The 60,948-nt window shown below is 31.5% G+C and overlaps 2 protein-coding genes across 2 annotated transcripts; one reads left to right on the forward strand and one right to left on the reverse strand.

Annotated features, from left to right (window-relative positions):
• Positions 1-4,992: 4,992 nt before the first annotated feature.
• On the reverse strand, positions 4,993-34,596 carry LOC118182103 (uncharacterized). Its single transcript, XM_035351390.2, has 10 exons — positions 34,447-34,596; positions 27,481-27,879; positions 21,936-22,190; positions 19,690-19,904; positions 16,998-17,140; positions 15,494-15,648; positions 13,501-13,579; positions 9,852-10,014; positions 7,452-7,611; positions 4,993-5,394 (listed from the first exon to the last, which is right to left on the reverse strand). The coding sequence occupies exons 2-10, from the start codon at positions 27,869-27,871 to the stop codon at positions 5,183-5,185; spliced, it is 1,773 nt and encodes a 590-aa protein (XP_035207281.1). The 5' UTR covers positions 27,872-27,879; positions 34,447-34,596; the 3' UTR covers positions 4,993-5,182.
• Positions 34,597-50,956: 16,360 nt separating this feature from the next.
• Positions 50,957-60,644, forward strand: LOC118182108 (uncharacterized). The gene is made up of 2 exons (XM_035351396.2): positions 50,957-51,193; positions 59,327-60,644. The coding sequence occupies exon 2, from the start codon at positions 59,338-59,340 to the stop codon at positions 60,319-60,321; it is 984 nt and encodes a 327-aa protein (XP_035207287.1). The 5' UTR covers positions 50,957-51,193; positions 59,327-59,337; the 3' UTR covers positions 60,322-60,644.
• Positions 60,645-60,948: the final 304 nt, after the last annotated feature.

Here is a 60,948-nt window from a genome sequence, read left to right on the forward strand (position 1 = left end):
TATATTTTTGATATATATATATTTGACAATATTTACAACCATAACGAACCGTTTATTTGCCTGAGCAGTAGAAATTTGAACATTACAATTATAAATTGCACTGACCACTTTTATATTACGTGACTGCTCTTTGAACTCAACTTTGATATATATCATTAAGTGAGCTTATTGTACTCTCCAAAAATCCTAAAAGTCACAATAGTTCAAGTGATTCCACGTTTTAAAAATTTGAATGTCTTTTATATAAAAGATTAATCCTTTGACTAAATATTAAGGAACATATATCATTTTATAAGCAGACAATGTATTTAAGCACATATAAATCCTAAGCAAAGAAAATTTTAACATTCGCTTTCGAGACCTCCATGTAGCATGTAAGATGAAGAAGTAAATGGAATTTTTAAAATAACTCTAAAATCTTAACTAAATTAAGATGATGTTCTATTTGTTTCTATAAACGTTATTTAGTTGTTTCAAGTGTACTCAGTTACTGTACACCATATTTGCTTCAGTAAAATTATTTCTTAAATATTTTTATTTTTTATTCATGGTTTATAAGACAGTTTGAACTGAATATAATATTCATAATATATCAAAATTTCTCAGTACTCTTCAATGAATAAATATCTGTTTATGATTTTGTTAATTATTTTTCAGAATAACTGGTTTATAAAGAAGAGTAACGTATTATAATGTAAAGTACGCTATGTACAATGGGGGCAGTTCAGTATCTTCCTTTCTACTGGGCCAACTGACGAAATGAAATTTGTATTTTTTCTATCTCGAAAGCGTGACTTAGGATATATATTAGATCCGATTATAGCACTAATCTAATATAGCTATTTTGACACGAATCGGACTATTTTTGAAACTACATACCGACTTTTTTTCATATTTCGATTCTACAGCTCAAATCATTTTGCCAAGTTTCATAAAAATCCTACGAGTAGTTTTTAAAAAAATTAGCTTTCAAAATTTAACCCCTCAGTGTTAATTGAATTTATTGTATATTTATTAAAATCTCATTTTTTATTAAACTTAATTGATTTCTTCTTTCACAGTTCGGAGTTTAGGTTCAATCCAAATAAAATTCGCATATATTTTCTGGTTTATTTTTAAAATGTATATTTTAATAATTTTTATAAAATTTTCGAAAAACGTTTGAATTATAATCCATCAAATTTTTGCCATCAAATTTAAAGTCGATGTATTTCTAGGCACACCTGCATGAAATTAATTTTTTATTCAAAATTTCCGAAGATATACGTGAATTTATATGTTGGCGCTTTTTGAAATTTGGCATATTTGTTGTAAGCAGTAATAAGCAAGTTCTCTGCTGTGTATTACTTTTCTATGCAATGGTGAATATCGCATGTGGTTTCGTCTTAAACCCGCATTTTCAACATTTTTTTTTTAATTTAGAAAATTTGGTTTTTTTTCTCAAAACCGCTGCTAAAGTTAAATTACTACTTAAAGCTGATAACAGATGGCAGCACCAAATCTTTCTGGGCATCCATTAACTCTTTCGCATCGAGAGACGACCAAATCTGTTTTCAACAAACATCGAAAACGCCCGTGTTTACGAATTTGTCTTGGAATAGTTTTCCTTTCTCCCTTTTGCGGTTTCATCCATTCATCCATTGTGCGCAGTTTCACCTTAGGGCCGGATTGCACCTGCGGACGTCAATAGCTTTCCGTATTTCTCCTTTATTTGCTTCAAAAGAATGATTGACATGTCTTTTAACAACTCGCGAAACCAATGAGCCATACACTAACGTGGAGGGGAAAGAACTAGGTAGAAAATAAACGAGGCGTTCGGGCGGTTTGCCGTTTCCTGAATGAACGGGCGCTACGGCCGATTTCGATGCGAAAGAGTTAATTGATACGAATTATTCAAAAGTAGCTTCTTTTCCACACTTTGACCCATTTTAAGAACAAAAAACCCCCAAATTTTTTATTTTTCGATATTATATTTTATAAGCAGGCATCAATGAGTAACGAAATGTCCTTAGTTCACAAAAAAAAAAAAAAAAAAAAGTAATGGAACCCTTTTTAATTTTGAATGTTTTCATTGCGGTTTCAGTATGAAACCACCGCCCCTCTGAGACATCGAAGAAAGGATCAGATGACGCAGTCGCGATATTTTTTGCAGTTGTGTTTATTGCTTTCGAATGACTGCTGTAAACAGTTGCACCATATCTTCATTTGAGTGGCTTCAATGATGAGGATTTATGGAGGTTTTGAGAGAGGGAAAACATTTCTTATTTTTTACAGAGACACAGAGCACACTAAAAAACACTCACAGTTGCGTTTTTATTATGCTTATCTTAGCGGTCGCTTTTCTGATGCTTCTAGTTCATAGTAAAATAATTGTATGCATCTTAATTTATTTTATTTTTACATATAATTTTGTTAGTTTTTAACATAATTTTTAAAAATATTTCATAGTTTTATGTAAGTAATTTAGTGCATTATTAGTTACTTTTTGTCTCATACTTTTTCGTTTCCTGTTTTAAATTTTTTATTTATAATTAAAAATGCGTGTTTATGCAAATATTACTTACTTCATTAGTTGTTCAGTAATTTACTAGTATAATCTGCAATTTGGGTTACGCTCAGATACTTTTCAGCAAAGTAAAGATAAATAAGCAAATGTTTAGTCTTAAATGCTCTAGAGGGGCGCTGGTTTCAAGGCGAAACCGGTCCCCTTTCCATAAAGGGGGACGAAAAAATTTTTTTAAACTCATTTATGTTGTCTATAGGACCATTGCATGTCATTATGCTTACTTTTTCATAACTTTTAAAAAATCATAACATTGCGCCCCTGAAAGGGTTAAATAAATGTTTGTCATGTATATGGAAGACGTAATTTTATTCTTCAGTTTTCGCACTTTGTTAAAATTATTAGAAGGAATGGAAGCAATTTTTTTCCCTCTAGTACACAATAAAAGGAAAAGAAAATAGATTACCATAAATTAAGAATTTCTCCAAGTGAATTATTTTTGTCCCAAATTGAAAAAAAAAAAAAAATCGACAATCTAAATTTTTAAATTTATCGATGAGTTTCTGACCAAATTTTACAAAAATTAATATTTATTTAGACATAATTTGAGTAGTAGAATCGAAATATGAAAAAAAATGGCATATCAGAAAATATCACAGGAGATATTAGAAAATGTCCAGTTTTGTGTCAAAATATCTACATTAAAACAATGCTGCATATAAATCTAACATATTTCCTAGATATAGAATTGTCCCATTTTTTTTTCCAGAGTGAACATCCACTTGAGCATTATATTTGAAATTTAAAATACAATTTTACCAATTGAAAGTACAATTTCAGGAATGATCGAAAATACAAGTAGAGTATTCAGACAAATATTTCGGAATGATATCTGCTACCGTAATCCCCCAATATTTTCAAAATACAAAATCCCGCATATAAACCTAACATTCCTTTAACATAAGCTTCCAATATTAGGGTAAAATCGTAAGAGATCTTGTGTACATTCTTTTGATACGAAATATAAAATTGGTATCCTTAGACCAATCTCAAGGATCCTACAGCTACTTCAAGGAAGTGGAATAGTAGATTTTCGTTTTGCTGATGTTTCATAAGGGAACTTTCATTTTTCAGCATCTTGCGAGGTTAGGTTCTTTCAAAATATCATTTCTTAAAAGGGCTAACTAATAGGGCGGGCAAAACTAATAACTGTAAATTTAACTCAGAAGTTATATAACATTGTATATAATTCCATTACATACATTTTTAGCACTTTTGGTGGCTTCCGAATGCTATAATGAATGAACCATAGCAAAAATATCATTTGGACTGTATTCTATTCAATTACATTTTAACATCCTTTTTAATTAAAGCAAAGAGAACTGCTATATATACAGGAGTTTTATACAGATATAATGATAATAAAAACTAAATATATTATATTAGCATAAATAAATCAGAACTTTACCTATGCAGAGTACTTATACTGCATCAGAATATTACTTAGCTTCTTATTTCATGTCTATTATTATTAAAAAATGTAATCTGATGCAGAAACATTTTAAATTAAAGAAATAATTATTACTCTGCTTATAATAGTTTTTATCAGAACTGCACTGAACAATATTTCAAAGCATAATAGTTCAGGAAAAATCATCATTATATAATGCTTCATCATTTCCTGTATGTTCTTTACAAAAACTCCGTATTTCAAGTTTATCATCTTAAATTGTAGTTAAATTAATTATGAGTTAATTATATCCAAAATATGTAAGCTTTTGCCTAATAGTTTGTTATCATTTTTTAACATATTCCAAAGTATTACTCGTCGATTTGCTTTTTCAAAAATTCAACTTTTACAATATTCGGCCAAAAACAAAGTAAACTGTCAATTGATAAAATGTGTTGCATATAAAAACTATATTTCATATACCGAATTAAACTATTTTTAATCCTACAAGAGATGGGTATACACAGAAGTCCACACAGAAGGATAGCTTTCCAATCAGTTACACACGAATACTTCTACCAGTTCCTGATGGATCCGATTTCAGGATGAATGTACATCGGATGAAAAAGAGTCAGAATACAAAATGAGAGGGTTTATTTCGAATTAAAACTTAGGAAATGCCAATTATTGATGACAGTTTGGGGAATTTAGGGTCGATGACAGTTTGGGGAATTTAGGGTCTTGGGGCCAAACCTAGTACCCAAACTTGTCAAAGATAGAACTGGTAAACGCTTCTAGGGTTAAGATTGCCATTGGACTCTTATAATACAAAAATGTACAGAACTAGAATGCAAAACATTTATCTAATAATTTCAGAATTTGAAAACGGTTTATGAAACAAAACAGTTTTTATTTAAGAGGTAGTTTTCATTAACCCTTCTAAAATGTAATAAAATACTTGTATAACCTTCCTTAAGCCTTGAAAATCTCTACTGAACCTTTTGAGATAAAAAGTAAAGTTCGTCATTTTAAGGCAATAATCCCATGAATGATAATTTTATAGTGAAAAATAAATTATGATGTTACACGGAAATCTTTTTTGAGCCTATAAAACTATACCACATTCTTTTTTGTTCATCGGGCGAAATCAAGTTCCAGAAACTTGCTTCAGAACAACTGACTGAATCAATATCCATCTTCGAAACAAAACTGCTTAGTCTGAATAAAAATTATAATCTTTTTCTTGAAGGTTGCTTGTGCAAATAGGTATTAGTCATATAGGTGTTTAGACCAGACATATCACCAGCTTCTTTCATCCGTTTCATCCGTAAGCATAGCAGAATGCACATGATAGTAGAAAGCAACAGGCAGGCCAGAAATGCTGTGGTAACTGCTGTCAAAGCTAGTACTGGTAAACACATGGTACTGCTAGGTGTTTCATCTAAAAAATCAAAAACAGAAGCTGTAAATGATATAAGATTACGGTAAAATAAGTTATACATTTTTGGAATAATGGAATATAATGAATTCTGCATTAACAGAATATAATTAAAATTATTATAATAGAATTTAGTTTATTGCATAATTGGAATAATATGTATCCCGCAATGATAGGTTAAAGAATTTAAGATCTTGAAGGCCCATAAATTTATTTTTAAACATATCATGACAATTATGTTACGTTATAGAAAAGTTAAATTTTTAATGTTAACTTCACTTTATCTCTTCTTTGTCTCAGTCACAATAATTTTTCTACTTTTTGCAAATCACAATTATGCAAAAGTAAGCTAATATTGCGGTTCCTTAGCGCGGTTTTTTCTGTATTTTACGATTCTTTTTCCGACTTGCGCTGAATACTAGTGAGATGATTTACTGGGTAAAAGCTCCATTGGTATTTGGACGTTGTTCCTGTGTCATTAGTCCAACGTGAGTCTGAGATAATGTTTTTAAGAATAAATAGAAGCTTAACAGATAGGCATGAATTAGCTTATTTAGATAATGGGAAAGCGTTACACGGGCTGAACGTCTTTGTGGAGGATATTTTTAAGGTGACATTCTTACTCACATTACGCGTGGGCAAAACCATGAAAACTCGCCTGCAGTAAACCCGTCTGCTGATATTTGAACCCATATCAAACTAACAGCGCTCAGGGGTCTTAAAGCTCTACCACTCATCGGAGTTAAAGAGAAAGCAGAAATTTAGGTGTGCAGTTCATTGAGAGTTGACATTGTGCATTGGTAGAGTGTATTTGCATAGAAACTTAGAAAAACTTTCAAGCTTTACGTTTTACATTACTTGAAATTCAGTCACAAGCTGTATTTCCAAAAAATATCTAGTTGCTATTTTTTAGCTTTTCGTAAGTTTTTTTTTTATTATATTTCAAGCTATAGCTCACCTGGAGACTTAGAGAACTAAGAAAGATTGTTAGACTCTAGACATGTATTGCAATATTCAGGTCTTATTTATTATGCAGTAATAAATACCTTACCTTTGGGTGAGATAGAACAGTTTATGTTCAGAAACAAATACTCATAGCTGCAAAATGCTTGCTGATAAAACAGTTGATGAAATACTCGTACATAAATGATAGCTTAAATCATCAGTGTTAACTCGTCTTTTCTTCGACAGCTTCAAATACTTTGTCATATGATAAGCTGTATTTATTTATTTTTTACGAATGAAATTACATTATCAAATAAAGCCGCAACGAAAGCTTTAGTAACGATTATATACCACAAAATAGTAATTTGTGGGATTTTGCTAAAAGATGCAGTTGGTGAAAAATGGTAAATTTCTTCACAGTTTTGGAAACATAAACTTTGAGAATTGACAAGAAATCGCACTTGAAGAGGATAAACCATTTATAAATAGGAAAATTTTACTTTTTTAGCATAGGAAATTAGGAAATGCATGTCAAAAATTAAAGAGAGTACATTACATATTTGAGATCTAACAAAATATGCTATTTAATGCTAGAATGTTACGAGTTTGGGCGAAGAAACTTGAAATTTTACAAAATTCTTTGAAAGCCTATAATTATCCCTTTTAATGTATTGTTTCAGAGGCATCTTCTGCGCGCGGCTAAAAACATGAATTAGGTACATACAGTTATAAATAAAAATTCATAAGGGCATTGCTTTTTAAATGTCCTCTTATGTCAAAAGAAGTGATACTGAGGCTTTGCTAAACTTCATTTTTAGTTTCTAAACCACGACTAATAATTACTCATATTCATTTTTCAATTACATTCATAACACTATTAATTATTATTATTATTTAATAATTTTAATCTGACAGTATTTTAGTTACTAAGAGAGCTGAAATAAAAAAATAATTTCAGTCGATTGAGTCAGAATGCACATTAGACGATTTCAAGTGTTTGTTTTCACTATTTGTTAAAGAGAATTCTGCATTTAGCACTAGATATACGAAAGATATGTTTCTATCCCTTTTTTATTTAGGTTACGTTTCAGAATTTTAAGATTATTGTCACATACCAGTTTTTGTACTGCCTGCCGCTAATGTATCTGACGATTCCTGTAGTACTTGTAAAGCTTGGAATAAGCTGACATTTTCCGACGTTAAAGAAGAATTGTCAGCTTCAAAATGGAGATCGGCAGATCGTTTTGTCAAGCTTTTCCAGTGACACCTCTGAGCCTAAGAAACAGAGAATTCCATAAAACAAAAATTAATACCAAATATTATATTAGTCAGTACCAAAATTTTCTTCAAAATTCCCTTGGGTTTAAATAATGTAATTCAAAAAATTGTGAAATATTTAATCAAAATCAATGTTCATGACATCTGGCATTTGTTTTGGTACATCTTTCAATTTTTAGGTTAATTTAATTATTACGAATATAAATTGTTTTTTTAAATTTTATCCTCTGATCGAAGTCTTTTGTTTTATTTCAGTTGAATATCAAAACATTATAAAAGCTGGATTAAAAAAAGGGAGCTTTCAAGTGAAGATCGAATTGCGGTTGTACAGTTCTTGATGCATCGAAAGAAAAACAAAAGTTGGAAAACAATTCAATGACCATATGAAGAATGTGAAAAGGCGCTTCCGAAAATAATTAATAAGACGAATCTTATGCTTATGTTGATTCTTTGAAGAAACAAAATTGCTGACAATGCAAAGATTATGGAGGAAACCTTGAAAAACGTAGTCATATTTCTATTAGCAGAAGAGGTACCATAGAAGCAGTAAATATAGCCTTTGATAATATTTCTCCCGATATACTAGATAACACCTTTCTATCACTTCTACAAGTTAAGCTGAAAGCAAATGAAGAACGAAGGTTCCCAATAATTTAGCTCACTCATACAGGGAAAGCAGAGCTTCGCAGCCAAGGAATCCTACCTACAAGTTTAAAACGCAGTAAAGAAATTTAAAAATCCAAGAAATTTTCTGAACACTCATATAAAAAATTAAGAGCAATATTTTTAATTTTTTAATTTAATATAGTTTTTTGATAATAAACGTTGCGTTCTACACTTATTTCCTTTTGATAATATTATTACACGACAAATTAAATTTATCAACCACTATTATTATAATTAGATAGAGGGAAATACATCATATTAAATATTTAGCGGAAAGGAAAATCATAGCTTCTTTATTATCTGAGTAATTCTGTTATAGAAAATACATAGTACTTTTTTATAGCTTTTAGAAAACTATAGAACTTAATTTCAATGCAAATAGTATATTATTTCCTTTACAATATAATTGTAAATTACTTCATACTCTATTAATTTATAGCTGCTTGTGGTATATCTGAAAAAACTTGCAATATTAGTTTTATTGTCTGCCTTTGAGCATGCTATGTACAATTTCATGTAAGTCTACTATTGAACTTTCTTTAGTGACAGTAACTCAAATTGAAACAAACTCAGGATTCAAACAAAGGTAAAATCCTAGTATACGGTGCAGCCTTGGCGCGACTTTGAAAATTATCGCCAACACCAAAAATGATCCAAAGAACGTCTATATATATATACTATATACTATATACTATGTGTGTATATACATAGCATATATACTATATACATAGTACATACTATGTTTAACTATATATTTTCTTTGAATGACCCGTTAACTACTCATCGCAATGTCCGGTTTTTACTGCTCATCATAAAGTCGCCAAAAGTTGCCAAATCCCGTGTGCACCGGATACTAGGATTAAACCCAAACAAAAACTCCAAATTAATCTCAAGTACAATTAAAATAATTTGATGCCGCTTACAAGTAAACAGAAATTTTTAGAGCAAAAATAAAATGTGATTTGTGCAACTTCAAATCTTTATACCCAGAGAAAGATTACATCCATGTGATTTTTAAATAGTAAGTTTAAATATTAAAATATAATTTCTGTTTACTAAAAGGTCAGAGACTTACGGTAGGGAATAAAATTCCGAAAATATTAATTAAAATAAACAATTATAAGCTAAATCTTCTTTAGAATAGTGAACCGAATCAGTGGTTTTCATGTTATTTCGATCAGTCAGTCATTCTAGCAATGTTTAAAAATATTTTTAACTATTTTCTAATTTGATTGTGTATAAAATTCAGAGAAAACGTGAATTCAATATAGTAGCTGCATTGTAAAATAAATGAAATTTTTTTTTCCGAAAATGATGTGCGCAGAATTTAGGGAAAATAAGAAAGCTTGAGCTACCTGTTAAGAAAATCAAATTAAGCTATTTAGTTAAATAAGTAAAAATTTTAAATTATAAATCCATTAAATTAAAAAGTTTTTCCCTTAAGAATATTTCAAATAAAGTCCAAATTTATATGATACAAAGAAACACATACTTTCACAATTACGTAAATTTTAATATAAAGGCCATAAATCATTTTAACTTTTAAATGCACTAAAGAGTATTGTACTCACGGGACACGTTCCATGGCACATGTGGACATCACATTCCAAATACAATGCAGGACTGCTTGTGAATCTGAATGCCTTAAAATAAGCGTAAAGAGCAATATGATTTGTTCCTCCTCCACTACGGATGCCTCGAAAAGGACTCATCAGCTGCTCTTTCAAAATGCATCTAAAAACAAAGGCGGTACTGATTATATGCATATAAGATAAGTACTACAGCACAAATCTAGAATAAATGAAAAGAAAAAGAAATTCTTCTTGGTATAAACACTGCATTACAAAGAGTTGGGTATATAAAACAATAGAAGCATAAGTAATATGTCAAAAGAGAGCATACATAAGACGAGAGAGAGATAAATTAATATAGGATGAAAAATGAAAAAACGAATATATAATATTAATACAAAAGAACAATTAAGAAGGTGTAATGTTCTATTATGCTAATCTAACCAGTTGTTATGATTTAAACTTTTACAGTCACTTCTTCTTTCCGTTTCCCTACCAGAATGCAAATCTGATTAAAAGTATTTATAGTGAGGTTTTTCGTTTGTAAGAGCGTGTTTCTGAGACCCCGTTACTATTTTTCGTTAACTCTGATAAGATTATAATTTTTTGCCTTTTCATTATAGTTACCGATATTTGAATTGCTAAGCCGATGAGAAGTTTGAGCCTACTTCACATTGAAACAATTGTATTGCCTTTGGCTACTAAGTTTTAAATTCTTAAAATTGACTGTTAATTGAAGTTGCATCGCCACAAGTGGTTGGATGATTTTCTCAAGCACAATGTATATTTATGTTACAGTTCTGATTCAATAAAAAGGTTATTTTAAAATATTTACAAGATTCTGGAATTCTTTCCAGACGAAAAGATAATTCGCACGAAATCTGGTAGGAGTTCGGACTTAGTTTATGCCATCAAACTCTGTCAAGGGGAAAAGAAGACTTCAAATATAATAATTATTTTTTCTTAATTTGTTTCGAACATTTCCCTTAGAAGCACGTTTTAATTTGTCATTCACCTAATGTTATCTCAGACACTGATTCTAGTTTAATATTCCTTTTTTCCCTTATGGTAGTTCGGTCCGAGGTTCGAATCCCGCGAACGGGCTGGCTGCATGGGCGTTTTCGTGGTTTTCCCCATGTGTAACGTGTATACGAGCCAGTTTCTCTTAGAAAGTCCTCCACGAAAGGCATCCCTCCCCTTAGGCAGATAGCCCTAGTGTGCTTTGCCATAATTAAATACACCGCACCTTTTTTCCCTTGAATGTTTTTAACATCATACGTGTAATGTAAAATTACGTTCTTGAAATTACTTGGGCTGTTCTTTAAAAAAGGTTATCTTTTTTTTTAGTTTTTTGTAATTGTAAAATAGCTCAGATTTATTCTTTAGAATTTGATGGTATTCGGTCAATTATGGAACTGAATAAAGAGTGCGCTACTTCGCGTATTTGCTTATAAAGTAGATTTAGAAAAATGATTTGAATTAATTATGAATTTTCTCTAATTAAATTCAAAATTAAGAGAAGTGAAAAACTGTTTTATTTTCTTATATATAGTTTTCTATTTATTTTAAATAATGTCAACTTTAATTACGCAAATTAATTTTTATAATGTTTTTGAAAATAGGAATGTTACTACTTTTTAATTGATTAAGCCATCGAATTAATGATGCTTCGAAGCCAAATTTGAGATATTATCACGATTTCAGTTTTACTAATAATTAGTTTTATGTGTCTTGCCTCATTGCGATAATCATTCAGACCAGAGGCTTATGCAAATTGCCTGAAAAGATTTATATTTTAACATGTGATCTTAATAGGGAGCTCAGTGGAATGGTCTAGAAGTACTACAGTTCAGATGCAAAAGTCGCTCGTAGAGTAGGAATTTAGAACTACTGGAGGTGGAGATCGGTTAATGTTAAAAAGCTAGACAGTTCCCGTTCCGACCCGAAATGTGTTGTAAACCTGAGTAGGCTTTTGCTTCTGTGACCACGTCTTAACGTTAGCATGCTATTTACTAGCTGTTGCTGTCTGTCGACAGGAAGTTGTATAGTATAGATTTTCCTAATTACAGTTACATTACCATAATGTTGTAACTAAATTTTTGTATTTGGTTTTACTTTGAGTTTTATCATATGTATTAATTGCTAAGCAGTAACAGAGGCGATAATTCCGCAATTATTGAATTATTTCACCGTTAGGTCTGAAAATGCGTTAAGTCCAAGCTATTTTAACATCTTAGAAGTTACAACGTAATTAATAATGCTTTAATGGTAAAAGTAACAGTAGTGTTTAAAGACGTTTTTGGTATAAGAACAGGCTTTAAGAAAAGCAGCTTCTGATAAAAATGTCTTTTTCATAACCATTATTTATGTCAAGTTATATCTATATTTTTATTAGGTATATTTGTTTAATGATTTTGATATTTAATAAAAAGAGATTTGTATAAAAATGCTTTAAAATTTAAATAATGAGCTGAATCAATTCTTTATATCAAATCAAAAATAATTAACCGAATATTTTTTAAACTGTGCAGTTTGGCATACATAAGTATATTTTTAAAATGCTATAATTTGCAACACTTCAAGCGAAACAGCAAAATATGAAGGAAACTGATATCCAGTATTAATAAATTACAAAAAGAGTGAGTTAACATTTGGAGAAAGAAAACTAGATTTCATTCTTTCAAATGCAACTTCTAGAGCTGCATATGATACTCTGTGGAGGTGGAAAATATGTGGATGTATACTATTTTGGCATGGAGTTTTGGAAATTAGTAAAAGTGATAGGATAAGCTGCTATCCAGGTTATCAGGATTAGTATTCCTCTTTACTTGCTTTGGAAACATTAACTGTCCTGACTCGGAACAGGGAGCTTACTCAAGCTATGTTCGATAAATTGTGAAGTAGACAATACACACAGGAAGGGTATACGAAACCCTTTATTTCTCTATCTTTACAGAGCTTTCCGGAACTTCGAAATACAGAGACCAACCACTTGTGGTCTGAACGTAAGAATATAAAAATACTAACTAAAACTCTAACTAAACTAACTTTGGATTAATATACAAGTGCCTACTTTAAGATTGGCCGTAAATTAACAAAAAGCCGTATGTAGTACAGAGAGCTGCTAAAACTACGATACGTTTAAAATTATCAAGAGGATTAAACCTCTGGTCTTGAAGACAACCAGCAACCGAGTAAAACTACTATGGCAAGCGGCCTGCTTCTAATAACTCCTTCCTCTCTCTTGTTTGGCAAAAAGCCACAACTTAAGTACTTGGCGTTAGCAAGACAAATTTGCATAAATAAGTTAAAAGCTTTTAATTCTGGCCGGAAGTAGAAAATAAGAAGTGATAGTAAAGATTTAAAATAAAATAAACGTTAGTAAAACTTAGGATCCTTACAAGGTAACAACTCAAAACGGTTTAACTGTATTACAGTTACGATAAATAATGAAGAATATACATGAAAATTTTAAGTCGAGGTAACAAAAGAGAAGAAATTATTTAATTGGAAATGTGGAAAGAGAAATAAAAATAAATATTTATCTTATTGAACGGAATCCAATCTATCTTATTGAATTTATCTTATTGAACGGAATCTAATCTATCTTATTGAATTTATCTTATTGAACAAATTATTTTATATTTACCCATTGGCATCAATTAGCTGTAGTCTTTTCTTAGCTCCATTGTGAGCGAAGCAACTACTTACAGCAACATCAAATTCAGCTGGAAAAAGCAAGCAAAACTCATGAATACTATAAGTTTCTTAATAAACAATGCAATTTTAAAAGTCTTCTGAAACCCTAGTATGTAATGGCTAAGATATTACAAAATTTTAGTTATAGATTCATAAAATTAGAGAATATTAACATTAGAATTGAGCATTTAAAGAACATTTTCAGATAAATTTCGAAGTAATTTAATTGAATTTACTGTTTGATCAATGTCTGCGTTACAGTTCCTTGGAAATTAAATTAAGTGTTAGAAACCTATGGTCTTGCTCTTTCTGATGCTATTTATTCCAGTTTTAAATGACTAATTTTAAAAACAAAATTGGAATAGGGACTTTTAACCAATTGTGGTTAGTGAAATATTTGCTTGTTTAAACTTCAACATTTGAGACTTCGTTGTTAGTTTGAATAGTTTCTACACTAATAATATGCTTTATATTTCACAGGAACATTGCTGCAGTTTAGTAGGAATTTTGATTTAAGTGGAGATTCGAAATGATTTCTGTGGAGGTAGAAAATCAAAAAATTTTTTTGTCCTTTTTTCAGACTTTTCTTATCTTATATAATTCGGTATTAGGAACATGGGCTTGTCATTTAAAGAATTTGGGTTTTATTTCACTGAAACCCTACAACGTAAGACCAATATGAGGAAACAAGGCGCATATAATGATTGCTAACTCGAACATGTTTGAATAATAAGCTTTTCCTGTGCAAGTGCAATTCATCAGGGTTCAGATACATCGCAGCGCTGCACACCTTATATAAGCTGTACATGGTGCATCTGCTAGTCTGCTTGATATTCTGCATACGCCTGCTTGTTGTTGCATTCTTTTAACTTTATACATTCTTCGCTCATCATGCCAGATTGGGAACGTAAGAAACAAAAAAACATAGTATTGTTAATTTGCATTATTAAGTTATAATTTATGCTTTGTTTCTGACTCCAGATATTTCCCATTTTACTCCAATACTGCTTTGGTTTACGCTAGGAACGGTGATGATTGAGGGTGGCATCATAAATGACTGACATAGTGAGCTCAACTGAGCTTAAGTGCTGAACAATGGTACATGATGTGTGACTGCAATGTGAAGATGTTACTGAATGTCACATTGATTTGTTCCTTCGTGTAATTGGCGAAGAACGTTTTCTTATGGAACGCCTCATAGAACTATTAGAAGAGGGGAGAATCTCCTGGAGATTGAGGATATCCTCAACGAACGAATAGCGCCGTTGTTTGGTCGCTTTCAGCTCCATTGAACACGGATCTGTATTACGTGGAGACAAACTGCAAGCTTTGGGGGTCTTTTGTTGGAAAACAAGGTAGGCCTAATCTATATTTTAAAGGAGGAATACAGCAGTCTGCCTTTGGTAATGAGCTTGTCACGGTATTGCGATTACTGCCTCACAGTTCAATGTTAATATAAATCGTACTGAAAGTACAGTTTTGGGCACTGATAAGTATTTTTCATCCAACCTACACGTATTCCCGTTCAGAAAATAGCTTGCCGCATTTGGTTTCGTTCATGTTAAGTTAACTCTACGAATGCAGAATTGTGGTTCTTCATTAAGTTCTGTACATGCGTGTATAAAAAGGGCACCGAGGGAAAAAACTGGAGGATCATTTTGAATATATGTCACAACATATTACCGTTTACGGTATTTTCTTGGAATCAAATATTATAGGCCAGAATGGTTTCTTATTTTTTCTATTAAATAGCTCATTTAACTCCTTTTGAATTCATAAAGGATCGAAATACATTGCATAATTTTTAATTATTAGCAAAGAATATTTTGTTTAAAAGCAAATAAGTTCCTTTTTTTTAAAGTGTTATTTAAAAATAAATCTACATTGAACGATAATAAGAACATTAATTTTATGAACAGAAAATAACTAAAAAAAAGTCTCACTGCTGTCGCTTTCCATGTGAATCATGAGCGTCAGTGGGTCTCCTACAGTGACTGGTCCGGTAAGGCGACTTCCAGATGGTCCAAAACCAGATCGAACTTCCATGTAACACTGGGGTGGAGAAAGAGTTACTAAATACGGGCTTGCTGTATTTTTCCTGAAAGAAGAATATCATTCGAATTTATATATATATTCCAGAGATCTTCATGACAAAGTTATAATAATAGTAATAATAATAATCATAAATACAGTTTTTGTAGACTAAAAGCTTGATACTTATAGCATCCAGATGAAAAATCTCCAAAATAATCAAACTAAATCTATCAAAATATTTATTATATACATTGCTCGTTTGTAGCCCCTCAAATGAAACTCAAAGCTTCTTTTTGGTCGTTCTATGCATGTATCAGCAAGTGGCTATCGATGGACTTTGCGATGTTTTTGACTTCCTAGAATGAGGTTACATGCGTTTTCTGATCATTGGAAAGCAACATGAAAGGCAATATCCAGCAATAAAAGTACCATTTCTGGGTTAAAAAACTGAAGAATGGAGAGAGGCTGTTGCATAATAAATTTCATGGCCTGTTACAATTTCATGTTGCTGGACACAAGAGGGCGTATCTTTTTTATGTTATGATATAATATTTTATTACCGTTCTGCGGTATATTTGATTGAGATGTAGTGGTAAGCTCTTCTGTAAGAAAACAAATTGTAAATAGCTGTAAATGAAGTTTTCTATGTTATAAAATGGAAAAAATTCTAAGTATCCTGTGGATTTCGTCAAGGAAAGGTAAGCAGAAAGATTTTCTCATCAAATATTGTTAAATGTTGAAGGTAAAAATAAGAAAATACAAATTAGAAACACAGACAATAATTCAAATAATTCAGCCCTCAAAATGCAATGAGCTTTAAATATTCATCATATTTAAAGCCCAGCATATTTTATACTTAAGGAATAATTCTAAAAACATTTTCTAATCCATAGGTCAAGGTCCTATAACCACAGTATTACACCGTTTTGAACTTTATAAAAACGCAGCCGACGCTTTTCTATTAGAAAAAAATTTAAATATTAAAAATTTATAAAATTTATTTCCTTTTTGCTAGATGCAGGTTTTTAATCTAAAGGAAAAAAGTTAAGTGTATCTCATACAATAAATATTAAAAATATTACTGAAGATGATTTATGCAAACCTAGGTTCAAAGTTAGTTATTTTTCAGCTGCTATTTTAATTGTGATTCTCTTTTAAAATCCGTCAGATTTGTAATTAATTAAGAGGGTAAAATATATGAGCATTCAAGTAATATAATGTAGAATTCTAAATACTCTTATCAAAGTAATTTGTTTTAAGTTTTTGCACATTAAGAAACCTATTTTGTAATCAATACTAAAAATGAAATAGAAAAGATAAGAAAATAGTGCATCAATTTTTCAAAAATTGTGGGATGCATTTTTGTTAATAATTTGTAAGCATTTAGATAATATAAACGACATAGCAACTTACTCTACTCCAACCACTGGGAATGTGACAGTTCTTCGAAACTCATAACCGTACTCACAGGTGACTTGAAAATGCTCATCCCAGTCTTCTTCGATATCTGGATTATACTGCACGGTAATTGTGTTCCACATAAAATGATTTCTATCCTATTAACGGGAAACCTTATAAGTCTTATAAAGATTAGCGCATTTCATTTTTGAACTAATAGACATTTTTCAAAATTAAAAAAAAAATTGTAGAAAGAGAAGTATGTGAATAGGAACTTTAAAATAATGAACTTTAAAATTAAGTAAAATACACCTTCGAATTTGCGTTAGTTTGACAGGGATTTGTGCCAGACACTTTCAAACTGTATAGAATAATATAGCACGGTCTCTAAAAAGGAAAATTATATACTCCTGGAATAACAAATCGAGAGCTAAAATAATTTTGTAACATGAGAAATTTCCGTAAAACGTAATACTAACAAACGAGCATTACCTGTTTCAGGAGAAAATTCATTTCCCAACGACTTTTAAGACGAATTGATTATTAAATCCGTATAACTTTGCTTATATTGAAATCACATATGAAATATGTAAGTTTTTTTTGCTTAGTTGAACAAGTCAAAGCACACGAAGACTATCTGCCCAAGATAAAGCATACTTTCGCGAATAACTTTTTAAAAATTTGATTTGGGGAATCACGAAAGCAGCCATACAGCTAGTCTATTCCCTGGAAACTCGAAATTCATTCGAATTACTTGTGTTCAGTGATCAGATCCATTTTGCCACTTGGGAGCTTTGAAATCTTTAAAGAGTAAATGATATGAACACAGTCCAGTTCAATTAATTTAATGAAATGAATCTTCTTTTTGCTTCCTTGTACTAAGGAAATGCTGTAATCACGAAACATCACATTTCAAGAAAAATATTCATTTTGACTATTTCCGAATAGATTCAGAGGATTTTTTGCATGACGACTGTACGTACATTGACTGTATATAATAAGGAATTCTTTTTTCCAAAACTGAATGTAAAACGGATTTAAAATAAACTCAAAAAGAACATTTTTCGTGATGCATGTAAGTACGTATGTATAGACGTATCTCGCATAACTCAAAAACGATTAGCCGTAGAACGTTGAAATTTGGTATAGGAGGCTGGTATAAAATCTAATTGTGCATCTCCCTTCCCGATCAACAGTACCAAACGTGTATATATGTACAACCACCGCCTTGTTTTTGAAATCAATGGTCGTAGTCATAGAAGTATTTTAAACAACGAAAATAGTCATGTTTTTGCAGCGTAAAATTAAAATATAATCTAACTTTTACTGCAGTCTCACGGTTCCAATACTTATATTTGGGAAAGTTTTATATTCGCTATAGAAAAAATTAAATTATAAGCAATTTGACTCCCATTCGACAAAAATTGATGGGCATATTTAATTTCAAAATTTGCAGTTTTTGATGTTATTCTTCCTTTACCTTGCGAGACTGGCTAATTAAGTTAAAATAATTCAAGGAAATAAGTTTAAATGAAGAAGCAAAAAATGTTTGTAAATTAATATGTGGTAGGAGGAAGTTTTGTGATGTTCATGTAATATATCTTAAATTTATGCTGCTATAATTTACTCTTTAATGCGATAATTTGCCATTTAATGGGCTGTTTTGAAAATAAAATGGAAACCGTTTTAGAATAAAGGAAAAAAATAACTTTATCCTTAAAGTCCTTACATTTTTAATTATTATATTTAGAACACTGGTTGTTATTAATTTTAGCAAGCCCTCGTTGCAAAGTTTACTTAAAATGCCTTTTCTTTATTTGTCTATTATTTCAAGACAAATTATGTTTAAATTTATTACATAGGACAGAAGAATAACAAAGGATGATTTCCTTTCCATATGAGTACATTTGTTTTCACTTAATAAAACTTGCTAAAAAATGAGTTCTTTTCCAACCAAACATTCGACGCTTTTCACTGAAATATATTTAAATAATTTATTGATTAAAAACAAATTTTTATAAAGTTGATTTAATAATTGGAGATGATGTAAATGTTGTGGACAAGTACTGCACCGGTGGTCAAAGAGATATGGTCTACACTGTACATTACTGTACACAACTATACTAAAGAAATGGACTGTGAGAAGATGGGATTTATTAATTGTTATGTAATTAATTATCTCTATAAAACTATTTGTTACAGAGTATTTTTTGGATTTGAAGATGATATCGAGGATTTTAGAAAATGCTTCGGACTTGAGCAAAACCTGGATTGATTAAAACTGAGAAATGTTTTAAATAAATAAATATTCATTAAAAATATCCTGTTAGATGCTCGATTAAAACTTTTATATGAAGTGTTTCGATCAGTAGGAAAAATAATCAAGAAAACAGAAAGCAAAACCTGAAGTTTCTCATTGAAAGAATGCACATGTACACAGTGCATTGGTTACATAGAATAGAATTAAATATTTCGAATTGTAGTAATTTATCAAAAAGGAGAAATTATTATGCTGCAGTAATTGAAAATATAACTCTCAGGTTCCGTTTATTGAAACCAAATTAAATTTTGTACTTTGGTACAACATATTCTTCAAAATAAAATCTGCATTAGATATTTATAAGATATAAATTTATAAAAATGTAAAATTTTAAACTGCAGTCTTTAAACAACATAATGCATTGATTCAATAGTAATTGCTCCTTACTGGTACTTCATTGGAAGACGGTTCAAACTCAGGTCTCCCAAGGGTGCCACATCTGTTCAAACGGATAGAAAACTCATAACGATCATGTCCAGAACCATTAATATATACACAATCATTGTCGTGTGCATAGCCTGTGCTGTATACTAGACCGTCGAAAGAACCGTTGAATTGAACAGTTATTTTCATATAATTACTGAAGCAGTCTGCAGTTACATCTGTAAAGAAAACAACAAAAGAATACTTTATTAGCACAGTTATAATAATGAACATAAGATGATCCTAATGAATTTTCTAAGCTTGACTTGGTTTCAGGTGAATCAGAAAGTATTGCATAAAAGAGCTTAATAATTTTGGTATCAATATTTTGACCTGGTAATTTAAAAAATGGAATAAAGTTTGTTTTAGATAAATGCAAATTCTGTTAAGTAGGATTTTACACAGTAAAGAGAAGTTCCTACCTAGAATTACTAGGGAGGTGAATTCATTTTCCACTTACTTGCTCAAGTTCTTCAGTGTTTTTCTAGTAAATTATAATCACGACAATTGCATTACATCAGCTTTTGAAAAAATCAGATATAAAAAGAGAAACTTTTCAGTTTGTACCCTTTCTAGTTATTTTTCTAGTCTACGTGTCTCTGTCTATTCTTTTTATTCAAGTCCGTAAGAGAAAAAGTAGCGGTTCCGTTTTGAATTTATTTTCTGACAGTTAACCAAAAATGTGTTTTGCATTAATTGCTATTTGCACAATTAAATCGATTCAAGCAGGAAAAAAAATAAAAGAAATTCTGCATTTATACCAACGAAGATCGTCATAAATTTGAAAGTATTCGCTTTAGATTGTTTTTTAACACACCACCTCTGAATTTTGCGACTTATGTTTAAGTTGAACAGTGCTTTCTGTCTTCAAACAGTTATAATGCTTCTTTGTTCCTTTTTGTGGTAGATATGTAAATTTATTTCTCACTTTCTTAAATAAGTAGGGTCTTATATTAATTAATCAGGTATCTTATTATATTGTTATCTAATATATCTATGCTTTCATTTCTACTTCAATTCAATTTCCACCGGGATGCAAATTAGCTAATGTATACGCAGAGTTCTTGAGTTTCAGAAGAGAGCAAATGACAACTATCTCTAACCGGTTACTTTGCGACAACGTTTTGCTAATGATTTGGTTTGCTTAAAATCGGCTTTAGTTGATGCTTCATGAAAGAAGCAATTGCTTGCACTGGTCTGAAGAGTAAATGAAAAATTTATTTTAAACTTTCATTTCAGCTTGTATTAGTCTACTTTAAAAGTTACGGCGGGATAATAAGTCGTCTTTACGGTTCTAGGAATTTAGATTTAAACTAATGTGGAAAGTTACAAAGATGCCATTGATCTTTCTATAGTAACAATACACTTTTTCACTGGAATTGGCTTATTGCAAATTTAATTATTGTGTAAAGTAAATATACACATAAGAACATTCATTTCAGCTTGGATTAGTCTACTTTAAAAGTTACAGCGGTATAATAAGTCGTCTTATTGTCTTTACGGTTCTAGGAGTTTAGAGTTAAACTAATGTGGAATGTTACAAAGATGCCATTGATCTTTCTATAGTAACAATCCACTTTTTCACTGGAATTGGCTTATTGCAAATTTAATTATTGTGTAAAGTAAATACACACATAAGAAGATTCATTTCAGCTTGTATTAGTCTACTTTAAAAGTTACGGCGGGAAAATAAGTCGTCTTATTGTCTTTACGGTTCTAGGAGTTTAGAGTTAAACTAATGTGGAAAGTTACAAAGATGCCATTGATCTTTCTATAGTAACAATCCACTTTCTCACTGGAATTGGCTTATTGCAAATTTAATTATTGTGTAAAGTAAATACACCCATAAGAAAACATCTGGGCATTCGACACGACCCATGCATTTGTGTACAGGAGAATGAAGTAGTCCTTTATCTTGTTTTATAAGAGAAGAACGTTTATTTATTCTTGAAGCTCTTTTCAATAAACGACGTGCGACTGAAATTTAGCAAATTTATATTACTATCTATAGCAGTCAGTTTCCATTTCAATAGTAAGACTACTGAAAAATTTAGACAGGCAGGTTCAGTTAACAACGAGGTGTCATAAAAATCACTATCAAGGTTGACTGCAAGTGTAGTGAGCAATATCAGCTACCGATTGACTGCAAAATCAATAACGTGTATTTTATTACAAAGACTTTTGTTTAGGTTCTAATGTTCTATACTTACATTCTACTCTAGGTACTTCTCTTTCATGTTGAAATCCTAAAACTACTGGAGCTGATTGTTCTATGACTGTGGCTGGGGGAACATATCCAGCACCCGGTACTGGAGGAAAAGGTTGTTTAGGAGTTTCAACGAGCTCGTTCTCATTGGGATCAGCAGCGTGACTCTCTACAGATGCTGGATAGTAGGCATCTCCTGGTTTCAGAGGGCTGGTTTCGCGTTCCCTTTGGTGTTCATTACTGCTAAATTTTTCCGATTCTGAAAGCATGAAATAATATTATTTATAAATTAGAACACGAAAAAAGTTTTTGTAGTAAATGTTTTCGCCAACAATATAAGAAGGTCAAAAGTTTGTATTACAGATAAGATATTTTTCTCGAAATAATATAAAATTCAACTTTTGATTTAAATGTACTCCGGCTGAATTAAGAAACTATAAACGTTTAGAACACTGTAAACGTGTAATTTAAATCTTTAAGATCTCCGTTAAAATTAATTTGAGACATATTTAGGAGCATAAAATAATATTCCAATAATTACATCGAAGTACTTAGTAGCTAATATATGCTTCGTAATTTAAAGTAATTTCAAAGAAGAGTATTCTGTTCCTAGGAAAAGAGTGATTTAAGTACTTTTAAGAGAGTTATGCAATATAAACCATTTCCTTATAGAACAAAGACATGCGGAAATTTAAAGAGTCTGTTAAAAATGAAATATTAGTGATAATTTTTCAATGATTTTGAGTACTTTTATATGATTATTACTTTAATTTTTTCTTATATTGCGTACAAGTATGAGAAAGTAAAATCAGGTTTTGTAAGACGATAAATAAGAAATATATTTTAGACGAGCTATTACATTTGAGTCAGAAAAGGTTTGGTTTGCTTTAGTTAAAGTAGAAAGCACATCGGCCTAAGGAGAGGGATGCCTTCGTGAAGGACTTTCTAAGGAAAACTTGCTCGTATACAAGTTTCACATGGGAAAAACTATGAAAACGCTGGAATCGAACCCAGGTCGAAATTTCCAGGATTCAGCGATTTTACTGCTCGGCGCTAGTGGGCTGAGTCTTAAAAGAATAATTCTTCATTTAAAAATATTCTGCTTATCCATAAAATATGACATGCAGTTTAATAATAATTTTAAATAGAAAACAAAAAATACTTTGCAAAAATTATATAATTTCAGAAAAATATTTTCTTCTAAGTTCAGGTTCACTTTTGAGCTATCTTATTGTATGATTATCTTAAACTATATCATATTTTGTATTCAAATCTACTGCATTTTGCTGCAGTAAAACGTAATCATTTTCTCGTATTTATTGCGAAAAATCTGATACTTATTTAGCTAGTAAACATAATTTGAAATATAATTACTAACAAAATGAAATTTGCTCTTATTCAATTCATTTGGAAGTGACGATAGCTTTTTCCAGAAGTGGGAATTACTACCAGGACTTGTGTACATTTATATATATTCCAAAACAACAGGAAAATTCAGACAAGATTATTTTTTAGTATTTAATTTTAATCTCCTTCTTTTCAAAAGCTAATGTTTAAGTGGAGCTAGATATACTTAGATTAATGAAGAAATAGATTTTAGCAAAAAAATTAATAATAGATAGTAATAGCAGATTAGCAGATTTTCGGGATAATTATCCACAGTATTGAATTTCAGCTAGAGGTCATTAAAACATTTGAAAGACATCAGAGCTGGAAAATATTTTATAATCGAAATTATAAGAAACTAAAACCTTATTTTTTGTTAAAACTATTATTTCATTCAAATGAAATGATGAACGAATTTAAAAAATTTTTGTCTCCGCCAAAAATTTTAAAAGTTATATAAAGCGTAACAATTTGATTTTCTGAAGAGATTGGCTAAATTCTTAGTTAAGTTGAAGCTTACTTAATTATACTTCAAAAAGAAGGTATGAAAAGTGTTTTTTCAGGTACCAACTTTTAGCAGAAAAACTTTTACTTTTGGCGTTTGAAATGTGCTATTGAAAACTGATTGATTCGTTTTGATAATGAGGAATATTTACATCTTATATAACATGTACCTTCCAGAAATTGAAGTAAAAATTTATAGAGTTTGGCTGGCAATGTCAAAGCGTTTGGTCACGATTATCTAAGGACTGATCACCTTGAAACTATTGATCATTGTTGATCTAAAGGACGGGGATCATTTGGGGTCAGCTGGTGCTGAGAAATAAAATAAAATTAGATATATTTTTAAATTAAAATTAAATTTTAAAGCATCCATGTTCCTCTATGCTGTTGGTCAACAGTCACTTATAAATTGATGGACACTGTCATCATAAGTCAACAGCACTCTTTGACGTAGTAAGTTTAGGTTTTAAAATTAAAATTGAATAGAAGTTCAACAGTGTCTGTGCTGGTTGTTAATAACTAGCAACCTACAAGTTGATTGTTTCTGTTTTTATGATTTGCACGGGTTGATTGTCACTTTCACACAGAGCAACCACCGCTATAAGGGGTGCAATAAATATATACATTTTAAGTAAGTTGAAACTAAAGAATACCAATGCTCTTGAAGTCTCTTGGTCAGCAGTAATCCAGAAATTGAAGACCAGTGGAGGTCAAACCACAAGTAATCAATATGAGGCAATGGAGTAAATTTAGATATATTTTTTAAAATTAAATTAAACAGATTAATTAATTTATCCGCATGACCATCGCGACCATCCAAGTAATTGGTTCAGAAATTGTTGGCCACTGGAGTTCAAGCCGTAAATAATTAGTACGTATGAGGCAGTGAAGTAAATCTAGATACATTTTAAAAATAAAATTAAACAGAAGGAAACGGTGCCCATCAAAGTAATTGATTACTTATGACCTATGCTTATTGACCAACACGCAAGATTATTGGTGTGATGCAATGCAGTAAACTTAGATAAATTGTTAAAAAGCCGAAGAACACCGGCGACCATCGAACCTGGCCGCCAGTGATCGGTGAGATATTAAGTGAGCTCTCGCAAGTTTTCGATCTGCTGTTAACAACAGATGCAGCAAAAGGAAGCATGTTTTAATCTAATTATTCCTTACTTTTTTCGCCATCTAAGAGGTGATAAGGGAAAGGTATGGGATCAGTTCGATGAAAACCAGGTAGTGACTATGTACTTACTGTCCAGCATATGTTTAGTTCCGCCTCCCCTGTAGAGGTTAATCATTAAATTAACCATCAGGCTCGAATATGCTAGAAATGAACTATACTTTTACCGAGATTCGAATAATGGATCTTTAAAATATTATACAATAACAAAAGGGAAGACAAACTTATCAAATTTTGCACATGTTTGAATTATAAAAATATCATGAAATTAAAGCACTTCTGGGAGACACTTTGTTAGGCATGTCAGAGTTAATTTCCTTATTCTGTTAAAGAATATTAATTCTGTTAATAATTGTGTCTTTTCTTCTTTATAAAAATAATTATTTTTTAAGCATCTAGGAATAGTAATGTCATTGAAAATATACTTGTTTATAATGTATTATACATAACGTGTATTGTTACTTAATTAGTATGTTCTATGTAGAAAACCATCAAGAGAGCGTAAAACTGCCCGCTTTATGCTCTCTTTCATGTACTGATTTACTGTCTATAGATTGTAATTCTTTTAAATTTTAAATCTCCGTCCATTATATGCATTTATTTATGATAATGCATATTTATTGAATGATTAATGTAATTAATCTTAACCATTTATTCATATCCTTGCTTATTTATCTGTAGCTTGAATTCGTGCTATTTCCTTTTTACCAGTTGTAAAGGTACATTCCAATGCAGGAACCAAGAGATTTCTGGACGAAAATCCTCATCTATTAGTGCCACTTCTACATGTTTCTTGAGGTAATAAACCATTACGAAGAAAAATTTAAAGCATTAAGAAAATAAAATATTTTTATTTATTCAATTTGTTTATTTATTTGCATAAAATTTAGTCTTTTTTATGTTATGCTGTTCCTTTTTTGAGATTTAAAAAATGAAAAATTCGAACTTCATCAGAAATATACATATTTTTTTTTAATAAACCGAATGTGGGATGATAAAATTGTGTAAAGCAATGGCACAGTGATGAAACCGGGGGGGGAGCATATGATTGTATATTAAATATAGATAATAAAATTTTCTTATTTATCTATGACTATATGCATTTATTGGATGATTAAGATAATCAATCTTATATATTTATTTACCTTGAATTTGCGCTGTTTCTTTTGTCAGTTGTAAAGATGCTTTTTACTGTAGAAACCAAGATGCTTTTGGGCCATAAACCTCAGCCATTTTTTTAGCGCCTCTCCTACATGTGTGCTCTGGAACCACAAGTAGCTGAGCAGTTACGATCGCTGAGAATTGCCAGTTGGGACTGGCTTTGGCTGCTGGAGGAACCGGCTTCCTTCATGTGCAACGTTATGCTAATGCGGTCCACGTTCTTTGAGGAAATTCACCCAAACTGCATCCCTCTGACGAGAGTGGGAAGATACATTTTTAAAACGAAATAACTATTAAAAATAGAGCTTCGGGATGATTATTGATATATCTGATCCGTTTGGTATCCTTTTTAAGACTTCTTAAGACAGATGACTTTGCAGCCTTGCTTTGGCACGAAAAATCAAGGATTTCACGAGCCAGTGTTTTTATGATGAATTTTATTACATCTGGATTATTTGTTAAAAAATAAAAGCACATCCTTAGGGAACCAGTTGAAAGGTAACATGAAGAAAGAATAAAAAGGAAAATATTTTCCCTTGATCAACTGTGAAATTTGCTTTAATCTGGGTATTCGATATGAGATGATTTTAATCAGTTTGCAGGCGGCCAGTGCAAACTCTGATTAAAAATCCAGTTATAACCATGTGCAGTGCTGATAAGGACCACGTGTTTCTGAGACTCCTTCTCCTTTATTTTCTTCTTTCTAGGTATTTCTTTCTCCTGATGAGGAGACACCTTTAGCTGCCCTCGAAATCGATTGAGTGTTTCATTATACCTACAAGGTTGTTTTTACGATTTTGATTAATTCCCATCTTTTCAAGTTTGGAATGGAAGGAAGTTTTATTATAAGATGAAAATGCACTAATATAAAGTTTAGAATATTTTTTATATGCTGAATAAAACACAAGATTTAGGATATATAGTTTCAGAACATACAAGTAAAAAGCAAAAGCAAAATTTAAACCAAAATAGTAATTTCGTTGAAAATATCCTACATTTTAAACAAATATTTCATATTGTTTATAATAAAATGCCTTAAATGTTGTTTTTCAGTCATGCTTATGAATAGATTATTGATTTGGTCTTGTAAAAGTCTTAGGGATTTCTGAACTTAGTGGAAAGCTTGCCTGTCGTTTTAAATTATAAACAGAGTGTTACAAACAGAGTATTTATCTGGGTCCTAGTTATATTTATTTCTAAAAGTTTGTAAATTATCACTGCTGTTCCTATTTGGCATTACTTAATGTAGATAAGATATAAAATTATATCACATACAACATGCAGAAGTTGTTCCTTCATAGATAAGTTATCTTACCTTTCGTTTCATCTCTATGCTTAGCACCACGTATGATATGATAATTTCCAGATGTAAACTCGTTTTGTTCTGCATGTTCCGTAGCCATCTGCTGTTGTTGAGATTGAGATTTGGATCTCGAAGTATTTCTTTGAAGAACGTTGGTAGATGTATTCCAAGCCGCGAGATATCTCTCAATACTGCTTTTAGAATTATCGTAGTGCGTGGATTCGTGATATAACGTAGGGCGAGAGGTGACAGTGAGCATCGAGTCAGAGGGAGGAGTAACTTGGAAGACGGGTACAGGCGTGGCAGTTGTGGCGTAGCTGTCTTGCACTTTTTGAGAGATGTAGATCCAGAAAAGAAATGTATGCAAAATATTTCGAGGAAATATTTCGCTTTCTGTTCTCATGTTTGACACTGCAAATAAAAAAGTTACATAATTAGTAATTTGCTTACTTGGAAATTCAGTAGTAATTATTTAAAAAAAAGAAGTTTCTTCCAAATCCTTTTTTAAAAGACTAAATATTGATTAAATTTTACAAAATATCTATAGGCTACCATTGCCACAAAATAACTTTACACCAAAACACATGGGATCTCTTGGGAATAGAAAGGTATTTATTTATGCTACCTATAAATTTGCTGTGATTAACATAGAAGTTATATTTGAAAGTTTTCTCAGTTATTAATAAGGATTAAAAAATAAGAAATTCTTATTAAACCAAAATAATGTTAGCATCTGAACTTGTCAGGAGATGTATGTCTCTTCACTTGCTTCGGGAACATAATGTATCCTGAATAAGAACAGGAAACTTACTAAAGTTCTGTTCCAGATTGTGTGGAATAGACGACACAAGCAGGAAGGGTATACTAAAACCTTTATTCTCTATTAACTTTACAGGTACTCCCGTACTTAGGGATACAGAGACCAAACATTGTGGTCTGAACGTAAAAATATAAAACTACTAACTAAAACTCTAACTAAAAGCTAGAATAACTAAACTCTAACTAACTAAAACTCTAACTAAAAGCTTTGAATTAGTATACAAATGCCTAGCACTAAGACTGGCCTTTATTTAAAAGGGTACGTATGTAGTACGCCGAGCTGCGTAAACTACAATACGTTTGTCAAATATCAAGAGGGCAAACCTCTGGCCATAAAGGCAAACAGCAACCGAGTGAAAACTCGCAAGACTTCAGTGGCAAGCGGCTCGCTTCCTAAATTTCCTCTCTCTCTAACTCTTGGCAAAAAGCCACAATCTAAATACTACTTGGGCGTTAGCAAGACAATTTGCATAAACGAGTTAAAGAATTTAATTCTGCCCGGAAGTAGAAAATAAGAAGTGATAGTACAGTTTTAAAATAAAATAAACGTTAGTAAAGCTTAGTATCCTTACAAACTGACCAAGATAAAGTTAGCGTCTGAACATTCGCAACAACTTCAAACTAAGTTCAAGAAAAGAAATAAGGAAATATTTCGATAAATTGAACGATGAGTTATTCTTCACATTCAAGAGAATTTTAGGAGCAATGGTTCATTTTTATCAACAGCACTTTTAAAAACTTGTTAGTGGTTTAGATGATGACACATTCGGATGCTGCTAACATTTTGTTTCAGATCTGACATAGCCTGAAATCTGTGGCAGACTTACAAGCCATAGTTGTTTAATGCAAAGTACTTGAGGTTTATTTTTATATTGTAATGAATAAAAAGCATAAAACTACAATTAGCAATTCTGACATCGAAATCCCAGCCATTACCTAAAAGGTGATTTAAAAGTAATAAAGTCAAAAATCGACGTCACTGTTTCCAGATGTCGGTTGCGTAACTTATTTTCCCTATACTGAACCTTTTAAAAGTGAGGTAAGAAAGTTGAGGAACTGTTTACTCACTTCATATCAGTAAAACTGCGGCGTGTTATTTCATATAAGAATAAATAAAATTTTGTTTTGCGATATTAGTCTTAAATCACCCTGTTCTTATAGGAATCATTCTGGAAATTTACAGCGAGTGCGTGTTCCATTATTTTTAGTATTCCATTATTTTTAATGTGTAGGTGGCAAATGTGCTGTGAGACTGTGGAAAACTCCGTCCAATTTCTTCGACAAGAAGTTAGGATGGTTGCTTGAAGAAACTGGTAAAACACATTAGTATGCTTCTTGAAATTAAAAAAAAAAAAAAATGTGATGAATGAGTGTCCATAAAAGAGTTAGTTTTTTCTCTTGAATGAATAATGGAAATGCATTGTTCACAGGTTCGCAAAAAAGGTTTGCACTTTAGAAGTGCAAGCCTAATGTAATTCTATTCATCTAGGATTGAAAAAGATAGCAACTTTTGCTGCATGCAAAAAGATAGCTGCATTTAGACAATTATAAGCATAAAAATAGTAAAATATTTCAAACTTTACATTTCTGTTCTCCGAGCCTCCAAACTATTGAATTTCAGAATTAAAATACAAATTAGTAATTTGTTAAATGCGTGAGAAATTGAAATCTTAATTTACACGTTGTTCATTAATTGACTTCATTCATTATATTTATGCTTTACGCGAAAAAAGGAGATGTTTTTCAGTCAGTGCATCTCGGTATTCTTAAAGAAACCAAGCAGGTTTAGATTAAAAAGATAAATTTTCTTTCTGTCAGCTGTAGTGTGAAGTAGGAACATTAAAAAGATACATTTTGTCTGTCAGCGAGATAAGTAATTTGGTAATTTTTAATTAAAAATAGGTAATTTGAAAGGCTAACTAGAAATGAAGGAAATTTAATCTTTGGAAAAAGCTCAGAATTTATGATCTTATTATGAAAAAGATGGTTTCTATTCCAGTCATGCTTACTCAATACAAACAAGGCACATCTGATATTACAGTACACTGATTATAAGTTAAACGTGTAATACAAATGCAGTGTACACTGATTAAAATTTAAATATGTAAAGTAAGAGCAGCTGAAAATATATTTCACATCAGCTACATTTAATGAATCAAAGTAAAGCAAAATCAGTTACGAGAAAAATTTGTTTAATGTAACAGAAATATAAAAAAATTAATAACTTAACTACATTACAAATTTAATAAAATATTGAGCAAACGCTTTCGGAAGATCACAGTTGAAGTTATTCCAAAGAGCAACAAAACTTGTCAGACAATTTGTATTTGATGATTAAAATTTTATATTATGTTTTCTCTGGGTTGTCTGTCGAATTCAACAACTAATACTGTTTGACTTCTTTTTGAATGCATAGAATATGTCATTTTTATTTTTCGGTGTAATCATTGTTAATAGAATATTTTAATTGAAAAAATAAAATGAGAATATATTAATTCGCTTACCTTAGACATAGATTTCTCTGATTAAGAAGGTAATATAAATGACTTTTATAAATCTATAATTATTTTCACACCCTAAGAAACGTCACCATTAGGCACTACATAAAAAAAAGGAATGCCCAGTAGAGATCGTTTTAAGGGAAACTGGTTCGTATCAATATTAAACACGGGAAAACCACGGAAACGACCATGCAGCCAGTCTGGATTTGCTCCCTGGACCGAACTACCAGTGTTCAGCGGCTTCCACCGCTATGCCGCTGGTAGATACCCTAGAACTGCTGTAGATAATTCTAGTCGAAATCACTTATGTTTTAGTTTAAGGATAGTTTTGTTGTAATTTGAAAGAAATGTGATACTAACACACAATTTATACCGTCATATATTCTATCAAATTTTTCCCCTCTCTGAAAATATCAATTATTCTCAATATTTCTTAACGGTAAAATGAAAACATAAAAATCGTAATATTTATGAACTGAACAAAACGATTATTTTAAAACATAATAGTCGCTTTTTTTTAATTGAACACTGCAATATATAAAAGGGTGAGCTGCCTAAAGAAAGATATGTTTTCACTGAGAACATTTTAAGAGAAATTGACTCGTACTGGTTTACGCATTAGAAAAATCAAGAAAATCTTATTGTCGGGATTAATCGGCACGGAATATTAAATGCTTTTGCAAAGTTATCAGACTACAGACGTGTAATGAAAGCCCTTTTTTTCGCTATAATATGATAAAAATAATTATAAGACCGGAGCTTTAAAAGGTGTACACGTTATTCATTTTGCAATCATTATTTGTCCAAAATGTTCTCGAGTATTCGTATCCCGTGCACGGAAATCCCTTTGTCACGGAAAATCTTTTCATACTTGTTCAGTTAACATTTTCAAAAAACTTTGTTTATTTATTAAAGCATACATTCCGAAATAGAATTCTACTCCGGTATTATTTTATTATACAAGTTTGCTACTGTAGACCTTTATGAAAATCATATCTGCGTACACTTCTGATGATATGCAGAAAAGAAAATAATGAACATAGCAGTTCGCTATTTAATAGTGAGTATAAATATTGTATAATGTATTACTGATAACAAAATGCAGCAAAACAAATTTAACAAACATAGGTTACTAAGCATAATACTAAGCTACGTAAGCTACTATAATACGTAACACCACAAAGTTATTAAATCTTAGCCAGACAACAGCATTGTATTAAAGCAATGGACTCATAATTTGAGAATCTCAGATTATTAACGGATTATTCATTGCTCTATACGTATGTTTTCAGCGTGAGCAATATTTAAGCTTTTATTTTCTTTCAAAATATGAGATAATATTTCTTGCTAAAATGATTTATATGTAAAACCAACCTTAACAAGTTTCAGGTTACACAAATATTCCATTCAAATTTCACAAAGTATCAATTTTTCATGAGCATTTCTATTGATATTTTTCTTATCGTCTTGCTCTCAATATACAATAGAAATTCCTCTACAATAGAACTATGATTAAGATGCTATGAAAAGTGCTAAACGTTTTCCACCGTTATTATGGACTTGAGTGCAACTATGAATGTGCCTATTGTTGTTATTTCTATATGTTTTCAAATGTATGAAAACCCTCAATATGAATTTGAAGAAACCTCTTTTTATTTCTCCCCTTTTATAGTTCACACTTTATCTGCCTTTATCGGATTTTTTACATTCATTTTTCCATTTATTATTACGAACTTACCAGACGTTTTGCAAAGTGCAAAGACAAGAGAACAATCTAGAACCTCAGGTCATATGACGCTAAGCTGCAATGAGTGTAAATAAAACTCACAGGCAACAACTATTTGATTAAACTTGCATCCCTGTAACTGTAACAATTAAGATAACCGTTGAAAGCTTTTCTTTTCATATGCATTCTAAAGAATATTCATTCTTAAAAATATGATACAAACTCAAATGAACGGAATTAAAATTGTAAAAAATTCTTGCTCATTCATCACTAAACTTCAAACATATAATGTAATTAAGAATAAGTCTTAAAACTTCTTTTCAAAGTATTATTCCATTTTACAGTAAACACGATTCATTTCGACCTGGAAATTAAAACTTTGACAGATCATTTGAAATTCCGATAAATTATTTTCTTTTCAATTTATGTTAAAAAGTACTTTTTTTACACACTTTTTCAAATTTATTTCGACTGACTCCAACTAGTTTAAAAAACTTTGAAAAAATTATATATGGAAGGTTCAACACAAATATGATGTTACACCAGGTTTTGCAAAAATGGAGTTAAATATTATAAATAGTGAGAAGTGCTGAGTCTGAACAGCTGCTAAATTTAAAATATTTTCTTACATATAGCATACTGCATTTTGCAGAAAGTAACTGCTTCTCTCAAATTAACAAGCAAATTAGTCCATTCATTCATTTGAATAGTAAATGAAACGAGTGATCTAAGTTGTTATGATCCTAGTTCGAACGATACATTCCACATGACAACTTAGTTAAAAAAAAAAAAAAAAGGTAATGAAGTCATAAGTTACAATGACAAGAAGTTGGATGGAAAAGATTTAAGAATTAGCAACATTTGCTGAGCAGTTTAAAGAATATAATAATGTCAACCGAAAATATCATTTTTTGGAGTCCTGATGACACAAACTAAGTAGATCTTTGCAATTTTTAGATGCACTGAATCAGGAGGCACTCTAAAAGAGCAATATAATATGACATTTATCATGGAAAATTACACGCTTGATGCTATTAAATATAATTCTTTCTATGATTTGCATTTAAAAAGTTTTGTCAATTTATTTTGCTTTATCTTTTTCAAAGTTCATAACATTATTATCCGATAAGAAAAAAAGAACGGATTAGGTACTGTGCTAATTTACCTTAAGCTGAATGTTTATTGATAATCACTCTGGCCAACTTTTCCATTGCAAATGCAAAATAAGCAACTTCGTAATTTATAACTAATACTGATTTGCCATGTCAGTTACACAAAATAGGTAATTTTCTCCGTAAGATTTAATAGCTCTCATTTATTATTATCATATATAAGGGCAATAAAATTGTTTTGGAATTCTAAATACTTTCAGTGTATTTTTAACGAATGCGCTTTTTCCTCAAAGCTGTCAAGTTACACGAGAAGGTACATGGGCTGTGAGTGCCATGTTAGTATCTATAATTAAGCCTTTTTTTCTCAAATTTCGAATCTAAAGATTTAGTTTTTTCTTACCTTAATTGTTGATAATAAAGAAAATTTTCTGTTTTAATGTCTCAAAGCTATACAAATGTCGCAAAAAGTTTGCTGATTCTGATCGGACTGCAATGAAGTCAAGCTGCATGTCTATGAGCAGGTTTAGGGTTTTGATTCTCTTGTCTCAACAACAGTGGCGTAGCTAGCAAGGAGGGACAGCTGTCCCCGGGCGCAGTATCCAGGAGGCGCCGAATTGATCTTATGAAATTTTAAAATTAAATGTTTTACATTCGTGGTACACAGAAAGGGGCGTAAAATCTTCAGTTATCCCCGTGCACTGAAAACCCTAGCTACATTTCTGCTCAACATAGTTAAAAAAAAACTCCAAAATCTATTCATCTATAGTGGAAAGTTTAAATTTCGGAATTAAAAAAACCAGGAAAATGGTATAGAACTTACGTCTTCTAATATTCTTCTTGAGAAATTTCAATGAAAGTTACACACAGATTATATGTCAAAATAAGTTCAGTTTTTGGTTTATGTCAATAAAATCCAAAACGAATGGTCAAGGCACTGTAATTCCACAGTTTCAAACACACATGAAATAGACTGCCACCTACTACGAATAAATCCACAATTTGATTTTATTAGAAGAGCAACTAAGGGATTTATACCATCCTTTTAATTAATGATTATTTGATGGGGAAAGTAACATAGTTTAGATCAATCATTTTTATTGGCTGAATCTCATGTAACTTTCTCGTTATGAGGCGGGGCTAGTCCGATGATGAAATGATGACGAAAGTTATTCTGGTTACGGTCGAAGTGACACTTATGCGATTAATTAAAGATCGTTCTAAGATGAAACTTACGCTACTTGCCCCTCGAGAATTTGAGGTTAGGTAATAAAAGGTGCAGAAGCAGAACGGTGTTTGTTGCTGTTTGTATCTCTTTCTTTTGTCCTTCTCTTGAAAGAAATCTCGAAAGTTCAGTGTTTTACTTTCTTGGACAGTAACGATCATCTCTGAAAGTGAATTAGACAATTTTATCTTTGCTATGAAGGGTCAGTTATTTTTTCAGGTATCACTCAAATGGAAAATTTGCGAAGATGGTTGAAATGATGCAATACAAGATCTTACTTATTGAGAATTGAAAATACAGATAGATTAATGCATAACGTAATAAATTGAATCTATTCCATTTTATGTTTAAAATGGAAGCAAATTTAATTGCAAATATCAGAAACTTAAGGTTTATTAACTCCTCAAGAAAATTAAAAGAATTAAAATTTAAAGAAAATAACAAAAATTCTGAAATAAGAATTCTTGTTGATCCAAAATAATGATCCAGAATACTTTGAATATGTGGTCTACAAAAACGTTTTTAACTTGAAGAGCGCCTAGAACTATAATTTTCTTTTATTGAGGCTTTAAAATTATAATTTTTGTATAAAACTGTACTTTTTTTAGTGGAATCTCTAACATTCGTAGAAAACTAAATGCTAATAAACCTTTAAAAAGAAATATATAAATTTTAAGAGCACTCTGTGTGAAAAATGGAAAGGAAACTAGTAGATAATTGCATACGGACCTGAGAATTATGAAAACAAATTTATTTCTTATAATATCAGGTAAAATAAGAAAAGAAATAAAAAGCGCTATTTTGCTAAATATTTTAGAAGGTTGTTTAGCTGTCTACATGATACTCAAAAATTATTTCGGATTTTGATCTTGACTTGCAGAACAATTAGAGAAATTGTAAGGAATCTCAAGATTGCGCGAAACACAGTTTGAAGGCCACTTCTTTAACAACGCCAAAAAGCAAATTTAATGTATTTTCTGTGTTCTTGACGCCAAATGTACTTTTTTGTGGAAGATCTGGTGCTTAAGATGAAAAGGAGAATGAAAGTCAAATAGTAAATTAAGGCTACAAAACTGAAATTTAGAAAAAATCTTGTTAAACAAATTAAATGAAATTATTCTCCGAATTTCAATTTTTATGACTAAATATTGATCGGTATAGGTCAAACCAACTGTTATTTAGCTGTCTCATTATTGAAAAGGTTGTCTAAGATACATTCTAAAGAGGGTGATCGATGTTAGACCTGACAAGAAATGGAAAGAAACACAACTGGCTTTTACTCAGAAGTCGAATCCGTACTTTATATTGGTACTAGAAATCAACCTATTCTAATTAATATACCTTTCAAGAAGACAACTAAGAATTTATCATTTTCCCAAAAGCTTTTTTTATAAATGTGACAGTTTTACAGAAAAGGGGGAAAATGCATTTTCATAAAATTTATTCGTATTCGGTACAATTTAGATTTCTTTTAATCAGATATGGATCTTAAAAATGCTACATTACCCAAAATGTTTTGAGAAATCGCTTGTTTTATGTATAGGTCTCATTTCGAAGAAAAAGGATGTGTTTTTGAAGTAAATGTTATTCTTCATATGTCAGAAACAAATTTGTCCTTATGTTGTTGCGGCGTATCTGATTTGGCTGACAGTAATTATCAAAACTTCATGAATTTTATTGGAGCAAGGAGCGCAGGATAGCTTCTGTCGCCGGCATGGGCTTCGGGACCTTATATTTGACAGTATAACTTTGCACACTTCCATTCCGTTTCGAAAAAGAATAATCCGGGTTGCTGGTCAAAGGTTCCCCCACTCCATTTACCCTACCTCACTCGAGAAGACGTTCAACTCGCTGTATATTTTGAGTGCCCCCATGCGGAAAAAAATAAAAATGCTCACTTAAAACATTCAAGTCTTCTTCGAAATTGGGTACCTTGAAATTGAGTCAATAACGCTAATCTTTATACCGATTAGTATCGGATCTATTTTTGCAATCAGTTATGCAAGAATGCAGAGGTAGAGTATACAAATTATAAAAAAATTCAGGCGCGTAAAAAAATTCAGACAAGATTCCCGAGACTTTTTCAGGAATAGGAAAAGGCACACAATAAATTTTAAGAGTTGATAAGAACTATACTGGAATATTAACCAAATTTTGAGTTAAAAATGGCATAGAAACCACACATGCAAAAATGTTTAAATTCAGTTTGTTTGTCATTTATTAGCTATTTCTGCCTTTTATTTAAACATTCGTCATCAAGAATGTTGGGATAGGTAAAAGATTGTTTTTCACTGAATGCATTAATTAAAACCGCGTAAATTATAATTTTTTTTTAAAATTAAAAACATTTTTAGGGAAGTCTCTGAAATTGTTTGAGAGTTATATTACGTTATGTTATGTTGTAAAGAATTCATTATCCAATGCGCTGGCAAGCCACTCCAGCAGCATTGGACTATAGTATACCGATTACTAAAAACTCACAGCTAACTATTAGTGACCTTAGCAATCACTTGATCATGGGTTTGAAGGTCATTATTATCTTTCTTCTATGACCAATGATATCCTTTGATTTGATTTAATTTAATAATTTAACTAAATTTACTGTAACACCTTACACAATGACTTTAAAGATTGACCCCCTAGCGTCACCGCCAGTACTTAGCGACAATGTGTACGTCAACCAACAGCTTTGATGGGACTCGTGTCTTTCTATTCAATTTTATTTAAAACAATAGCTGAAATTTACTCTCTGCAAAATGACTTTAAATCGACCTTCAGTGACGTAAGATTCTAAGTTTCTGGTCGTCAGCCTTGGCGGAGTTTTTATCTTTTTTATTTGAAATTAAAAATGTATCGAAATTTCCTGCGCAACAATGGAAATTTTTACCTAAATTTACTGGTAATTCATTAATAATTAGTATGAGGTGGGTGACAGTATTCTGGTTCAATGGATGGTTAGCGTCAATTTGTAGATCATCAGCGGTCGACAGCCTTCTCAGATACAACTATTATTCCAACTAATTTTACTTTAATTAATTATATTTAAATTTATTGCACCATCTCACATTAGCGACCCATTGGTTAACCCATTGGTCAACTCACTGATCACCAGTGGCCTTGACGGACATTGACGGTTGTTTAAGACTAAAAGCCTTTACTGGCGTAAGCAATATTTTGGTTAAACCTTAATTTAAGTATCTCTACAAATTTATTCCATTCCATTAAAGTTTATTTTGAGTTAATTTAAGTTGGTGACCTATGGCTGACTCGAATGTGTTCAGTTTACAAATCACAAATCCTCCCTTATAGCCATCTGGATCTTTATTTTACTAGTTTTGATTCCAATATTTATCCAAATTTTCTGCATATTTTGTTTGCTCCGTAAATTTGCTGAAAATTGGTGACCTACAACTTGATTCAAAGTGACCTTCAACTCATAAGTGACCAGGAATTAACACCCTTGAAAGGAACTGACATATTCCGATTTAAATTTGATTTAAAAATCTATCTAAATTTGCTGCATCGTTTCACATTAGTAATCTATGGCCTGGTTCAAAGTGACCTTAGCCTGCAGGTGAACGATGTTCCTGCCGGACACTTATAGGCTTCCATGTGCTTCGATTTCATTTTAATGGGCTTCCGTGTACTTCGATTTCATTTCGATGGGCTTCCGTGTGTTTCGATTTCATTTTAATTTAAATATATGACATTGCAGAGCAGCACTCTTGATGAGCTTAATGAGTGATTAAGAGAGTGATTTTATTTAAATTTATGTTACAGTTCCAAACCCGTTGTTTAGCGTTTGAGTGTAAATGATCCTTAGCCTCTTGGTCACCGATGATCTTGATGGCCATTAATTAAGAGTGATGACAAAATGGCTTGACTGTAATCAGGATACTTTAATTGAATTTTAATTTAAATATTTATCTAAACTTCATACCACCTCAAGTTGGTGACTTATGGGTTGATCTCAATTAATCTTCAAGCTGTAGACCACCTTTGACAGGCGGAAATCAATGTACTTCGATTTTAATTTAAATATCTGTCTAAATTTATTGCACTACGCCACATTACGACCCAAATGTTAACTTCAAGGAATCATCAGTCTGTAGTCAACAGTGATAACCGCTTGAAACCTGCTTATTTAAATTAAATTTAAAAATCGATTTAAAATTAATAAACTGTCCCACACTAGTGATATATTGGTTAATTTTGAACTGATCTAGAGCTTGCAAATCAGCAGTGATCTTGACGGGCATTAATGGGCGCTGAGAGCCAGCTGCTTTGACAGGCTTCGATACATGCTTCGATTAGTTCAGTTTTAATTGGAACATACATATAACATAACTGCATCACATCTCAGTGGGTCACAGTAGGTTGATTAAAAACGATCCGCAGTGTAGGTCACCGGTAAACGTGACTGGCACTCTGACTAGCAGTCTCGAAGGATATCAGTTTGCTTACATTTAATACTAATTTAATAATATAAATTTTCTGTGTTACTCCACCGGACTGATGGACAGGATTAGTCTATATGTCCTTTAGGACATCCATGATCAACAACCCTTAAAGGAGCTAGAGTGTTCAGATTTAATTTTAATGAAAAAAAAAATCTTAATTTACCGCATCGACCCACACCGGTGACCTACTGATTTAGTCCGAGTTGTCAAGTAGTAGGTCACATGTGAAACATATCTCCTATCTAATCGCGATTCTCTGGTGCATTTCCTTTTCGTTCGATAGCCTGTACACAAGATCTTCCAGTAATAATTTTCTATACGTACATTTATTTTGATTAAAATATAACATCATGGATCGATCTTTTTTTATAGTTGTAAAATTATCATAACTTTAATGTTTGAATAAGTAGTAATTTGCGTCAAACGTTAGATAAAAAATCGATTATTTACATTTTCTCAAATAAAAGGCTATTCAGAAGTATTATTTTCTTAATGACAAGCGTTGAAGATTAGAGAAGAGCTTTTACACTAATGATTTTTCGCGTTTGGCGCAAGGCATCCTGCTTTCAGGAAAATTAATTTAAGATAAATTATAAGAACTACATATTGGTCTTAAAAACGGCTTGGTTGTTCTTTTCTAATATAGCTATACGTTATCTTTCTTCTACAATTACTAAAATTTGTGTGTATTTTTATGGTGACTTTTTATGCTTGCGTCATTTCAAACCATCCCAATCAGGAATTTGAAATCTAAGCGTATTCTTTGCTGTCAATCTCTAACAAGAATTATATTAGAATATAAGAAACAACTTGTTTACTTAAAATCTGTATGTGTTCTGAAGCGAAATTTCTCATTTGATAAAAGAGGATCGTGCAAAATTCACTAAAAATACAGTAAGTTTAATAAGTGGGTAAACTTCTTGATCGCACTTCAACTTTACCCTGTAAGGTATCCGCACATCAACTTTGCCCTGTAAGGTATATTTTTCGGCAGGTTTATGAAATGTATTACATTTAATTATTGCTGTTGGACTTTTTAGATGAAAAGAGCCTTAGCCATTTTAGAAGTAGTTCATATATAATGTCCTTATAGTCAAAGCTATATTATCCTTGAAATTTGTTGTGAACATCAGTACAATGCATGAAAAGTTTTGAATTTTGAAACTTCTAAGGTAAGCACATTTTGTTCACTTTTTACCTACCGAAACTTTCGCTTCTCACAAAACTTAATTAACAGAAACGTGTTATTAGTTTTGATGAAGATTCTTTTGATGTCACGTATATGAAACGAGTAGTTTTAGAAACTTAACAGAGAATTTCATCAAAAGAGATAAACTGCCTTTTGTGCACTTGAAGAAAAAATAGAAATAGATATATTTTCCTTGAGATAAGATGAATCAGTATTTTCCTTGCAATAAATTCAGGAAAGGTAACTTACCAGTGGCAAGACTACTTTTGCAGCACACGTGGTTATTGAAAATATTAACCAGTTTTGGAATTGAGATTAACATAAAACCTAAATCAATTTCTGGTTTTAAACGAAAGATAAAACCAGTTTGTATTTATTTGCATATCATTTTCTTTTACTCGATGCTACTTTATTCCAGAAATCGTTATTTTACCAAAAGCAGTATTTCAGCCGTTATATGTTCTTGTCTTTCGTTATTTTTGTGGTACATCATGAAGTCAAGATCTAAACTCCTGCGTAGATTGCTTCATTCCTTTAACGATTTGAGGTACTCAGAAAAAGAACAAAATTTTTTGCGACAGCGATTAATTAATGTGAGCTTGTTAGCTGTTCTTGCAATACCTTTTATGTTTTCTCTTATCTTCACAATTTTTCTGCATTATCGAAAACACATGGGCTATTTTTACTTCTGGCTATTAGGTTATAATTTTCCGTTAAATCCAGTACTGGAGTTAATAATAATATTCCTAAGCACTACAATATATTACAGCTTTTATTTGGTGCCGTGTTTATTTACAGTATTGTATAATGTCCTGTGCTGCATATTAAATACGAATTTACAATCTCATTTTAGCAGGGTATCCGTTTCTCCTCATTGCTTGATGAAACAACTGAAGTTATATGATTCAATTTTACAAAGATACAAATTACTGGAGGAATGTTACGCATTCCCTATTTTTATAATCTTAAGTATTTTCCTGATAAAAATATTCGAAGCTCTTGCTTTGCTTCTTGGGTATTCACCTACAGCACCTAAATTTATTCGGATATCCGAAGGAACCGTTACTTTAATTATTGGCATGATTTCAGGTTTTAATATATTTATCTCTGCAAGTAAAATTCCACAGACTTTTACGAATGTGAGAGCCCATTACCAGCGTTTGTACAGAATTGTTTGCATGGATATGTATTCAGGAAAATCTACTGATGAAAGCATTCTCTGTCCTCTAAAGATTTTATGCGATATGGAGGTAGAGTACCTTACGATTTTTAACATGATACGAATTAACAAAAGTTTGATACTCACAACAATTGGAGTTATCTTATCTTACAGTTTACTGATATTACAAATAAAATTTTTCGATGAGAAACTATCATAAAATTTAAAACACTAAAAAAAAGAAGCATTACTTTAGCATTCGCATTCACAGACTCTGTTCCGATCTTAATAGATGCATTTTATTATTGCTAAGTGGCAACGCAAGAAGTGAAACACTCACTTTTGAGTTCAATAATTTTGTGATTATAAATTAGAATCTTAGATATTAGACTCTGGATTATATTTGCTTGTGGTATCTCCTGTGAATCATTCTTTAAACACTGTTGGATATTTACTGAAATTGATTTGAACCCTTCTTATAGAATTAGATGCGTCCAATAATATCAGATATAAATTTATTATTGAATTAGGAGACGATAACCATTTTCCTACGGACTGTTAAAAGCATTGTACTGAATTTATCATCTTAGACTAGGAAAAATGTATTGCCTTTTGATTTAAAGCTCTTAACATTAAAATATTCCCATTTTCTTTCGCCTAAAGAAACGATGCTTCAACTGGAGATAAATATTCCTTATCTGCATGTATGTGTTAGCACATATGCAAATATATCAGTATCTGACTGTACAAGCAGTAATCAGAAGATTCCTCTAAGACGTGGGAATAGGAGGAGAAATCACCAGAGAGCCGACTGAAAATTTCCTGAAGAGAACTAGTTCTTTGAAAGCATTAACAAATACGATACAGATACGTCTTGGACATTTATAATAATGAAGATGTAGCGTATGATATTCAATTTCACCCAAGAGCTAAGCATTGTCCCAGATATTTCTTTTCGTCTGCATAATTTTTAATATACATCGCGTTCAAAAGTAACACCTGCCATGTACGAGTACAGCAATATATAAAATAATCTTTTCTTTACAGTTATTATTAGAAATGGTCTACATGCAAATCCAGATACGTCTGTACCTGTTTCGTGTTGTTCTCGAAGAATCTTGCAAGTTACTCTTATGACTCATTAAGAAAGAGTGATCTGACGGAAAATCTGGATATCTGACAAAAACCGGTCTTTCACAATCTAGGTTCACTTACCATGTTGAAGCAAAATGCTTTCAACTAACGAGACTCTAAAGTTAACACCGTTCCGAAAGCACATGCATGGCTATCGCTCAGTGGCAGTGAACAAAAAATGAACCAAAAAGAAGTGAAACATATCGTCTTACCGCAGAGTCACCAGCTTGATTAACAACCTGCTTTCAATTCAGGATTACCAACCTGTTCAGAAAGCACCACTTATAGTACATGGAGCACAACCGCTCAATATATACTCATGTTTATATAGATTCTATAGTTACTTTTCAAATAATCCTTTGAAATTTCATTGAGCGATTATATCCACATCAATCCCAATACTCTTATAATGAAATATTCAGAATCAATGTGCTTCACCTTCTCTTTTTTCTGTCATTCTTTCTAACGCAAGGGGACATATTTACTGGATTTTATCATTGTAAGACCCCCTTTTACGGAACTAATTCGATTTTTACATGCAAGCGTATTCAAGCTGAATGCAGCGGTGTTAACTAACGTTAAGGCATCTGATTGCACATAATTTATTAGAAGATACAAATCTTGATAAGTCCATGGTTGATGGGACTGTACCTAACAAGATCCTACGCTACATAGTAATCTTCTAGACCAAATTTTATTTCGTTTGGGTAATGTTCGTTCAGCATCTGCTTCATTTCTTCAAATTCAGATTTAACGTTTTTGGCATGTAAGAATGCGTTTTTCCTTGTTCTGCGCGCTGCTTCCATTGGGAGAAACCTTGATAAACCTCTTTTTCTTCGCTTTACAGACTGTTTCGTTTTTCAGAGGATTGTTTAGGAAATTAGGCTGCGGAGATGCGTTTCTTATAAAATTTTATTTAAACATAAATTTTTGTAAATTTATATTCAGTTACTTTTGTTCATAAATTATTAAGGTTTTGAATTTATAAATTTTGTGTCTTCATATGATTTTGTAGTTTTGCTAATAAGATATATTTATTAAGAAATTAATGATTGAATAAATTAATTAATCGATAAATTAATACTGCTAATAAAAATGTTACATATTATCAAATAGTAAAGCAAATATTATGGCGAATTTAAGTATATAAATTTTTTTTTATGAGAATGATTTCAAGCTAAAATTTTATATTGTTAGAGATTTATTTTTCAGTTTTTATGTAGAATAAATTAAAACATTAATTTTAATAGTTTCTAAAATATTAATTGGTAACATTCATTATGACAAGTATTATAATTTGAATACATTCAGAATTAATATTAAATATGGAAATAATTTGAAACGGAATTAATAATGAAGTAATTTTCATTTAATATAAATAATAATAATATAATAATTATAAGCATTTTTTAATATTGCTACAATGCGTATGAAAAATATTAATGGCTATATAGAGACATTTGTTATTTTGTAGCAGGAGACATGAAAAATGTGCAATGCTCTGGCCGAGATTCGAAACCTTCACCACTCGAATACGCGTTAAGTACAGTATAGTTCCAATTATACTACCAAGGCACGCGAAAAAAAGGAAAAAAATACCTTATAATGATCAATTATGAAATTGAATGATTACGAATAATAATAAATATAAACAGTATGAAATTCTGATGGATGGTTATGTGATTATGTAATGAATACTTGCAATGGAAAGTGAAGAGTAAAATTTATAATTAGCTCTTTTTAAATTTGGTTATGTCTTTGCATCTTAAAATATATAAATATGCTCATTGTAAACCTTTATCAAGTTGTAATGCATTAATTAGCATTATGCACTAACTGAAATTTAATAAAGCTTCATCATGCATCGGCCTTCTTTTTCACTTTCTACGTTACGAACAAATATATTTGTACTAGTAACGCATATATATATAACACAGTTTCATTACATATATATATATATATATATATATGTAATGAAACTGTGGTTCGAGATGAAAAGATGAAAGTTTGATTATAAAGGCTCACAAACTTGCATTAAAATTTTCGGTGAAACAGGACTTTCCCCATAATTCACTGTGAACACAGAATAACAAACCCGTGTAGATTTCTTCATAATTAGAACTGGCCGAAGAATGTAACGGCAGAACAATTTTGGAGGCATTGAAATACGAACACTGTGACGTAGATGCGTAGAAATACTAATTGCGCAGATACTTGATGCTTAAAGCATCCATTCATTTTGAAGAAGAGAAGTTGAGCAGGATTAAATTCCTTTTTTTACTTAAATTCTCATTTTGTGGCCATAATTCACATGGCACTCTACTCGTGCCTATTAAAGAACATTTACAATTTTTGATATTATTGCCATAGAAGCGAATGTAGCAGCACACACATGAATGAAAAAAGGCGTCTGGCCAAGAGGAAAGCACAAGCGAAAGTGACGCATCAGTTCATAGAAAGATGGGAAAGAGTCAAAAGTTTCATTTTTTAGTTTTGGTTTACAATTTGGTGATTGGTCAAGAGGCATCTGCATTAAGGGTTACGTAAGATCGTATGATTAATTTGAATGACACATTTCAGATTTACAGCACTATTTTTAGGACAGGTACTAGATGAAGTTCACAAATGAAATAAAAAATATAAGTAGTTATAGTGAATTAAATTTAGAAGTTTGCTTTCATATTTTTTATCTTACATATATATATATATATATACGATAATTCTAAAAATATTGCATACAGATTTACTAAAGGCATAAAAACCTTAACCGGAAGATAAGAACAACATAATTCAATCCTTTTTAAAGCAAAAAATGTACAATTTACAAACATACAAGCGTAAAGAAACTGAGATCACTGAACCGGGTAACAGAGTGGATATATATATATAAAAATATTTATATACGTTTGGTGCGGCCGATTGCAACCGAAATACGAGGTGCACATCTACATGTTATAGCAGTCCTATATACAAAATTTCAACGTTCTGAGGCTACTCGTTTTTGCGTTATTCGAGATACGTACGTACGTACGTACCTATATATGTTTGTACAGACGCCACGAAAAATTCTCTCCAGAATTCCTTTTAAAGCAGTTTTATATTCTTTTGGAGGGAAAGAGTATTTTATTCTAGAGTGCCAAGTAAATTTTTTGGCCACAAATGTCAATTGAAATAAATATATAGTTTATCCCGCTTCGACTGCCAAGTTTCCTAGTCATTATGGATTCAACATTTTAGTATTTGACGCAATCAGAATTCTTCCTCTCCAACATGGATCTAGGCTCTGTACTATGTGTGTGCTGCGCCATCAGTATTTCTGCTTTCCTACGTCTCAGTGTTTCTACATCAGTATTTCTAAAATTATTTTTATTATATATATATATATGTAAGATAAAAGATATGAAAGCAAACTTCTAAATTTAATTCACTATAACTTCTTATATTTTTTATTTCATTTGGGAACTTCATCTATGTGTCCTAAAAATAGTGCTGTAAATCTAAAATGCGTCATTCAAATTAATCATACGAGCTTACTAAGTTCCAAATGTAAACAAATCTGGCTCCTATGGTAAGAAAATTAGACTTAGCCGCACTTAAACAACTTTTAAATTATTGATATTCTACAACTATTGCGTGGAAGTGAACTAAAGGCATAAAAACCTTAACCAGAAGACAAGGAAAATATAATTCAATCATTTTAAAAGCAAAAAATGCACAATTTACCAACATATAAGAATAAAAAAACTGAGCTCAATGAGACGAGTAACAGAATAGGTATATATATTTATATACTTTTGGTGCGGCCGATAGCCACCAAAAAGGGAGGTGCCCAACTACATGCTATAGCCAGTCCTATATACAAAAATTTCAACAACGTTTTGAGGCTACTCGTTTTTGAATTATGTGAGATAGATACGTACAAACGTACAGACCCCGTTAAAAAATCTCTTTTGAATCCATTTTAAATTAGTTTTATAATTCGTTTTGGGAATAAGATGTCCTTTATTCTGTCCTTACGTACAGATGTTACAAAAACATCGTTAAATTGCATTCGATAGAGGTCAAACTGGATATTTTCGTTGAAGTATGGTACCGGGAATTTTTCGTGATTAGAATACTTCCTTTACTTCGTAGAAGGAAGCAAAAATGAGGTTGTTCAGCTAGATTCAGGAGATCATGAACGCGGCTCAGTCGATAATTTCTTTTACTTGTCTCTACAAAAAGGAAAATGTTTTTGCATATAAATTTATACTAAAGTAGTTCTATTTATTTCCAGCTTTTCCGGATTTTTATTCTAAACTTTTTATTGTGATATTTCGAAACGACTTTATTGTTTTATGAACATTTTCTTTAATATTAGACAGCTGTTCATTGTCAAACGATCAAAGTTTGCATACTATATACTCTCTTATATTTTATCTCAATTAATTTCGCAGCAATTTGCACAACCTTAATAGATTTTTTGTGGGATTTTTCTTTTTGGCTTTGAAATTAATATATACATACATACACATGAGATATGATAATGAGGAATATTTAATATGAAGTATTAATCGTAATCAATTCAAATTTTCCGAAAATTGAACTTTAAAGAAATTGTATGCTCAATTTTTATTCACTAACTATTTAACAAAATACACATAACCAATAATAATACAAAGGAAAAAAACTAAATTATCCTGAAAATTTTCTTTGATCACTTTATTTCGAATTTTACCGCTACTCCATTTCCCCCCACAAACTATAGCCCCCAGCTGTACAAACAGTTATAAATTCAACCGTTGTATATGAACTTAATTTATTTATGTCTATTACAGTTTTTATTAAGAAAAAATATACCGTGCACCTGCTTTTTTTTCCCTTCATAGGAATTGTTGGAAATAACTATAGCGTCAGAATTATTTTCAATAATTCCTCAATTAATTAAAATTAACCAGTAAGACTTCTCATAAAGACGGAAATTTATGCTGTATCTTGGATGCTAGTACTCTCATCAACTGCTACTTAGAACACTGTATGGATTTGTTTCTGATATCGTAAATCATTAGAGATTTAGTTAATGCCTTCCGCTAAAATATTGACAGAAAAAAATAATATTTTTTGTTATAATTATTATTTGCTAGGTTGTTTGTTATTTAGCTAATTTAATCAAACAGTCTTTAATGAATTCGCTATAGGTAAATGCAACTGATATTTTTACAATGAAGTGCACGAGAGCGGACTTTAACTGAAGTGTTGCTAACTATAGATTTAATTGTTTTAGCGAAAATTGTTGTTGCTGTAAGCTACGCTTCAGAAATTTTATTTTTTTCTCTCATTCTTCGTGATTCCATTCTTAAGAGTATCGTGAACTATATTCATTTGGAAAAAGTATTTACTTACTACAAATAAAATATATACAAAATTATTGCACACGATACCACAAAATTACATAATTTCCAATTTATCTTCAACACTTCCTTTACTGTCCACTTTTCTTTTACCCTTTGCTGAGGACATGGCTTGCAGTTTAGCCTCTTAATTAAAATAATTTTTGCACTTAGAACTTTAATTCAAAAAGATGAATTTTTGTATGAAAACAACATAGGTACTTATGTATTATTTTATCGATCGACCAAGTAACACTATTTAATCCTAATTATGGATGACTACTTCCTCTAAAATTCTACAGTAATGATTGGCGATTAACGACTGGCATTTCTGCCAGCGGTCGACAGGATTATATGTAAGTACCGGAACATTCAAAATGTTATACAGAGTTCTATACGACAGGTACTGTTATAATGTAGATCTAACAACAAGCGTAAATAGACAGTTTTTGTTAATCGTACATTAGTTTGTACTATACAGCAGTATGAAATGTGCGACTATATATACAGTTTACCAATTAGTGACTCACGCAAGGTAAAATATATACTTCAGAAGTAAAAAGTCAATAAAAGGCGGAGAAGAATTTTAAAAACTCAGAATACTAAAGCCCCACCAATTGTCGGATGGCTATCTAAATTTGCTGATTATACCGATATGGGAGGACTTTAAACCAATCACGTAGTCAGATACCTAAACACGACAAATCCCCAACCTGTTTATTCTATCTATTTTTCCTTCAGTTACGGTCAACCACATGAGCTCAGTCAGTATCTCTACGTCTGTAAAACTATAAGCACCCTGTTAACAGCAAATACATAATCGAAGTGTATTTCATGGGCCGCGTAAAATCGCTTCAGGTTGCGGCCAGCTGGCTGTCGAGTTAAGACAACTGCTATAATCCTCTGAAGCAAGGATTAAAGAAGTGTGCTTGTTTAAATTAGCTACTGATTGTTGACTATAACAGCGGTTCCCAAACATTTTGCGGTTTGAATACGGGGAGGGGGTGGAGGAAAAAAATAAATTTCGAAATCTTTCAGATTTTATATTACGCCCAAAGGGACTTTTTTTAACGTTTTGTGCGCTACCTTTATCATTAAATATGTTTTTCACATGTAAACCATATAAAATTCAATTCAACAGCAATATCGTAAAATATTTAAAAACAGCATATCTTTAGAATATCCGAAAGACATGAATAGTTTCGTCATTTAAAATACGATGAAGTCGTATTTATGTCGACTTCGTTGTTTTCGTGTTATTTTATTCGTGGACTTCGTATTATACGACTAGTTAAGGGTATGAATAGGATCAAAGATTGAGAAAATAAGGACCGTTGTAAGGATTTTTAATCTGCCTAATAAAGGTGGGTATACATATATAAATAAAGGTGGGTGTTTATATATATATATATATATATATATATATACTTTTGGTGCTACCGATTGAAATAACAAAGCGAGGTGCGCATCTAGACGTTATAGCAATCCCATGTACAAAACTTGAACCTTTATTCTGCCCGTAAGTATAGACATCATGCAAACAATAGTCAAAATGGGAATTTCCGTTGAAATATGATACCCAAAAATGTTCACGATTCCTTACTTTATTTCTTTACTTGGTACAAGGAAGTGAAAAATGATATATAATTTTTAAAACATCACGAAAATCATCTTTTCATGCGGGATTTTTAATATTAATCTTTACATTGAAGAATTTATTTTAGTATTTATGAACTGTATGAATACTTTTATGTAAAATGATGTCAAAATAACATCACAAGACGTTATAGGGATTGTTATATTATACGAATTTAAAAACTAAAACGTCATTTTTTCTTCAGCAAGTAAAACCGAAACTAAGAAAGACACCTTCCATTTTACTTATTTATTTATTTATTTGGGGGGGGGGATGAAAATTAAAACTCTGGTGTACTCATCAGTGGCTAAATGAATAAGTTACCCGAACTCTGTACCAAGATAATATCGAAAATAATTGTCTTTTATTCCCTCTTGGGTTTGGAATTTCTTTGGTTTTTTCTATGTAAATTTGAGTAAATCAGCTTCTCATATTAAACACACGAAGGTATCTATTATTTGCCATAATCAATGATGTCAACTGATTAACTTTTTGAGAACTCTTTTACATTATTTATTATTCAGAAACGTATGTCAAATTAATGATTGTCCAAAATTTAGAGGATATTAATATTATCTCAATTAAGAAAAGACATACAAAATTTATAATTTACTTCATAGCCTTATTAAACAGTTCTTTCCATTGGCTTAAGTTACAATATGAATCACGTGATTTCATATCGTCTGAAATAACTTAAGAGGATTAAAGAAAATATGTACACGCTCATATTTTATTATCTTAATTTTATTTATTGATACTGCAAAAATAATTAGAATTGTATAATGCAATGTAGAAGTCTGAACGATCCATTAAAACAATTTCAAATATAACTTTTGTATAAAGAGTTCGATGAAAATAGATATGGGTATTTTGTAATTAAACTCAGTTATTTTAAGCTGCCATTCTTGCTCGCCCAAATTATTAATGGTGAAACAATTGACATCAAAAAGGCTTAAATATAGCAACAGACAGAGGAAATTATTATTAAAAGCAAATCTCTGGCTGTAGAAGAATCAAGAAATATACCAAGTTTCAGAGAGAAAGTTCTCCGAAATAAATAAATTCGTATTATAAAAACTAAGTAGACCGCGAGTGGCAACATGTTCTGCATTGTTGATAGAAGAAGCTTGCTATAATTTTGAAGCTTTGACCAATCATCTTCCAAGGCCGGTTTCAACGTCTCTCTTTTGAATGATTCCACTGAAGCGAAATGGTGTGTTTGTTTTAGCTGCGTCTTGAATTATTCGGGTCAGTGGCCAGTGTAAGAAACAGTTAAAGCAAGGATATAGTTTAGAACTGAAATTCGGCTTCACTTCCTGTATGATGATCTTTCCTCTCAGCTATTCATAAAGGATTAGTTTCAATTACAAAAATGGGTGAAGAAATATATTTCACTAAGTAAGTGTTACGTATACTTGTTCCGTAATACGAGTTTGATCTGTTTGTTGCGAAGTTTTTTTCATAACATACTACATTATGCATGCGAAATGACACGAATTGAAGTCTTTATCATTACACATTTTGTATTATTTATGACATTTCAATTTGCAGCTCGTTAAATTCTTAGGAGGGAAATTTCTGATGTAGATAAGCTTTTGAGGACATTCAGATGGTAGGGCTTTTGATTTCTGTTATTTCTTAATATTCACTTATGATGCAAAGAAGATATTATTACCAAAATGCGGGAAATACATAAAAAAACAAACAAAAAAAAAAAAAAAAAGAAACTGAAATGCCAGATTATTAAAAGTGCAGTTTTTGTAGGAAATATATACATCGAAAAAATTAATAGGCAGACACGACGTATGATGGCCAGTACAGTTTCGGCATTTTGGTATTAAATTTGGAGGAAATTTATGAAGATTTTTCTTTGATTTAACCTGAGGTAAAAGTTTACAGTTGGGTGCCCTTTATTTTTTGGCGATTCTTTTTTGACGCCAAGATCGGCGCCAGGAAGGCACAATTTCAAGATGGTCACTACACAATACTAAAATAAGAAGTCAAAGAATTAGACAAACTCGATGTACACATCTATCTATTTTCACTCAAAAACTATCAGAGAACTGCAGAAACTAGGCATTGCGGGCTGCGTTAACTTTTCCCATGTACACATCGATTTAATTTCACTTAAAAAATCAGGAAGCTAAAACAAAGTTAAAAACTATCATGGTAACCAGAAATGGGGTTTCATCGCCAAAATTGAACAAAATTTGTCGCCAATCGAAGAGGCACCCAATTCTAGACTACAGCCTAATCTGATAATAGCTATATATATTTATAAAGAAATATTGCATCCTTCCATGCAAGTTAATGCATCCAATTGGAAATAAGAAGATCTGTGATTCGAATCCTAGCGATAACGTAGTAGTTGAGTTTTTCAGATTTCCTGCTATCTAATGTCTGCAATGGTGGTAGAAATAAAAATGTGGTGAATAACAGCTCTTCGCCACAAGTCTCGTACCTTTCCTCACTTGTCAATTAAATGGAGAGAAAATATTAGGAACTATTACCTTCCCTTGCGTGTGATTTCCGGCAGCTAACCACTTATACCGCGAGTAGTTAGATATTTTGGATCGGGCAATTTGAAAAATTTAACTGTATCCTGGTCGGAATTCGAAACACCGTTTTTCAAATTGCCAGCTGAGTGGGCAAAGTCGGGCGTGAACACAGTTGATTTTTCTTTGTTTCATGCTTAGGAAAAAAAATGGCTAAAGTGCAGAATCGCCTACTTATTAGTTTGGCGCTTTTTACAAGAGTAAGAAGAATTAAATTTTTGCCAATTTTCTTTGACTTTTTAAGTGTAAATAAGTCGATGTGTACCGAGTATGTGCAATTCTTAAAAACGCACCAAGCAGTGGGCGATTCTGCACTTTCCCACAAAAAACTATAGTCAATATGCTAACATAACAAAAGTTTAGTATTTTTAGTAACGCTTCACTAGTGATTATATTTTTAGTAATGTTACACTAGATCTCAAAGTCGTAATTTGAGTTTTATTCACACATCGTAGCTAAAACCATAAATACCAACAGAAAATAGTGATAGTAATAATAAGAATACTTTCCTTATCAGAACCAGTGCCACCAGAATAATTATAGTGTTGATTGATAATAGTAAAGTAAACCAGCGCAATCTATCTGCCTTAGGATAAATAGCTTCGTAGAGGAAGTTTTGTGCTAAATTCTTAAGCTACATAGCTAGTTGTTAGCCACTATTTTTTATTTGTTTTCTAAATATCGCTAAGAAGTGTTTGATGCTTAAATTTACTTAAAAGAAGTATACATGTAAAAAATATAAGTCCACATATTTACCATATTGTACCATATTCATTACTTTACATATTTGATCATATAATTTAAGATGCGTTTTTATTTATCTAATTTAAATTTCTTAACCTTCATACTTAAACCTATAATGTTTCATTGCTTGTATTTAAGTGTTCAAAATTAATATAAAGTTATTATTAATGAACATGAGATTTAAAGTTTTTAATCGGTTTTAGAACTTGGATTTTAGAGTCGTACAATTCTTAATTTATTGATTACACACGTTCGTGATATTCAAGGAAAGAAAATATCTTAAATTTTTTAATTCCCTCATACAAACTTTACTGTGTCATATCGTATAGCAAATACAAATTCTGTTTTAGTGTTTTAAAATATACAAAGTACCTATCCAATTTTATGTTTGAGTACCTATCCAATTTTATGTATTTTAGCTAAAATCAGCAAATCGCGTTGCATTCCGTAGCCAACCATTTGGAAGATTTTACAACGGCGATTGGCTGGCTAATATGGCTGACATGCTTTTTGGTTAATATCGCTTGACAGCAATAACGCTTAAACATACTGAATAAAATGTGCGCACATTTAGGTACTTTTCCGTTTCGCCGGCGCAAATCTCGCCAAGCAGACTTTATTGACGACAACATACAGTATGCACATAAAAAATATTTAAAAAAGGTTAGTTCTAAGAATTTCTTTTTTGAAGGCATAAACATTTTAATATCGCTTAAAATTTTATAAAAAGCCAATAAATAAAGACAATAAATTTGTAAAAAGACATTAATTTAAGAATTTACTATGCTTTCATGGTTCAACATCCTGATTCGCCGGTTTATATCACGTGACACCAAGCGATCTCATCTCACGTAAACTACTCTACAAAAATCTAATGCTCTCAGTAATTATCTACATTAATTTCAAGTTAAATCTTAATTTGGAACACAAGTTTAAATGCAAGAAATATTTCAATTCGTACGAATAGCTTACTCAGAAATTATGTAAAACTGCAGTGCTTTACTTCGCTAATGCATTCTCGTTAGAATTGATGAATTTAACCCTTGACTTTACCTTTTCTATATTTTCGGCTTCGGGTTAAGCGCTGTGATTGCATCCTGGTTGACTTAATTACCGAAAATGGCAGTAGACATAAAACTGAACTATCTGATAAAAATTCTATGTAATTATATGCCAGTATTGAAAGAAATAATCAATCTGATAAGAAAAAGCTGCGACTTGTTTTGAAAATGAGGCTTAAAAGGTTACCAGCGAGAATATTCCGTTTGGCATCGGTTGTACCATTATTGGCGACTTTATCGCTTGCGCCGGCAAAACGGAAAAGTACCCACATTTAAATACGAAAACGAATGAAGTTATTAAATTTCATAAATGCAGCATAATTTAGATCTGAAGTTGGAATTATTAAAACCTATATAATATGACGAAAATGAGAATACTTTAAAATACTTTTTATATTTTTTTATTTTTCTCGCATATGGGCAGCAAACAAATGTTAGCATCACTATTACCAGACCAATTATTTGACCAACATTTGGCTCCTTTCTGTAGTCGTATCACTAAGATGAAAGTACTCATATTTACAAAGATTCGAAAAATTAAATTAACTAGATATAATTATGATATTAAAATTCAAAAGAAATGCATCTGGAATTTTATAATAAGCAAATTTCCTCACTCCTAACGGCTGAAAGGTTTGGATGCTACTCATGGTTTATTTCTTCACACAAGTCTTTTTAATAAATTCAACTAAAATAAGTTTGAATACTATTTAATTGTCAAGATTCATAGTTTTATTTAAATAAATAATAATGAATTTCATGTATCGATTTCCTAGTAAAACCGAATTATTGTCTATTATAAAACCTTCAGAATTTTAACCGTGGAAGAATTAAATATAAAGGCGATTAAACTGAGATTATTTTACGCACTGTTCTGTGAAAGAAATTAAATAAAAGATATCTTTTTTATTACTAGTGATAGTTTCATGGATTTTGTTCGGAAATTTTTTTGTTTTAGCTTTTTGCTTGAACTTTTTAATCAGTTTATTATCCATAAAAAAATTCAAATTATGCGGTAAGTGTTATCATCTTCATGCATAAAATAAAAAGGGTTTGTTAAGGTTTTTCAGGCTCTCGCTGAGTTCGGAATCTACCAGTTTGGGCTGATCTTTGGAATATGGTAACTGGTAGTTTGGTGACATTTTGGAGGAGATAAAGGTTACTACCTAGGACTTTGGTAATAATGTGAGAAGTACTCAGTTCCGATTACAGCTCCACCCATCGCACCAAAGTACGTCTGATCACCGAAATCAAGCAGCAACGCGGTCTGTACTTGGGAGGGTGACCTCCTGAGACAACTTCTACTCAGAATGCGTTCTCGCCACTCGGACGCTGCATACAGCATTTTTGCATTTACACCACCGAACTTACGAACTAGCTCAACGACGTGTCTGAAGACTCATAACTTGCAACCTCACGAGATTTTCATCTCTAACTATGAACGATTTAACGTTAGGGTAGGAAAGATATGCCATTTTCGCACGAATTTGACACAGGATGGGTTTTTACTACCCGGGTGCCTGCTACAAGTGTTTCTAACACCTGAGTCTTCCGATTACGCATTATTTTCTGTGAGAGAAATGAGAGATCATGAGATATGTCATGTGACATTAATGGACGAATTACAGTTTTTTAATCGAAAAAGGGGGGAATTTGGAAAACCTGTAGTACTATATTATTTTGTATTAAGCTTCATTGTGTGTTGTGTGAAATACTGTTGATTAATTTTCGGATTGCATGGCGCTATGTAAAGTGAATTCTAAATTTTTAATACGTTTATCTGATAATAATAATAATAAGTTGAGATTGTGTGAAAGGAAGGATATTACAGATAAGTTTGAATGGCGGTGCAAGAAATCTGGTGAAAATGGACATTTTGTGAAACGGTGTGTAAGGAAGGGTACGTGGTTTGCTGAAAGTAGTTTGAGTATGGGTGAAATTTTATCAATTTCTTATTACTGGGTGAATAGACTGCCAGTTGACTACTGGATTTCGGATTTAGAAATTAGCAGTAGTACTGCAGCCGATTGGAACTCTTTCTGTAGGGAAGTGTGCGTGCCACGTAATGAAGATTCTGAAGATTAGGTAAGTTAGTATTTTTAATCATTTGAGGATATTATTTTTATGCATTGTTCTAAATATAAGGAGTAAATAAATTAATATGGTATTATTGGAAAATTGTTATTAGCAATGATTTAGTTTAAAGTAATTAGGATTGTAATCTAATTTTTATTAATTTAATGTATGTGCTTATTTATATTTTAAGTAGTGATTTTTAATTGAATTATATTTTAATTTAATGATCGTGATTTTGTGAGTTATATGTTTGTAGTATTTTGGAATACGTTTGAGTAGAATACGTTGAGTATTTTCATGCATTTTCGTGAAATTTTTCTAATTTATGAGAAAAAGCAGTGTACATGGATATAGTGAAGAGTGTGCGCAATGTCATTTTTGTGCAAATCTGGGATGTTTTTTTAAGTAAAAATAAGTCGACGTGTAACATGGTTTAGTGATATTTTAATTAAATGATAGTTATTTTGTGAATTTTATGTTTGTAGGAATTTGGTATACGTTTCAGTTGAAGTAAACGTGCATGGAAATAATTTAAATATTTGACACTAAGTATTTGTAACCATTTGTATTGTTTGCGGTATGAAATCGTTGGTGACGTTTATAATATAATAGATAATTTAGAGGTAAAAGTTTTTGGATATTTTATTTATTTTATACGTGGAAATGTTCATACTTGGAAAGGGTATATACTTTTTCGCGATCAGGTAATTTCATATACGAGGGCTATCCAGAAAGTAGATTACGTTTTGGAATAAAAAAATAAACAAAGTATAGGAAACAAATTTTATTATATACAGATGAAAGCCACACTCAAATACTACTTTTCTACATAGTCACCATGCAAATTAAGGCATTTATCGTAGCGATGTACGAGCTTGGAAATTCCTTCGTCGAAAAATTCGGCCGCCTGCGCCTTCAACCACTTCGTTACCTCTTCTTGCCTTCCATCTTGCACAAAACTTGTGGTAACCAAGCTTTTCGCTGATGATTTCGTGCAACAAACTTCGCGAAATTTGTGGAAAACTCAAAGAAAGTTCCGTTATTGTGAAATTTCGATTTTCACGGACTTTAGCATCGACTTTTTCGAGAAGTTCGGCGGTCACTATGCTGGGTCTCCCACTTCGATCTTCGTCGTGAACATTGGTTCGGCCATTTTGAAATCTTATGACCCACTGACGCACTCCACCTTCAGTGATAATGTTGTCCCCATACACTTCACGAAGCTGCCGATAGATTTCTATCGGTTTACAGTTTTTTGCAGTCAGAAACCTTATTACTGAGCGCACCTCGCAGCTCGCGGGATTTTCAATTAACGCAGACATTTCAAACCGTCACAGTATCTGAACGGAGCACAGCACGAACCTCTCACTAGCACGGCTAGATGCAGACTGAGCTGCGCAACGCTCTGACCCCAAGATGGCCGCGCTAGCCCCGCCCCTAGCGGACACAGACGGAAACGTAATCTACTTCCTGGATGGCCCTCGTATGTTCTTTTTACCGAGTTTAAAGATTCACAAAATTGTTTTGCATTTTCGTGCAAATTTTTGTAATTTATGAGAAAATAGCAGTGTAGATGGATAAAGTTAAGAGTGTGTGCAATGCCATTTTTGTGCAATTCTGGGATGTTTTTTTAAGTAAAAATATGTCGACGTGTAAATGGTTTATGTGTATGTGCTATTCTGAAAAACGCGCAAGGAGTTTGCGATTGTGCACTTTTTCCCAATTTTGCAGTTAATATTTGTCATGATTAAGCAGTTTTGTTACATAAAATTTCTAGCATAAGTGTAATTCGGCTAGTAGATTGTTGGAAAAAGTGTTCAGTAAATAAAAAGAAAAGAAACATGTTTTTACTTCGTGAAGACAAAATGGCGGCGAAAAAAAAAAAAAAAAATAGAGGTTTGCTGTAGCAGAGTTGGTCGCCAAATTTTCGCCAAAAATCGCCAAGTTACCATAATCCAAAGATCAACCCTAGTTTGTTGTTACACTCACTCCTACTAACCCTTTTTTTTTGTCATTTTAGCTTTATTATTAAGCATCATTTTATTCGTACTTATTCCATTTACAATTCAACAGCAAAATTACAGAAATTTTAAAAGCAGCATAGGAGTATATGTTTAGAATTCCCAATATAACTCTAAGTGTTCGCATTTTTTTTCTGTTTTTGCTTCACCATTTCTCAATTTATTATTTCAATGTTCGGTTTTCTTTCTAAGATTGATTAAAAAAAATTTTTTTGGCCTTTTTATTAGTAGTATTTTTTGTGTAGTAAATAATGCGTTCTTGGTGCTTATGCCATATAAAATTTGATTCAAGAGAAAAATCACAAAATGCGAATCTTTAGAATTTCCAATAGACTGCGGGGCGATCTAGAGATCTAAAAAAGTTTTTTTTTTTTTTTTTTTATTCCTTACAGTATTGCCACTGCTCACTTTGAAATCGTCGAGTTTGTTAAAAATTCATTAAAGTTTTACAAAATTGGAAATAGGTAATAAAACAAGCTTAAAATTCAGGCTTCCAGGTGCCCATGTTCAGGTGGAGGACTACGATATTCAAAATTTGAGGTCTCTAGGTACCGTTGGTTTTTCACAGTGCGAGAAACGTGCATACAGTCATGCAGGTTCTTCATTATTTAATTTCGTTATATTACAGGTTGATCGCATTGGGTGGCAACAATTTGAAACAATTTTGATACGTCGCTTAGAGTCGTTTATAGTAACACGTCGTCCATTCGGAATTAACGTCTATTTTGTGCTAATAAGTAATTGATAAAAGAAAGTAATAACACCTGAAACATTGATCTCTTTTTTGGTGAATAGTGTTGTGTAAATTTATAAATATTTATCTTTATAACAGTTTTTCGTGCTTACTTCAAGAAATTTGCTTACGTGCTTACTATAGTGTGGCATGCTACAGAACAACAACCAAGTGCCTTCGAAAACTTTGCTTACGTGTCTTTGGTATGCCAAGTCCAAATTTGTTCTCGATTATTTGCGAAAATTTCATAGGCGCATAGTTAGTAACATAGGAGTTTATAAGTATTTTGTGCAATCTTCTTAAATAATTTTTCAATTTATCATAATTCCTTTTATTTTTAGGTAGTGTGAGAATGGATATAGAGTATTTGAAAATGGCCGTTGGAAAGTACCTATGTGAGGCTCTGACGGACTTAGCTATACGGCGTCCAGAAAGGCCAATTGAATACTTAGCTTATTCTTTGATCGCTCTGCACGAAAGGGAGCTTGAAAAGCAACGGTATGAAGAAACTAAAACACAAATACCTAAGGAAAACGTGGAGAGAATGAAATCTCTGATAGCTTTTGATTCTGCAGCCACAGTGGAAGAAATGATTGCTCCTTTCCTAACTGATTCAGTTACTGAACATAAAATCATTCTTGAAACCTCTCCATCCACTGAGAGGATAGAAGAATCAGTTTCTCAGTCTAATTTGATACCCCTTGATGGTATGTCGAGTTCTAAGATTTCCTTGGACAGAGTATCAGGTTCCAAGACTTCCTTGGACAAGGAGTCTGGCTCTAAAATTTCTTTGGACGAGTCAGGTTCCAGTCCAGAGAGGTCCTTGAGTAGAGACTCTGGTTCTAGGATTTCCTTGCACAAGGAATCTGGCTCCAAGAGTTCATTGGGCATGGAATCAAGTTATAAAAGTTCTTTGGGCAGGGAAACAGATTCCAGAAGTTCATTAGACAGTGAAACAGATTCCAGAGTATCTCTGGATGGGGAATCGAAGAAGCACAATATTTCACACCCCAGAGTTGGAACTGACATTGAAAGTGCTTCCAAGACTGCTGTAGACGAGATTATTTCAGATTCTATTACTTCTTTGCGTAGGATGTCACAACCTAGGATGAGTGTAGACTTAGTATCTGAACCTAAGACTGCTCCAGAGAGTGAGTCAAGTTCCCAGACCTTCATGCGTAAGCTTAGTGAAACAATATATGGTTCAAGAATTCGCTCAAAAAGCCAAATAGAAGAATCCCTTGCTATGACTTTCGAATCAGTATCTTCCGTTTTGACGGGCTCTGATGTCACCGAAGACAAGAAAGAAACTTTTTTGCCATCTGAAGAAGGATAGAAGTTAATATTTTGTGCTAAAATTTGAATGTGATAAGAAAGTTGGATACTGTATAAAAGGAAATGTCGTTTAAATGTATTTATCTGTAACACCTTTACATTATGTACCTTTAATCAATGTGCATTAAGTTTTAGCTATGAACCATTAATTCCCGTTTTGTTTTACATTTGTTCTGCTTTAAAGCCTTCAGTGAAAAAAAAAATAACAGCAAAAAAGTGTTCATGAAAAGAAAGCTTTATGAGTTTTTTATCTATATTTTTAAATTCCATTCTCTAGTGAAATGTGTAGATGAAAAATAAATCTTAATTCTCTTTACATAAACAAGTTTTCCTAAATAAGGAAACGAATTCATTTTCTTTATATGTAACATTTTTAGAGATACTCAAGGGCAAGTTTATCGAAGACATTTTCAAAGCTTATAACGGATTTAAAAAGCTATTCAGAATGAATTTGGAGAGCATCTATCAAAAAAAAAAAAAAAAAATCTGTTGCAGACACCACATAATTTTCTTGTACAGAATATTAAATTACACGCATTTTTTGCTGCATTTCTTTTAAACTAATTTCATCAGAGATATATTTCTCATTCAATTAACTTAGTTCTCACTTCACGACAAGGCAAAAATA

This window comes from Stegodyphus dumicola, chromosome 6 (assembly GCF_044657685.1).
Source record: "Stegodyphus dumicola isolate Sdum_Otavi_A_Nest chromosome 6, ASM4465768v1".
In the NCBI taxonomy this organism is placed as follows: domain Eukaryota; kingdom Metazoa; phylum Arthropoda; class Arachnida; order Araneae; family Eresidae; genus Stegodyphus; species Stegodyphus dumicola.

Coding starts and splice junctions, on each gene's coding strand:
- LOC118182108 (XM_035351396.2), top strand. CDS start 59,338: ATGGATATAGAGTATTTGAAAATGGCCGTTGGAAAGTACCTATGTGAG.
- LOC118182103 (XM_035351390.2), bottom strand. CDS start 27,871: ATGAGAACAGAAAGCGAAATATTTCCTCGAAATATTTTGCATACATTT. Junction 19,905..21,935: donor AGAAGTACCTAGAGTAGAAT/GTAAGTATAGAA, acceptor TTTTCTTTACAG/ATGTAACTGCAGACTGCTTC. Junction 15,649..16,997: donor TTCCCAGTGGTTGGAGTAGA/GTAAGTTGCTAT, acceptor TTCTTCTTTCAG/GAAAAATACAGCAAGCCCGT.